A 72,089-nucleotide genomic window follows, 5' to 3' on the forward strand; every position below is an offset into this window, starting at 1 on the left:
GATATGGTCAACAAGGCAAAGCGACAGCCTACAGAATGGGAAAAGGTCTTCACCAACCCCACATCTAACAGAGGACTGATATCCAGAATATATAAAGAACTCAAGAAATTAGACATCAAAATGCCCAACAGTCCAATTAAGAAATGGGCTATAGAACTAAACAGAGAATTCTCAACAGAGGAAACTCAAATGGCTGAAAGACATTCAAGGAATTGCTCAAGATCCCTAATTATCAGGGAAATGCAAATCAAAACAACTCTGAGATACCCCCTTACGCCTGTCAGAATGGCTAAGATCAAAAACACTGAAGACACCTTATGCTGGAGAGGATGTGGAGCTAGGGGAACCCTCCTCCACTGCTGGTCAGAATGCAAGCTTGTACAACCACTTTAGAAATCAATATGGTGCTTTCTTAGAATATTGGGAATCCATCTCCCCCAAGATCCAGCCATACCACTCTTGGGCATATACCCAAGGAATGCTCAATCACACCACAAGAGCACTTGTTCAGCTATGTTCATATCAGCATTGTTTGTAATAACCAGAACATGGAAACAACGTAGATGCCCTTCAACTGAAGAATGGATAAACAAAATGTGGTACATATACACAATGGAATACTACTCAGCAGAGAAAAACAATGACATCATGAGGTTTGCAAGCAAATGGATGGATCTAGAAAAAGTCATTCTGAGTGAGGTAACCCAGACTCAGAAAGACAAGCATGGTATGTATCCACTCATAGGAGGATACTAGATGTGGAACAAGGATGACTGGACTGCTACTCACATCACTAGGGAGGCTACCTGGAAAACAGGACCCCAAGAAAGACATGGGGATCACCCAATGATGGAGAAATGAAAGAGATCTACATGAACAGCCTGGACATGAGTGGGGGTAATGAAGGCCGAGGGTTGAGGGAAAGAGAGCTTGGGGGAGCGGGAGATCCCAGCTGAATCAACAACAGAGAGGGAGAACAAGGAATGGGAGACCATGGTAAATGAAGACCACATGAGAATAGGAAGAAGCCAAGTGCTAGAGAGGCCCACAGAAATCCACAAAAATACCCCCACAACAGACTGCTGGCAATGGTCGAGAGACAGCCCTAACTGACCTACTCTGGTGATGGGATGGCCAAACATCCTAATTGTCACGCTAGAAACCCCATCCAACGACTGAGGGATCTGGATGCAGAGACCCATCACTAGGCCCTGGGTGGATCTCTGGGAGTCCAATTAGTGAGAAAGAGGAGGGTTTATATGAGCGAGAATTGTTGAGACCAAGGTTGGATAAAGCACAGGGACAAATAGCCAAATGAATGGAAACACATGAACTATGAACCAATGGCTGAGGGGTCCCTAACTGGATCAGGCCCTCTGAATGGGTGAGACAGTTGATTGTTTTGATCTGTTTGGGAGGCATCCAGGCAGTGGGACTGGGTCCTGTGCTCATTGCATGAGTTCGCTGTTTGAAACCTGGGGCCTATGCAGGGTCGCTTTGCTCGGCCTGGGAGGAGGGGACTGGACCTGCCTGGACTGAGTCTACCAGGTTGATCTCAGTCCTCGGGGGAGCCTTTGCCCTGGAGGAGGTGCGAATGGGGGGTTTGCTGGGGGGAAGGTGAGGGGGGAGGAGGGGGGAGAACAAGGGAATCCGTGGCTAATATGTAGAACTGAATTGTATTGCAAAATAAAAAAAAAAGAATAAAAAAAAAGAGTAGGTCAGTTCAAGCTGTATCTCGATCATTGCCAGAAGTCTGTTGTGGGGGTATCTTTGTAGATTTTGTGGGCCTCTCTAGCACTTTGCTTCTTCCTATTCTCATGTGGTCTTCATTTACCATGGTCTCCTATTCCTTGTTCTCCCTCTCTGTTGTTGATTCAGCTAGGATCTCCTGCTCCCCCAAGCTCTCTTTCCCTCGACCCTTGGCCTTCATTACCCCCACTCATGTCCAGGCTGTTCATGTAGATCTCTTTCATTTCTCTGTCATTGGGCAACCCCCGTGTCTATCTTGGGGTCCTGTTTTCCAGGTAGCCTCCCTGGTGATGTGAGTAGCAGTCTAATCATCCTTGTTCCACATCTAGTATCCTCCTATGAGTGAGTACATACCATGTTTGTCTTTCTGAGTCTGGGTTACCTCACTCAGGATGATTTTTTCTAGATCCAACCATTGGTCTGCAAACCTCATGATGTCATTGTTTTTCTCTGCTGAGTAGTATTCCACTGTGTATATGTACCACATTTTGTTTATCCATTCTTCAGTTGAAGGGCATCTAGGTTGTTTCCATGTTCTGCCTATTACAAACAATACTGATATGAACATAGCTGAACAAGTGCTCTTGTGGTGTGGTTGAGCATTCCTTGGGTATATGCCCAAGAGTGGTATGGCTGGATCTTGGGGGAGATGGATTCCCAATTTTCTAAGAAAGTACCATATAGATTTCCAAAGAGGTTGTACAAGCTTGCATTCTTGGATGGCCAAACACCCTAATTGTCATGCTAGAAACCTCATCCAACTACTGAGGGATCTGGATGCAGAGATCCATGGCTAGGCCCCGGCTGGATCTCTGGGAGTACAGTTAGTGAGAATGAGGAGGGTTTATTTGAGCGAGAATTGTTGAGACCAAGGTTGGATAAAGCACAGGGACAAATAGCCAAATGAATGGAAACACATGAACTATGAACCAATGGCTGAGGGGTCACCAACTGGATCAGGCCCTCTGAATGGATGAGACAGTTGATTGGCTTGATCTGTTTGGGAGGCATCCAGGCAGTGGGACTGGGTCCTGTGCTCATTGCATGAGTTGGCTGTTTGAAACCTGGGGCCTATGCAGGATTGCTTGGCTCGGCCTGGGAGGAGGGGACTGGACCTACCTGGACTGAGTCTACCAGGTTGATCTCAGTCCCAGTCCGCGGGGGAGGCTTTGCCCTGGACGAGGCGGGAATGGGGGGTGTGCTGGGGTGAAGGTGAGGGGGGGCGGGTGGGGGGAGAACAAGGGAATCCCTGGCCTATATGTAGAAATGAATTGTACTGCAAAATAAAAATAAAAAAATTAAAAAAAAACAGGTATAGCCACAGAGACCCACTGGTTCACACTCACAGGAATCTCATAAAACCACTAATCTAGATACTTTAATACATACACAAAATACACAATATATAATAAAAGAGAAAAAATTGAAAAACTCTGACAGACAGGACATTATGATAAGAGGACTCTCCAAGACACCATTGAATTTGTATTGTCTTTGTAATCTAGTGCTAGTTTTGCAGCCTATACTTCAAAGAAGTTTTTTATTGCCTCAGTGAGACTCTCAGAGAAAACCAGACTTTCATTGCAATTGTAGAGCATGGGAAATAGGTACTGGGTTAGGAATGGAAGAATGTGAACACTTCCAATTTTAGGATATATGACCACAGTTATTAAGAACCAGTGCAGGCCTTGTGTATGTTGTCTCAGTCTCTGTGAGGGCACATGTGAATCTATCTAGTTGCTATAGTGGGTCTTGTTCTATTGGTGTCCTCTATCGCTTCTGCTCCAACACCTTTTCTGCCTCATCTGCCACAGAGTTCCTTGGGAACTCAGGGGAGGGATTAGTTGGAAGCAAACAATTTAGAGCAGAGAATTCCCAGGTCTATCATTCTCAGCATAATGTCTGGCTGTGGGTCTCTATATTGCCTCTCATATGCTGCAGGTGGTATCTTCTTCGACAATAGTTGAGGAAGGCACTGATATATTCCAGAATGCTATTAGGAGTTATTTTATTGCTATGTTCCTTTACTAGAACTGTTGTATTTGGTTTTACCCTAGGCCTTTGTGCTGTCTAGCTTCAGTTGCTTTGAAGAAAAAAAAGTGTCAGGTATGTTTTCCATTTCATGGAGTGGAACAAAAGTCAAATCAGATGTTGGTTGATTTGTTAGTGCCCCAAAATCTATGCCACTATTGCAGTATCTTATGTTGTAGGCTGTTCACCTGTGTGTGAAAGTATACTTATGTGTGTGTGTGTGTGTGTGTGTGTGAGTGTGAGTGTTTCTACATTGCTAGGTATTCTACATACTTTGTTTCATCGTTCTTTGTTTGTTTGTTTGTTTTTTCTGGTTGGATTTTAACTGTATGTTTTCTAAATAGAGAGTAAAAGAAGTCATTAATTTAAATGGTTGGCATTTAAGGAGGATCTGTGTCAGGAGCCAAGTAGCCTAACTGATTCTCATGGGAAAAAGCTGTGTACCTAACCTTCCGTTAACAGTTTCAATAGCAACCATTTTTCAACAAAACCACAGTATGTACCTTTTGATTAACTCCCTGAAACATGATGGTTTGCTGCATGGTTTGTTGATCAAGCCCTGGAACAAAGAGATCTTTCCCTGAACCCTACCTTACCCTAACTTCCTCCTAGTAACTTTCCATACCCCTATCTACTTCTCCCAGCTCCCAACATATATAAGCCTGACTCCCTTTGCAATAAACGAGACCTTGACGCGACTCAGACTGACTTTGTCTTCCTTATGTGCCTGGTCTCCTTTCTCTCTCGCCCCCATTGATCTTTCAGGAGGTGCCTCCTCGGGTCTCACCCAATAGCCTGACCTGTGGGACGGGTCAGATCTGGGAGGAGATTAGGGAGGAAAAACTATGATCACAAACTATTGTACAGAAATGAATTTTTAAAAATCACCCTCATGAACCTATTCTCAAAGATAGAATCTGACTTGTTTTTAATTATATAATAGTTATATACATAATTTACTCTCTACCTTATTCTTGAAAGTTTACAACTTGTGAACTATAAAATGACTGATTAAAACAAATGACAAGATACAAGGAAAACAGCACATAATGTCTTAGACATTTATGCAAATGTACATTTCACAAGAAATAAGAAGAGTCAGAAATGTTATTCCCAAAGAATTACATGTCTTATATGAAATGTTGATAAAATATGGAAAATGGTTACTCACAAAGATGCAGGATTTACATAAACCACAGTTTCAGTTGAAAGAATATAGAGCAATTTAGCAAAATTGAATAATTATGAATGACTGAGTACAGGAACCATTTGAATATCTATAGTCAAACATAGACATAACCAGCCGGGCGCTGGTGGCGCACGCCTTTAATCCCAGCACTCGGGAGGCAGAGGCAGGCGGATCTCTGTGAGTTCTAGGCCAGCCTGGTCTACAGAGCAAGATTGAGAAAAGGCACAAAGCTACACAGAGAAACCCTGTCTCGAAAAAACCAAAAAAAAAAAAAGATAGACATAACCATAGGCTTTACAGAATTAGTGTCATGGAATTGACTGTTTAGGTAATTATCTGATTAACTGATATCTGATTTGAGCTACAACTAAGCAACAAATTTTCTTCATTCTGCTCTAGTATGCAGCTCACTATGTCATTATTTTGCCAAGTAATAGCTTCATGTCCAAATCATACGCACTTTTTAAAATGTGACTCCCTTCATAGCAAAATCATGCACATAATGTAAGCACAATGAATCCTGGGAACATACCAGGGGCATCAAAAACACATGGATACATATGAAAATGTTTGGTGCTATAAAGGCAAAGTTCCACAATGTTGAAGAAGGGAAGAATACCTTCCTATCCCATTTATATTTTATTTAATATTATTTGAGAGAGACAATGAATTTTTATAGAAATAGTTTTTAATTTAGAGAAATATGTAGAAAATATTAGAAGATGAGAGAATAAGGGTGTATTTAATCAATAAATGAAAGCATTTTATACAAAATCTTAATTGCTTTATGATCTCTGACAATTGGGTGTGTGTTGAACAAGCTTGAAAACTTCTGTGTAATTAAGAAATCATAAACTAAGCTGTAAGTTTCACATTTCCTCTTATGGTGCTTTGTTTCGGACATGATAAAGCACATTCCTCTGTGGTCTGAACAAAATAATATAGCACTTGGGGAAAAAGATACAACCTAGGAGTCCTGCACTGGAAGCCAAGATGGAAAAGACTTCCACGGCCACCATGAGTTTCCCCTTGGTGCTGTGGTAGACAGGGAGGAAGGTGATCCACACACTGAAGAACACCAACATACTGAAAGTGATGAACTTGGCTTCATTGAATGTGTCAGGCAAGTTCCTGGACAGGTAAGCCACAGTATAGCTCCCAAGTGCCATGGAGCATAGGTAAAACAGGACTGAATGGAAGGCAATACTGGAGCCTTTGCTGCATATAATAATTATGTGTCCATGTTCAGAGTACGCATCTGAGTCAACATAGGGAGGAGAGGTGCTCAGCCAAATTCCACAGAGCACAAGCTGGATAAGGGTGCAGACAGGAATGATGAAGTTAGGAGCCCTTGATATCATTATCCACCTTATCAGTCTCCCTGGAAATGTGATCTTGAAAGCCAGAACCACAGTAATAGTTTTGGACAAGACTGTGGAGAGAGCCACTGTAAACAGGATTCCAAATGAGCTCTGCTGCAGGATACAGGTGACTGTGTTGGGATGGCCAAAGAATAGCAATGGACAGAGAAAACAGAACGTCAGAGTGATGAGCAGGATGTAAGTGAGAGCCTGATTGTTGGCCCTGACAATGGGAGTGTTATAATACTTCACAAAGACCCCCAAAACACCAGTTGTTAATGCAAAGAAGCCCAGAGACAAGCAGGTGAGTGCCTTCCCCAAAGGGTCTTCATAGGACAGAAATGTCATTACTTTCTGGAGGCAGTGGATCTTCTCTGTGTTTGCATAATGACTTTCTGGACACCTCACACAATGATCCATATCTATTTAGGAATTAAAGTTATTGTGAGTCTCTGTTCAGGTTCCCCTTTTATCTCAAGCCACTTCCCAGCACCATTTGTCAGGCATTTGCCCACATTTCCTTTGTGTTCAAGACTCAAGTAAATCAGTCCTCTATAGTGAAAATTCCCCAATGCTCTCTAATCATTCATTCCAGGTTGATACTGCCTATGTTCTTTGTTGCAGATAAAGTGAACAAGTCTATCTTTTATATTGTTATACTTAAATATATTTCAAGTAAGTGATAAAATGCATTTTTATTTATTCATATAGTCATGTTATTGAATTAAATTACATAAACCTAACTTGAGCATAGGATCACTGAAATTTCTTTCTTATAATGTTGTTCTCAGCCATCAGACTCAAATTTAGCAATTTCCCATGTGTTTATTAAATACTCCAGTGTGTTCATTCTCTGACAGTGCTTGTGGAATGAAAATTATTAGATTCTTGAAACCTGAAAGAACTTCCTGTATGAACCTGTTTAATCACTTCTAGAGAGAAAAGAACTACTTAACAAATAGATATAAGCCGGGCGGTGGTGGCGCATGCCTTTAATCCCAGCACTCGGGAGGCAGAGGCAGGCGAATCTCTGTGAGTTCGAGGCCAGCCTGGTCTCCAAAGCGAGTTCCAGGAAAAGCGCAAAGCTACACAAAGAAACCCTGTCTCGAAAAACCAAAAAAAAAAAAAAAAAAACAAATAGATATAAAACTCTAGTTTAGTCTTAGTTGGTCATGGAATAATTTTTTGATACTTTATCACTTTTAACTTGTGAGTTTCATCTTAAACTCAAAAGATATAAATATCACTATATTTACTACATATTTACATTAAGAATTTCTTTTTCATATTTTTTTTTTGTTTTGTGAGACAGGGTTTCTCTGTGTAGCTTTGGAGCCTGTCATGGATCTCACTCTGTAGCCCAGGCTGGCCTCAAACTCACAGACCTGCCTCTGCCTCCTGGGTGCTGGGATTAAAGGCATGCACCACCGTTGCCTGGCTCCTCATATTTCTATTAAAACTGTTCAATATTTTTGTAATGTGGATTTTGTAATTGATTAAAGTCTATTGAGTTTATTATTTTCTATTACCTCATATACCTTTTATTCTATTATCATTTAATTTGTTAGTTCTTCTGATGTGCCTTCTTTCTACCTTCTCACTCTCAAGGTACTCTGCTTTTTCTATATCCTATGTACTGACATCTATCCATTTTTAATGGAGCATGAATGCTTTAAAAGCACAACCATATATCTTCTTTAGTAAATGCACAGGGTATATAAGTCATGACAAATATTTTCATAAATTTAAAATAATTTTTAAAAGGTAGATTTGCCTCATTATATAGGTTTTAAAGTACAGGATTCACAGTTTTCAAATATTTATCCCTTATGTTTTAGTAATTTTTCATTCTTACTAAAAAAGTGTTTCATTAAACTGTAGTCATGCAGTACTTGATATTGATGTTTCTAGTTTCTTCCAATGAATATAACTAGCATGCAAATGAATAAACTGTGGCTCTAATGTACACAAAGCCTGTTTGCACATTAAATTTTTGAAGGGATTGTACAGTCAGTCTCAATATGCATACTTTAAAATTAGGCAAATTAAAGTCACCAAAAAGTCTGAATGTTTTAAACTTCATGAATTAATATGAAAACATGTAGTGTTCAGGAATCCATTTTGTCATTCAAAAAATTCCAGTTATTATACAAATCAACTCATTTGATATAAATGATAAAGTTGAGGAATCCTCTTTATGTTTCTCTCCATAGTAAATATTGTGAGTATATGTGCTCCTTATCTTCACTGATATCAATTGTCTCATGCCTGTTTTATGTTTCTTGGATATATTTTGACATAAGGATTCTCTATTATATCCACCTTTGCCTGGAAAAGACGGTCCTTCATATTCAGTGTCCTGACTTGTTCTAAGAACAAATGTGTGCATCTATGCCTGGTTTATTCACAATACTATCATTAACAAAAGTGTTGATATGCCATTTCACCTAGTTTCATAAAATTTTAGCAGCATAGCTGTTCCTCTTAAGGAGGACCTGGATTCAGTTGCAAGCATTTACATGGTGGTTCATTTTACCTGTGATGCAACCTACAGGTGATCTGATGCCACATTTAACATTGAGTTACACCAAGCAAGTACATGGTACACATACATGAATGCAGGCAATACATTCACAGATAAAACAAAATGAAAGATTATAAAATAAAATACATTCAAACATGTCCATGTGTAAATTAAATAGAATCGTTCTAACACTTCTAATGAACCTAGAACCATGACTGAAATTATGCAACTAAAGGCAATAAGGATCCAACCCTTTAAGATGAGCTAACTATGAGATAAATATGATTGGAAATACAAGAAAAGTCAGTGATTTATAAAGTTTGTGCATGTGCACATGAGTGCTTGCCTGCATGTGTTTGTGCATACATACATGCATGCGTTTGTGTGTGTGTGTGTGTGTGTGTGTGTGTGTGTGTGTGTGTGTGTGTGCTAAATGACATGGTGAAAAAAATCAGACTACTCTATGATTGGTAAAGTTATTCTCTCAAAGCAATAATGGCTGTAGAGGATCGATAACATACATCAAGTATGAGTTTCAATGGCCTGAGCATCAATTAAAATGAGGATAAAATGAATCAAAACATTTTTATTCTAACTGAAAGAAGAAGGGGACATATCTCAAATGTTCCATCACAGAACTTTTCAATCTTCTTAGACTTTACAGAAGATTATTTAGAGGTGAAAAATTCCCCAGTGAGTCTGACACTTACTTGTCTCATTGGAAATCTCATTATCTGGACAAGGAGTGCAATCATAGCAGCAGAAAATCTTGCCATCCTGGGGAGATTTTCTGAATCCTTGAACACAGCTCTCACTGCACACAGAGTGAGGAAGCTAGAAAGTAAGTATAGAAGAGAAAATACTCAGGAGTGTGTAGATGTAACCAACCTTCTTATTAAATAAGAAACACAGAACCAATGCAAAGAAGAAAGCCAAGAGGTCAGAGCTAAGAGCTAAAACCTTACCTTTCCTCCTACAGTGGTCCTACCTCTCTGAACCAGAGCTACCCCTGTGTTAAAGTCTTTATATAGAGTTCCTGTTCTGCCTTCTCATTGGTTGTAAACCCAACCACATGACCGCCTCATCACGGCCTGTCTGTATAGGCCTCCAGGTTTTCCATGATTGGTATTGCGATTAAAGGCATGTGTATCCAATAATGGCTGTATCCCTGAACACACAGAGACTTACCCAGCTCTGCCATTCCAAGTGCTGGGATTACAAGTGTACGCCACCACTGCCCTGCTTTCCTATGGCTTGCTAATAGCTCTGACCCCCGGACAACTTTATTTATTAACATACAAATAACATTTTAATACAAATAAAATATCACCATAGGAGTGTACTGTTTTAAAACAATAAAAATGTTGTTTTTCCATATTGAACAATGAGATAGAAAGTTTTTATATTTATTATTTGCAGGTTACAGATTTTTGTTGCATTGCTTATCATTTTAATGTAGTATACCCTATGAAGTTCAATTTGTTTCAACAATGATCCAAAAGACAACAGAAATCTCAAGAATTGTGGAAATATAAATGATAGGAAGAAAATAAGACGTGAGTTTACTGAGTACATATCATAGTGGGCAACTGTAATATCATACTGATCCTATTCTGTTCTTCCTCACAGATGGAGTGAGCAACTTTGTTTCCAAATGTTGTTGCTTAATTTACATTTGTCAACTTGACAGAATTCAGAATTTTCATATAAACTAATCTTTGTGATTTTCTATGCAAGATGATCTTGTTATGGCACTAGAAGTGGGAAGTTATATTCTATAATAATGTAGCAACATTTCATTGGCTGTTGGTAAGCCTGAAAGAAAAACAAAAAGGGAGTTGAAGAGCAGTGTTTACCTCTATCTACTTCCTGACTGAAGATACAACTTGTATCACATTTTCAGGCTCTTGCCAACATGATTGCCTGAATTATTATCGATTTCTCACCCCAAATGTGATACAACTGAAATTTATGTTCATAAGATATGTTTTGATGCATAGAGAAACTGCTTCCTTTTCAGCAGCAAGAAAAGTAATTAACCAATGCATATGTGCCCTCCATGCTACTGTGTATTGCCCGGTGCCTGAAATCAAAATAACCATGCACTGATAGTTCCTAATCTGGCAGTTTAATTAATGCTTTTGTCAGTTGGTTTCAGTGCAGGGATTAAATTGTAATAAATAGACACTATATTTATAACTGCAAATAAGTGACCATAGAATAAAGTATGGAAAAATAAACAATTCTGTTACTCAGAATAAGGCAACAGAATCTTCCTCATATGACATTATTTTTGTACATTGAGATGGGCACTGAGTAAGGAAACAACAATCATTACATCCACAAACAAATGTTTACTGACATAGATATCAAAGTAATGAGATAAGATCCAGCCCACCTCTGTATATACTATAGCCCATTGTATCATATGGTCAGACAAAAACAGTTGCTGCCCTTCTGGAGCTTTTGGAGAAAATGTTCCAACTTTCATCTTTTTTCTGAGGCTCTCTGGAAAATTCCAGATGTTGATAATATCATATTCTGCATCTAGTTTCCTTTGTGAATCCAAAACCACAATGTTTCCAGCACCAGTTTTGAACTGGATATTCTTGAGAAAAGGGTGAAGCTAAAAGAGATGCATAATCTGACGATTAAATAATTCCCAGAAAATTTCAATGGAACTTGATGAAGCAATAGGTCTCATTGTCCAAAATCTCTAGCATAAATGGCAGGCTATAGTAAAATATCAACATTTTAATGGATGAAGACAAGAAATGAATATATCATGCTTCTATACTGCCAGTTAGTTTCATTAGAAAGATTTCACACACACACACACACACACACACACACACACACACACACGAGAGAGAGAGAGAGAGAGAGAGAGAGAGAGAGAGAATAACAAACAAGTGAACAAACAGAAAGATTTAATTAATGAATATTGATTCAAGAAAATGTCCATAGTTTTAAGTGCTAGTCACATCCAAATATTTAAGTAATCTATTCAAATTTTCAGTTTGTAAATGGAGGTTTTTATGTCCAAAGTGTATTAAAATGATCAGTTAGGTAACATAACCTTAGCTTCATAATGTGAATTATAAAGATCTAATAGCATTTGAAAATTTAGAATTTAGTTTTCCTATTTCTAATATGAAATAAACTTAGAGATATTTGTGTTTCAATTGAGTATATTATCATGAGAAGATTCTGAGGTTAATTGTAACACAAAGTAGATATGACATACACACATTTTAACCTTGTTATTACCACCCAGTCAACATAAACAATGACACATGATTTTGCAATGACGTCTAGATGATAAATTACATACAGTTTCTCAGGTGCATTTTGGCAAAATCTGCCAGTGTACAATCATGTTCTTAGTGCTTTTATTAAACTTCAATAGGTCACAGTGCTTTTGATAAAATATACCGGAAGAAAATTTACCTCCCAAGGGAAGGTATATACCTCCCCATATCCATGGGGCTGAATTTGTACTTGTTTGAGTGTCATCTCATGGAGACTGTGAGCCACAGCATACACAGAATTATATAAATTGTAACTCTCTTCAGTCATATCCATTTCCCAAACACTTTTAGGCAACATATCCAAAGAAGCATTGGGTAGACAGTTACCCAAAATTTTACAATCAGGTCCAGAAAAAGAGCAATTGAAATATGTGTTCCAGAACTGAGCAAGAAAATAGTCCTCTGGGTATTTGGAAGGATTGTATGTCTGGATAAACTTCCTAAAATCAGAAACCTCAGTGTGGTGATGTGCAAAAATGAGACTCCCATGGAAGGTATCAAATAGCAAAGATTTAGTAAGAGAAGTTTCATCCCATTGTGACTTCAAGACCCAGACTTTCACGTTCAATACATGTTCTGCTATAATCATAATTGCACCAAGCAATGATTCATGGTCACCATAAATGATAACCACATTTGCAGATGATTTCAGTATCTGCATGTGAGTTTTTAGGGAAGGTTCATAGTAGGAGATAATCGGGATGTCTGGAACCATTTCTACAAAAGATAAACATATTCTGTACCTGTCCATCTCTCTTCTCAAGTCTGATAGACTCTCAGCCCCTGTGTGGTCATCCATGAGAACCAGTCCCACCCAGGTCCAGCTGAAATGAACCATCAAAATGACAATGCCATGTAAAAGAGATATGTCCTTGGGTGCTGTCTGATAGAGAGAAGAGAACTGGCTTCTGTCATTCAGGATAGTGTCAAATGGCCCAAAAGTAAGCTGAAGAAAATTTCAGGAAGGAAACATGAGTGAAGACATTGACATAGAACACAATCTTAAAACGAAGGTGGCACTTTGGATTGGTATAATCTAACTTATGCACACAGTGTGATAAACTCTGATCTTGTTTCCTAAGGCAATTAGAGAGAATTCCTCACAAGACAGAATTTTCTAAACACCTACTACAGGCTCCAACCTATTCCTCTTCTCTGTCTCAAGCAAAGTAAATTGGGCTACATTACCAAATGCCTGATTTATTTTCTTTGATAGATGGATGACACAACATCATTTCCTTACATTGGAAAACATCTGAGATATCTGCAGTGTAATGCAAGTTTCTTGTTCCCTCGCAGGCATGTTCCTCACCTGTGGATACTTGTAGAGATTCAGCAGTCTCCCAATAAGTGCAGATGTTGCCCATGATACTCCTGTAAGTAAGGCAGTGATCTTCTTCCTACTTCTACATTCATAATTAGGATGCACATTTTCAAATCCTGTGAGGCAACCGAGAGCTCCCGCAAGAATAGTCCTTTGATTGATATGGACATTATGGAGATGAAATCCTAGAGACGTGTTGGGTAAAATGTGAGTGTTTCTGTTGATCTCCTCTATGGCAAATCTGAAGACCAAAGAAAACTGGTAGCTCCTCATCTTGTACCTACAGAGAGAGAGTATCATTATTAATGAATGGGACTCATATCATACTGTCTACAAGTATGATGCAATGGCTCTCATACCTTCTATATTATATATCTACAAAGAATATTTTTGTTGTCATGGTAATGGTTACAATTTAAATGCTAGGGTATATAGCAAGTGGTGATTTAATTACCTAAAAGCCTCAGCTGGGTCTAAATTTTCAGGACAGGAAAGTCGACTTGAACTGATATTACCCATGCAAACTTCTGGTAAGTAGAAACACGTACAAATGCCCCTAATTCTTCGATGCTTTAACAGCAAATGACAACTTCTATCCTTTAAGGCTCTCCTATTGTGTATAAAACCCTAGGGACCCCACAACTCATTCCCTCTGTCTGTACACAGAGGGAGAGACTGCAGCATTTCAGTTGTTCTAATTAAAATCAATGATGCTTATGGGTATGGCTGACTCTTTTGCATGCATCCATCTCAAATCAACATTTGGAATGAACCTGGGAGGGGTTTGAGAGTCCCCCAACCAAGTGCATATCTTTGACCAAACTTTTATTTCTCCCAGTGCCATCTCCTTTTCCTTTTCTAGAACCATACAATGAAGAGCAGAATCACTGAGTGAGCTTTTTATAGCCTAAAGGCATGAGTCAGACCCTTTGTTTTTTTTTTTCTCAGAATTTTGTATTTTCCCTCATCTGCCAGCTTCTTTTTCTAACCCTTCACTATGTTCTTACCTCCCAAGAAGAGTGGATTACACTAGAACCTTGAATACCCTGCTGGCAGATTTTGGACATTCAGAAAATATCAGACCTCTAAGGTGTTTATGTTTTGTTTTGTTTTTGTTTTGCTTTAACATTAATAGGCTTTACCTGATATATTTACTGGTTTCTAAAGAGACATAATTGAAATTCACAGATACCCACAGACACTCAAAAGATTAGTATTGCCAATGAGAGACAAGTTTCAGCCAAAAAAGAGCTACTATATTAGGCTCAACAGGGTCTCACTGCTAATTCAGTTTTCCTCTAAGTAAGATAAAATGTGTTTTGCCCGTCATGCTGCTTTGTTCTCTGAGTGTCTGCTTTTGTTTCTGCCCAGACTAACAACATGTTTATTAAAGATTGCTATGTTAAGTTTCCCTTTTACAATGGAAGTGATATAAATTTAAACTCAACATGCTTTAATCAGAAAATCTTAGTTTATTAAAATTTGTCTTTTGTGTTATGTATGTAGAGATTACTCATATGGAATTATCGTTTGATGCTCGTATCATGTATTTAATAACAAAACGATTATAAGTAAATGCTTCCATAAACCCAAACTGAGGACTTTAACCTCATTCAATTTGTTCATAGTAATATTAAAATTACAAATTAATATTAAATTCAAATACTTATTTAATGAATATGACCACATAGGTAAAATAAATAAAAATGACTGTTACTGAACAGCTCTTTGAAACAATTAACCTGAGGTTTTACATATAAACTTAATGTCTACTTTTAAGTCAAAGACATAGAGAGTCATACAATTCAGGTCAAAATGATATTTCCTGATTCTTATATCAACTTTATTTCTACAATACGGTTCATATTTCTTAGGGTTATCAATTTTGTTGAAGATATTATTGTTCCTATACAAGGATATGTTACTCATATTGCAATGTTATCATGTTTTCATATACAAGCACACTATATCTGTGCTTTTAAATATGATATATAACTACAGTTTATGAATGCATATGCAGTAATAATTATTTTAATGATTATGTGGATATTTTTCACCAAGAAATCTGATAAAAAACAAATGAACAAATATGTGTTTGAAGATCCAACACAGCGATTTTATTCTATTAAGTAAAACACAACAACCAACTACTTTAAATCTGTTAGACCAAAATGAGCACACCAAGACATCTTAAATGTTAATTCACCTTTAAAAAATGAGATGACTTGATGGTATATTTAAAACATGGTACAGGGATATCTATGTATATAATAATAAAATATGTTAATAATAGTGAGTAGAGAATTATCAGTGTGACTATATCTAGGTCACCCACGTTCTCATCAGAAAGACCATCCTCATTTTCTGTAAATAAGCATTATGAATTCATGGATTCTGTATGGTGAACTTTGATGAGGATGAAACCTGGTGTCAATAAGAATTTAAAGAGAAGGGATAGACATTACTTGAGCACTCCCCATTGAAAGAATATTCTCACAGTAGATAGCAAATTTACTTGTTAAACCTCCTATGTCTCATGGGGTTTTCATTTGGAAATGAATCACAGCAAAAAACAATATGATTGTATGTCAATTTGGCAAGGGGTGGAGTTGTGATGGCTTTTATTGTTTACTAACTTGACTAAATATAATTTCAGTCTTAGAGGTCAGAAAGCACCATTTTAATCCATGTATTGTAAATCTAATTCCAATGGACACCTGTACAAGGAAAAGGGAGAAGGAAGCTCTTTCTCTTTGCTTGCTATCATCCCACTAACAATTCCTTTCTTTTACTTGAATTAGAAGCTACTTCTGATGGATTCAAGAATACAAATCAAGATATGTGGCTTTATATACTTAAATGTGAGATTTATAGTGATCCTCTACATCAGGTACTCACAGAAGTATATGAATACATGCAAACATGTGTAAAGAAAAAGGTAAAAAAAAATTCATTGAACAATAATTCACAATAGTAACTATAAGGCAATCCCATTAAAATAAACTTTAATATGTAGAATATTAATATTACAGATAATATATGTAAATAGAAAATTACAATAATAATTGTAGATTTTGAAAGATGTTTTCTGAAACTTAAAGTATTTATGCTACATCATATAATACACAAATTCAACACATGTACACACAAAAACACAAACACATGCATTTGAAGAGCTAGAAAATAAAACAGAATTTTCTCACCATAAAGAAATGGCTGATATTTTGAAGAAATGTGTATCTAGTTATGTAAACATGTTGAAATAAATATAAATGTATACTGAAAAAATAAATTTTAAAAGTGATTAAAAATTACAAAACAAAATCCCACCTACCCTCCGAGATTGCAACTGTTCCCTGCAACAGAGCTTGCCAGCACCTGACTGGACTAAGAGGTGAGTCTTTATCCTCATACCCCAACACCCCAGCCCCTAGGCTTTGTGCCCAGGGGCAAAATACTGTACCCCTACACCCCCCACAAATTGCAGTTTCAGTTTCAGGCCAGTTGGCAGGCAGACCTCCTGCTCACAGGACAGACTACCACCAAACCCATCAGACCCTGTAACCCAAGCCCCACCTCTCCCAAATCTCACTCACCCTCTGAGACTTCAACTGCTTACTGAGACAGAGCCTCCCAGCACCCGACTGGACTAAGAGGTGAATCTTTACCCTCATAGCCAAACACCCCAGCCCCTAGGCTTTGGGCCCAGGGACACAACCTTAGGCCCCTACACGCTCACCCATTGCAGTTCCAGTTTCAGGCCAGTTGGCAGGCAGACCTCCTGCACACAGGTCAGACTACTCCCGTCCCCAATCAGACCCTGTAACCCAAGCCCTACATCCACCAAATCCCACCCACCCTCCTAGACTAAACTGTTTCCTGATACAGAGCCTGCCAGCACCCAACTGGACTAAGAGGATTGTTGGCAGGCAGAACTCCTGCAGACAGGTCAGACTACCACCATCTACCACACACTAAGACTGCAGCTACTCCATGAGACAGAGCGCACTATTGCCAGTTGGACTAAGAGCTGCTCCCTAAGACAAAAAGTCCATCAGCATCGACTGGACCAAGAGCTCCCACTGAATCAATAGTATCAATCAGAACAAAAGAGGCTCCCTCAGACACAGACACTGCTTGCACCAAGTGGAGAAAGATGGGTAGACGCCAGTGCAAAAATACAGTCAACAACATAAAAACCAATATGGCTCCATCAGAACCTACATCAGCAAGACCTGAACATCCCAACACAGAAGAAACAGAAGATATCTACCATAAAGATGACTTCAAGAAGATAGTACAGATCTTAAAAGAAGAAATAAAAAATTCCCTTAAAGAAATCGAGGAAAAGTCAAACAAAAAATAGGAAGAAATAAGTAAATCCCTTGAAAGCCAAGAGAAAGCAATTAAACAGGGAAGGGAAACAGTTCAAGATTTCAAAATTGAAATGGAGTCAATAAAGAAGACACAAACTGAGTAATGCTAGAAGTAGAAAATCTGAGTAAACGAACAGGTACTACAGATGCAAGTATAACCAACAGAATGCAAGAGATGGAAGAGCTGATTTTCGGCGTTGAAGATATGGTAGAAGAAAGAGTTTCATCAGTCAAAGAAAATACTAAAACCAACAAAGACATGACCCAAAATGTCCAAGAAATTTGGGACATCATGAGAAGACCAAACCTAAGAATTAATAGGGATAGAAGAAGGAGAAGAATACCAACTCAAAGGCACAGAAAATATATTCAACAAGATCATAGAAGTAAACTTTCAAAACCTAAAGAAGGAAATGCCTATAAAAATAAAAGAAGGTTACAGAATACCAAATAGACTGGATCAAAAAAAAGGCCCCTCACTACATAATAATCAAACCACTAAACATACAGAATAAAGAATTAAGAACCACAATGGAAAAAGACCAAATAACATATAAAGGCAGACCCATAACACCTGACTTCTCAATGGAGACTCTAAAAGCCAGAAGGTCCTGAAGAGATGTTATGCAGATACAAAGAGACCATGGATGCCAACCCAGACTACTATACCCAGCAAAACTCTCAATCAGCATAGATGGTGTAAACAAAATATTCCATGATAAAACCAGATTTAAACAATATCTCTCTACAAATCCAGCCCTACAGAAAGCACTCGAAGGAAAAATCCAACATAAGGAAGTTAGATACACCCACGAAAACACAGCCAATAAATAGTCCCACACCAACAAATACCAAAGAAGGGAAACATACAATGTTACCACCCAAAAATAACAGGAATTAACAATAATTGGTCATTAATATCCATCAATATCAATGGTCTCATTTCACATATAAAAAGACACAGGCTAACAAAATTGATACAAAACAAGATCCATCCATTTGCTGCACACAAGAAACACACCTCAACTTTAAAGATAGACACCACCTCAGAATAAAAGGCTGGGAAAAGACATTCCAATCAATGGATTTAAGAAGCAAGCTGGTTTGGTACTGGCATAAAAACCGACATGTGAACCAATGGAAATGAATTGAAGACCCTGATATTAATCCACACACCTATGAACATATAATTTTTGACAAAGAAGCCAAAAGTGTACAATGGAAAAAAGAAAGCATCTTCAACAAATGGTGCTGGCATAACTGGATATCAACGTGTAGAAGGCTACAAATAGATCCATATCTGTCACCATTCACAAAACTTAGGTCCAAGTGGATCAAAGACCTCAACATAAATCCAGCTACTCTGAACCTGCTAGAAGAGAAAGTAGGAAGTAGTCTTGAATGCATTGGCAAAGGAGATCACTTCCTAAATATAACACCAGTAGCACAGACACTGAGAGAAACAATAAATCAATGGGACCTCTTGAAACTGAGAAGCTTCTGTAGAGCAAAGGATACAGTCAACAAGGCAAAGCGACAGCCTACAGAATGGGAAAAGGTCTTCACCAACCCCACATCTGACAGAGGACTGATATCCAGAATATATAAAGAACTCAAGAAATTAGACATCAAAATGCCCAACAGTCCAATTAAGAAATGGGCTACAGAACTAAACAGAGAATTCTCAACAGAGGAAACTCAAATGGCTGAAAGACATTTAAGGAATTGCTCAAGATCCCTAATTATCAGGGAAATGCAAATCAAAACAACTCTGAGATACCACCTTACACCTGTCAGAATGGCTAAGATCAAAAACACTGAAGACACCTTATGCTGGAGAGGATGTGGAGCTAGGGGAACTCTCCTCCACTGCTGGTGGGAATGCAAGCTTGTACAACCACTTTAGAAATCAATATGGTGCTTTTCTTAGAATATTGGGAATCCATCTCCCCCAAGATCCAGCTATGCCACTCTTGGGCATATACCCAAGAAATGCTCAATCATACCACAAGAGCACTTGTTCAGCTATGTTCATATCAGCATTGGTTGTAATAGCCAGAACATGGAAACAACCTAGATGACCTTCAACTGAAGAATGGATAAACAATGTGGTACATGTACACAATGGAATACTACTCAGCAGAGAAAAACAATGACATCATGAAGTTTGCAAGCAAATGGATGGATCTAGAAAAAGTCATTCTGAGTGAGGTAACCCAGACTCAGAAAGACAAGCATGGTATGTACTCACTCATAGGAGGATACTAGATGTGGAACAAGGATGACTGGACTGCTACTCACATCACCAGGGAGGCTACCTAGAAAACGGGACCCCAGGGAAGACACATGGATCACCCAATGACAGAGAAATGGATGAGATCTACAAGAACAACATGGATGTGAGTGGGGGTAATGAAGGGCAAGGGTTGAGAGAAAGAGTGCTTAGGGGAGCGGGAGATCCCAGCTGGATCAAGAACAGAGAAGGAGAACAAGGAATAAAAGACCATGATGGATGAAGACCACATGAGAATAGGAAGAAGCAGAGTGCTAGAGAGGCCCACAGAAATCCACAAAGATAACCCCACAATAGACTATTGGCAACAGTCGAGTGACAGCCACGAGCTGACCTACTCTGGTGATAGGATGGCCAAACACCCTAACTGTCATGCTAGAAACCCCATTCAATGACTGAGGGAACCGGATGCAGAGATCCATGGCCAGGCCCCAGGTGGAACTCCAGGAGTCCAATTGGCAAGAAAGAGGAGGGTTTGTATGAGCAAGAATTGTTGAGACCAAGGTTGGATAAAACACAGGGACAAATAGCCAAACAAATGGAGACACATGAACTATGAAACAATGGCTGAGGAACCCCCAACTGGACCAGGCCCTCTGAATAAGTGAGACAGCTGATTGGCTTAATCTGTTTGGGAGGCATCCAGGCAGTGGGACAGGGTCCTGTACTCAGTGCATGAGTTGGCTGTTTGAAACCTGGGGATTATATAGGGACACTTGGCTCAGCCTGGGAGGAGGGGACTGGACTTGCCTGGACTGAAACTACCAGGTTGAACTCAATCCTCAGGGGAGTCTTTGCCCTGGAGGAGATGGGAATGGGGAATGGGTTGGGAGGAAGGCAGGGGGTGGGGCAGGAGGGGGGAGAACAAGGGAATCCTTGGCTGATATGTAAAATTAAATTAAATTATAAAATAAAAGAAAAGAAAAAAAGAAGCAAGCTGGTGTACCTATCCTAATATCTAATAAAATAGACTTCAAACTAAAATCGATTGAAAGAAATCACAAAGGACACTAAATATTTATCACAGGGAAAATCCAACAAGATGAAGTCTCATATCTGAATATTTATGCCCCCAATACAAGGGCACCAACATTCGTAAAAGAAACATTACTAAAGCTTAAAAGGCACATCAAACCTTATACATTAGTAGTGGGATACTTTAACACCCCACTCTCACCAATGGACAGGTCTGCCCAACAGAAACTTAACAGACAAACAGGGGAAATAACAGACATTATGACTCAAATAGACTTAATAGCTATCTACAGAATATTCCACCCTAACACAAAAGAATATACATTCTTTTTAGCACTCCATGGAACCTTCTCCAAAATTGAACACATGCTTGGTCACAAAGCAAATCTGAACAGATACAAAAAATTGAAATAATCTCCTGTGTCTTATCAGACAACCATGGCTTAAAAACAACAAAAATTACAGAAAGCCTACAATCTCATAGAAAGTGAATAATGCCCAATTAAGTCACCAATGAGTCAAGGAAAAAATAAAGAAAGAAATTAAAGATTTCCTAGAATTCAATGAAAAAGAATGTACAACATACCCAAATTTATGGGACACCATGAAAGCAGTGCTAAGAGGGAAATGCATAGCTCTAAATGCCCACATAAAGAAGTTGGAGAAATCTCACAGTAGTGACTTAACAGCACAACTGAAAACTCTAGAACAAGAAGAAGCAAACTCACCCAGGAGAAACAGACACCAGGAAATAGTCAAATTGAGGGCTGGAATCAATAAAATAGAAACAAAACAGAACAATACAAAGAATCAATGAAACAAAGAGTTGGTTCTTTTAGAAAATGAACAAGATAGATAAGCTCTTATCCAAATTAACCAAAAAGGAGAGAGAGAGAATCTAAATTAACAAAATCAGAAATGAAAAGGAGGACATAACAACAGACAATGAAGAAACCCAGAGAATCATCAGGTCATACTTCAAAAACCTGTACTCCACAAAACTGGAAAATCTGAAAGAAATGGACAATTTTCTGGATAGGTACACCATACCTAAGATAAATCAAGACCAGACAAACTATTTCAATAGACCTATAACCCCTAAGGAAATAGAAATGGTCATTAATAGTCTCCCAACCAAAAAAAACCCAGGACCAGATGGGTTCAGGGCAGAATTCTACCAAATTTTCAAAGAAGAGCTAATACCAATACTCTTCAAATTGTTCCACACAATATACAGAAGGAACATTACCAAATTCTTTTTATGAGGCTACAGTTACCCTGATATCCAAACTACACAAAGATGCAAAAAAGAAAGAGAATTACAGACCAATCTCCCTCAGGAACTTTGATGCTAAAATACTCAATAAAATACTGGCTAATCAAATCCAGGAACACATCAAAAAAATTATTCACCATGACCAAGTAGGCTTCATCTAAGGGATGCAAGGATGGTTCAACATACAAAAATCTGTCAATGTAATACAACATATAAACAAACTGAAAGAAAAAAACACATAATCATCTCATTGGATGTTGAAAAAGCCTTTGACAAAATCCAATACTCCTTCATGATAAAGGTTCTAGAGAGATCAGGAATACAAGGAACATACCTAAACATAATAAATGCAATTTACAGCATGCAGACAGCCAACATCAAATTAAATGGAGAGAAACTCAAACCAATTCCACTAAAATCAGGAACAAGACAAGGCTGTCCACTCTCCCCATACTTATTCAACGTAGTACTTGAAGTTCTAGCTAGAGCAATAAGACAACAAAAGGAGATCAAGGTGATAGAAATTAGAAAGGAAGAAGTCAATTTTTCATTATTTGCAGATGGTATGACAGTATACATAAGTGACCCCCAAAAGTCTACCAGGGAACTCCTACATTTGATAAACCTCTTCAGTAGTAAGGTGGCAGGATACAAGATTAACTCAAAAAAAATCAGTAGCTCTCCTATATACAAATGAAAAGGGGGCTGAGAAAGAAATCAGAGAAACATCACCCTTTACAATAGCCACAAATAATATAAAATACCTTGGGGGTAACTCTAATTAAGCAAGTGAAAGGCCTGTATGATAAGAACTTTAAGTCTCTGAAGAAAGAAATTGAAGAAGATATCAGAAAATGGAAAGATCTCCCATGCTCATGGATAGGTAGAATCAACATAGTAAAAATGGCAATCTTATCAAAAGCAATCTACAGATTCAATGCAATCCCCATCAAAATACCAACACAATTCTTCACAGACTTGGAAAGAACAATACTTAAGTTTATATGGAAAAAAAAACCTAGTACAGCTAAAAGAATCCTATATAATAAATCAACCTCTGGAGTAATCATGATTCCTGACCTCAAGCTGTACTATAGAGCTATAGTAATAAAAACAGCTTGGTACTGGTATAAAAATCGACATGTGAACCAATGGAATCAATTGAAGACCCTGACATTAATCCACACACCTATGAACATATGATTTTTGACAAAGAAACCAAAACCGTACCATGGAAAAAAGAAAGCATCTTCAACAAATGGTGCTGGCATAACTGGATATCAACGTGTAGAAGGCTACAAATAGATCCATATCTGTTACCATTCACAAAACTTAGGTCCAAGTGGATCAAAGACCTCAACATAAATCCAGCTACTCTGAACCTGCTAGAAGAGAAAGTAGGAAGTAGTCTTGAACGCATTGGCATAGGAGATCACTTCCTAAATATAACACCAGTAGCACAGACACTGAGAGCAACAATTAATAAATGGGACCTCCTAATACTGAGAAGCTTTTGTAGAGCAAAGGACATAGTCAATAAGACAAAACAACAGCCTACAGAATGGGAAAAGATCTTCCCCAACCCCACATCTGACAGAGGGCTGATCTCCAAAATATATAAAGAACACAAAAAGCTAGACATCAAAATACTGGAAAATCCCATTAAAAAATGGGCTATAGAGATTAACAGAGGATTCTCAACAGAAGAATCTCAAATGGCTGAAAGGCATTTAAGGAATTGCTCAACATCCTTAGTCATCAGGGAAATGCAAATCAAAACAACTCTGAGATACCATCTTACACCTATCAGAATGGCTAAGATCAAAAACACTGAAGACAGCTTATGTTGGAGAGGATGTGGAGCAAGGGGAACACTCTTCCACTGTTGGTAGGAATACAAACTTGTAGAGCCACTCTGGGAATCAGTATGGCAGTTTCTCAAAAAATTGGGAATAAGTCTTCCCCAAGACCCAGTTATACCACTCTTGGGCATATACCCAAGGAATGCTCAATCTTACCACAAGGACACATGCTCAACTATGTTCATATCAGCATTATTTGTAATAGCAAGAACTTGAAAATAACCTAGATGCCCCTCAACTGGAGAATGGATAAAGAAATTGTGGCACATACACGCAATGGAGCACTACTCAGCAGTAAAAAACAATGATATCATGAAATGTACAGACAAATGGATGGATCTAGAAAATATCATCCTGAGTGATGTAACCCAGACTCAGAAGGACAAACATAATATGTACTGACTCATAAGTGGATACTAAATGTGAGGGAAGGGATCGGCAGACTGCAACCCACCACTCCAGAAAGACTAGCTAACAGGGAAAGACCCTAGGAGGGACACATGGATGACCTTGCGAAGGAGTGCTACAAGATTCCAGAGACATACAATTAAAGCCACTTAATATTTCAAAACAAATAAACAAAAGAAGAGTGAATTTAAACAAATTTCAAGTACATTAAACCTCAAGATAATGATGTCACACACACACACACACACATGCTTCTTAATACCCCTTCCTTTGTCTTTATAGGCTACCCAGACTGCTAGCTCTGTAAACCAGACCTTTGTGTGTCTGCGATCCAAACAAGATTGATGTGTAGAAAACAAAACTAAACAAAGAAAACAAACAAACAAATAAAACAAAGCAATTGTGACCTAGATCTAAATAGGGAGAGAAGCTCTTGTGAGATAGTATCATAATGATAATAAGACTAGGTAACAAGGAGGGCTCAAGGGTGACACTCAGATCTCCCCGGGAAGGGGAAATAGAAGAGATTTCATGGGTGGACTGGGGGTAGGTGGGTTTTGACAACATGAGGCATCAGGTGGGGGTGGAGTGGAGAGTATTGAAAGAGACAACCACAAAGTGGGTCACTTCAGGATCAGGTAGAAATCTGGTAGAAGGGAAACTCCAGGAATCTACAAGGATGACCTCAGGTAAGAGGATACATAGCCTGAACTGACCATCTTCTCTTCCCAGGCAAGACTACCAGTAGAGGAATTCAGACATGAACCTAGCCACATAACACTCGACCTACAGTCTGTCCAGCCTATGAGAAGTGCTGGGTTATTGGTGGCACAAAGATTATGGGAGTTGTCAACCAAAGACTGGTCCAGTCTGAGACTGAGCCTACACCTGATAGTGCCTGGAGCACCAGAACCCAGGGGCTAGATGGCCTAGGGTCTAGAATAAAATGAAAAACTACTGGAGAAAAATTCTCGACATAATGATGCTTAAACATATTCTTCTATACTCATATATTGGTGCCTAGCAAAATGTCATCAGAGAGCCTTTATTCAGCATCTAGTGGAAACAGATGCAGAGACCCACAATCAAACATAAGGTTTGCAATCATTCCTCCCTCTATTCAGCTGAATAGAGGGAGGAATGATTGCAAGAGCCAGATGAGTCAAGGACATCACATGAAAACACACAGAATCAACTAACCTGGTCTCATAGGGGCTCACAGAGACTGAACCGACAAGCAGGGAGCCTGAATGGGACAGACCTAGGTCTTCTGCATTTATGTAACAGTTGTGTAGCTTAGATTCTTGTGGGACTCCCAGCTGTGGGAACAGGTGCCATCTCTGACTTTTTTGCTGGTGTTTGGGACCATTATTCCTCATGCTGGTTATCTTGCCACTTTAATACAAGGCGAGGTGCTTATTCTTATTGCAACTTGATATGCCCTGCTTGGTTGATATCCATGGGAGGCCTGCATTTTTCTGCATAGTGAAGGAGCAGGAGTGGATTAAAGGAGGACAGAGGGAAGGTGGGGGAAGGGAGTGGGAGGTGAGGTGGGAGGGGAAACTGCAGGCAGGTTGTAAAATAAATAGAGAAATATAAAAAAGTAAAAAAAATGAACAAAACAATAGAGCTACAACAAAAAACAAAACAAAGCAAAATGATAAGAACCTCATTCAGAGTGAAAGAAAATCTCCTAGACAGGTTGAAGACTTTTCAGGAAATGAGGTCAGAAGTAGAATAAATGTTCCATATGTCATTTTATTTCTATTTTAAGTCTTTGATGGGTCTCCAAAATGATTTCCATAACATCTCTATACATTTTCATGCCCACTTGAAGAAAATAATGATTTGTCTTTGCCAAAGACTTTCAAATATTTATGGTTAGATTTCTTGATGGTAACCATTATATTGTTGTAAGATGGTACTTACATCTAGATAGTTGTGATTTCCTGTAAACACCAAAGAAACAACTATTTCTTTTAACAAAGGAGGCAAAAGAGGCAGTTGAGGAAACACAGCCTATACAACAAATACAGCTGATAGTCTGGGCATCAACATGCAGGGCAGTGAAATTGGACCATTATCCTCCACCTTTTATAGAAATTAATTTAAAATGGATCACAGTCCTTAGCTTCAAAAATGAAACACCAAAATTTATAGACCACACACCTAATAATTGTCAAGGTATTGGTGTAGGCAAGAACTTACACAAGATAATGCTAATGTCACACAAATTAGCCTCAGCTAACACAAGATAGACCTGAAGATTCAATTATGAAAATAATGAATAAAATATTCTTTACAACAAAAAAAAACTATGGTCTGAACACCATATATAGGATAAATCATTCGCTTTTTGTACTTTAGATGGTAGACTAATGTCAAAAGCATTCAATAATCTGAAGAAGTTGTAGATCAAGGCAATAAAACCTCAATTCATCAAATGGAGTAATGGCATGTACAGATCTTGTACAAAAGAAAAGCACATACTATCAATAGCTACTTTAAAAAGTTTTCAACATCACTGATCATCAGATAAATGCAAATGTAAAAAATAATTTAAGTGATGATTGCTTTTAGTATTATGAGTAGAGTGACACTGTTTCAAGATAAAAGACACATCATTAGAAAGATATGAATAGACTGCTACTCACAACTCCAGGGAGGCTACCTAGAAAACAGGACCCCAGAAAAGACACAGGGATCACTCAATGACAGAGAAATGGATGAGATCTACATGAACAACATGGACGTTCATTACCTTCACGGTAATGAAGGGCAAGGGTCAAGGGAAAGAGAGCTTAGGGGAGTGGGAGATCCCAGCTGGATCAAGAACAGAGAAGGAGAACAAGGAATAAAAGACCATGATAAATGAAGACCACATGAGAATAGGAAGAAGCAAAGTGCTAGAGAGGCCCACAGAAATCCACAAAGATACCCCTACAATAGACTATTGGCAATGGTCGAGAGACAGCCGGAACTGACCTACTCTGGTGATAGAAGGCCAAACACCCTAATTGTCGTGCTAGAAACCCCATCCAATGACTGAGGGAACCGGATGCAGAGATCCATGGCCAGGCCCCAGGTGGAACTCCAGGAGTCCAATTGGCAAGAAAGAGGAGGGTTTGTATGAGCAAGAATTGTTGAGACCAAGGTTGGATAAAACACAGGGACAAATAGCCAAATGAATGGAAACACATGAACTATGAAACAATAGCTGAGGAGCCCCCAACTGGATCAGGCCCCTGATTAAGTGAGACATTTGATTAGCTTGATCTGTTTGGGAGGCATCCTGGCAGTGGGACAGGGTCCTGTACTCAGTGTATGAGTTGGCTGTTTGAAACCTGGGGATTATACAGGGACACTTGACTCAGCCTGGGAGGAGGGGACTGGACCAGCCTGGACTGAAACTACCAGGTTGAACTCAATCCTCAGGGGAGTCTTTGCCCTGGAGGAGATGGGAATGGGGGTCGGCTGGGGGGAAGGCTGGGAGGTGGAGGGGGGAGAACAAGGGAATCCGTGGCTGATATGTAAAATTATATAAAGTATAAAAGAAAAAAGAAAAAAAAGAAAGATATGAATAACAGAAATGGCCAGTATGGATTTCTTAATGTTTCCTGAGTCACATTGTTTCCATTGAAATCTAAAAGAGATAGAACATGTTAGAAATTCAGTTAAAAGTAAAATAAACACTACTGGAAAAATTAGTGGGTGTTTAAATCATTGATATATCAGGGAAAATCAAATCACATGGAGTTCATATTGTTAATGAATGTAAATGGGAGGGTAATTGATGAACTTATGTTTGTAGTTAGAGCATGGGTATACATGACAGAAATACATAATCAAGAAATGGATGAAAAGATTTTGATCAAACTTGAAATGTTTAATTTTTCACAAAAAGTAAATGTAAACATATATTTGAAATGAATATATCATTGTGAGAATTTTTAGAATAATCACAAAGCAAATGTTATGTCCTTTAACATGAAACATGTTTATTAGGAATAAAGGACCTAATTGGAAACATTATGAACTCCAAATTATCAAGGAATATATTCTCCTGAACCTGAAAATTTTCTATAAGGCAACAGACACTGTCAAAAGGACAAAATGGCTGCCTAGAGAATGAGAAAGGATCTTCACAAACTCCATATATGATAGAGGGCTGATATCCAAATTATATTTAAAAAAATCACAAAACTATATATCAAAACCTCCAAATATTCAATTAAAAATGGGATATAATCTAAATAGAAAATTCTCAACAGATGATTCTCAAATGGTCGGGAATCACTTAAAGAAATGTGCAACATCCTTAACCATTAGGGAAATGCATATCAAAACAACACTAGTATACTTTCTTAAATTTTTCAGAATGGCTAAGGTCAAAAACTAACTGACAGCTCAAGCTGGTGAGGATGTGGAGCAAGGGGAATTGCTCCATTGCTTGTTGGAGTGCAAACTTATACAACCATTTTGGCGGTTTCACAAAAATTGGAACTAGATCTACTGCAAGACTCACCTTTAACACTCCTGAAAATATATCCAAAGATCCTACACCATATGACAAGGACACTTGGTTAACTATGTTCACAGAAGCTTAATTCACAGTAGCTATGAATTGGAAACAACCTAGATGTCCTTAAACTGAACAACAGATTAAGAAAATGAGGTACATTACCACAATGGAGTATTATTTGACTGTTAAAAACAGAAACATCATGAAATTTGCTGACAGATAGATGAAACTAGAAAAGATCATCATGAGTGCAGTAACCTGGACCCAGGAAAACAAACAAGATTTGTGTTAACTTATAAGTGGATATTAGCTGTAAAGGATAACCATGTTATAAGCCACAGACACAGAGAAGCTAAGTAACAAGGAGGTCTCAAGGGAGAGGATGAGAAACATGCATTTGTTTCATGTTCTGAACACAACATATACACTCATAATTGTATTGTTAAAACGGCATTTGACTTGTCATATCAATTGTACATTGAAGTAAATGTGAAAAAAATGATGCTCACACATGAGTAGAGAAATTGTCTGTTTGTAATCACTTAGAGGGAATATTATCACCACAAAACAATTTAAAAAGTACCTTTCCAGGAAACTAGGTGATCTGCTCATATTCATAATCAGAATTAATCTTAAAGGATAATATGTCCCTGAAATACATATATAAATGTATATAAAATTGGAAAAATCTACATATGTGTACGTCTCTATATATGTATACACATATATATCACTATGTGGATATATATATATATATATATATCCTATTTATTTATTTATTATTTCTAAAATTAGAACCACTTGAAAGTAAAATAAATTTAGAGAATAATGCACAAAATTTACTGTAATGAGTTATATTCCTGGCCACACATTCTGTGCTCTTTTTCTTATTATTATCAGGAAGAACATGCACATGTGCATCCTATTAAAATATGAGGAAAATCAAGCAAGAGGATGAAACAAAATAATAATACTTTCTTCGTGTAGTCACATTGATACACTCCTATAAATGGATATCGGTCATCATATTTTCTTTATCTGTTTCAGAATAACTTGTCAAAACATACTAATATCTACCAGCTTTTCCCCTCTACTTCTACTATGCTACATTCCCTGTGCTGAAGTCTAAGCACTTCATCTAGCTTTCAATAAAACCACAAACATATCACAAGAACCTAAATTCATCTTCACTCCTATTTATCTATATTCTGATTCTGAGTGTCTACATTAACTTTGCTTCTGCATTTCCATTTTACACCATTGTGTTAAAATTACTATAAGCCATCATCCTTCATTTCATATCCCATGAATCTTACAACCACAGAAAAGTATGCACAGAATAAAGTGGAACTTACTTCCTTCACAAAGCATTATGTGTAGGCATTTCCCTTCAGCAGAGTCCAAGAACTTCTCTAATCTTGTCTGCCACTGTCCTCTAATCTTTACAAAACTAACTTAGATACTACCCACTGAGGTCACCATCAGCATCTATGTGACTTCCAGAATATATCTGTACCAGTTGTAAATAATTACAAACATAGGGATGAAATGGAGCAAATGGTACACAACTGACAGAATCTAAAAGAATACTAATAAAAATTCTAGATAAAAATTGTAAGTCATTTTGAAAGTTTTTGAAAATAAGAGGACCAAACTCCAAATTCTCATATTCTGACTTGCTAATCAGCAGTAGATACCACAGGCAGTCCCTGTCACTCTACCATAACACAAAGACTCTGTAGTCACTGCAAAGAATGCCATCATTTCTTCTCAAAGGACAACAACTACCCTTGAAAATGGCCCAAAACAGTGAGTCAAGCTGTAAGATATTCCATCTGCATAGAAAGCTATGAAAATGTCCCACCATTGGACTGATAAAGGAATAGCAAAGGAACCTAGAGAGGTTCAGAGTATCAAATGGGTAAAATAACATTAATTAAAACAAACTCTTTTTCTTTGAGAGAAGAAAAAAGGGAACATGAAGACACAACTGAAAAGGAGTTTTATGAGTATGAGAGAGGGAATGTCAGAATGGGAAAAAATTAAATTCTTGTGAATTCAAATTTCCTTGAGGATGATAAAATCTGAATAATGAAAAGATATACATTTTAAAAGTACTTACTGGACCATATTCTGTTTTACAGGACTAAAATCATTTGTTGTACTGTCAAAAACATAAAAAAGTGGAACAAGTGCAGCAATCAGTACATTTCCATCTTGATATAAATGACGTTGTACTTTTGAATGGCATTGAGAAGCATCAAAGGAGGACAAAGGAACAAGAGACTGTAGGAGCCAGAAAAGAAAAATCAAAGAGATCATTATAAAATAGAAGTGTCTTCCACACTGTAAGCACGGGGGTCAGGGATCCCAATGTGTTCAGCAGCTACATATAGAGCTAATATTTTGGGGAAAACAAAAGTTTGTAATATTGTAGGTGTGTGAAGTCATCACTCTAATCACATACACTTTTTTGACATGTTCCTTCTACACTCCATGGAGAATTTGAAAACCTTTCTTCTCTGAGACTTTCCATCTGAGACCTGGCGTTCAAGATAAAAACAAGCTTCAAAAGGCATTTGGGATCTTCTTTAACCACAGGCCCCATGACTTCATCTAAGAGGATAGACAGCAAGACCCCAGGGATAAAGCTTCTTGAATAGACTTGCCCAGAACTCTCTACCACAAAAGTTACATGAGACTCAGGGTGATGTAAAGACCTCGTAAGGGAGGATGTCAAGGGAGATGAGATGGGAAACATCTTAAAAAAGTTTACCAAACAGACTGGTGCAGTGAAAAGTAGTAGTACATCCTGCTCTTTAAAACTTTTAAAATTGCCAATCTAACTTGCCAATGTCCTCGTGGAATCTAAAACCACTTTTTTTTCTCCAAATCTTGCATAACTATATACCAATATTTCTTTTATGTCTCCCTATACTCTAAAATGTTTTTTGTCTCAATCCTGGGAAACTAACAGACTGAATTCATGAATTCCCAATCAATGATTCAATCTATGATGAGATTAGGTTTTCTGTTTACATTTTGAACTCTGATCTACTGTGCTATTGTGTGTTCTTTTCAATGTTGAATCATTCATTTAATATAAAATCCTGAAACACCCTACATCCACAGAAAGAGATTCAGCAACTATTTTTGCTTTTCTTTGAATGTGGAGTACTGAAAACACCCCCTCCATTTTCCATTATTAATTAATTAATTAATTAATTAATTAATTAAATGAGAGCTTATATACTCCACTCAATGTGTATAAGATATCCAATCAGAATACTGTAAATGAAGTTTATCTGAACAGCAGAAAGTTCAATAATTGTGAATATGAAGTCTGAAATCATTATCGTGCACACATATACCTAACATCTCACCCATAGCTTCACATGGGTTCCATTCTACTAGTTTACAGACCCTATATGGTAAAGTTGAATGTATCTTCTAGCTTCTAACCTGAGCACTGCCTCACACCTCCACTATACATCTGCTATGTATTAAGGAACAAGTTCTGTATACAACAATGTCATTTATGACTGTCACAGAGGCCTATATTTTCTTTATATTAAAAAAGATTATAAATTACTCTAGACTTGTGTCTCCCAGAAGGCTCGGTTAAGTCTCTAAGCACTAATACCTCAGACTCCTTATTGAAAATTGTTTATTTTATGAGGTGATTCAGTGTGTCTAAGGCCATTATTGTTGGACTTGATGTGGTTGGAAAGACCAATAGGCCAGATAGAGAACATGGAGTTGAGGACTACTGATATTTCATGACCTGACTCACAGAAAAACATAATCATTTTTATTCAGAGGTTCAGAGTATAAGCATGCCAGTTTGAATTTCTGTGTTCCTGAGCTGTGGGAGAATAGATTTCTCATGTTTTACAACACTCATGTTTTGTTTGGTATTGGGCTGGTGCAAATTATTTCCAGCAAACATTCTGCTAGGTAATTTAAAACAAGCCATACCATTCTTCTGCATAACTGATATATTTTTATTCTCATTTGTTAATTTATTATCTGATACTTGGGGTTTCATATTAGCACTAGGACTTAATATCCCTTCCTTTGATCTGCCAACATATGTTTATATTACAGTTTATATGTCAGTATTTATAGAAATGAAAACACTTTATATTTTCATTATGTGTGGAAGAAATGTGGAAATTTGAACAAAATGGACATTGAGATGAGAAAGAACTTAGAAACTGTGATGGAGATCAAAGGATATTTAGTTAGACTGTATCTAAATTATCATTAGTTTTTTATTAGCTTATAAAATAATGGGTTTGCCTAGACTATTTCCCCAGGAGCTTAGATTTTACTGATTCTTCTCCACATCTTATATCCCTATGCACATTGTTGGAACACTATTCTGCCCCATTATAACTACCTTCTTCCATTTTAAATTTGTCCTGTTTACACTACTTATCTTAAAGATGTTTGATGTTTTCTGGGGAGACTATTTCTTCTACTACAGAATTACTTACCAATTCTCTCTTTGAACTTTAGATAACAATTTCTCTAATATTGAAGCAAGAATTCAGGGAGGAGATTTTCAAAATAGTTTTAACTTATGAGTTTCTAGAACTATTTCAAAAGTACATGCTCTTTCAAGCATCAGGGACTTAAATTCTGGTATTTTTTAAGTCTGTGGACAACACTGAACAACAACTCAGCAATGTGTTTCTCATGTCAGGTATTACAGTTTTTATTAGGTGGTTTGATAATCTTCAGAGGAGGTTACCATCAAATGGAAAATTTCCATATGAACTACTTTCATATATTTATACATTGACTTATATGTTTGAAAAATAGGGCAATTTTCTCCTCTTTCTCCATGGTGAATTCTTTGTTTACATATAGTTCTGATTTCTCCCCAAACCAGAGTGCATGCGTCATTATTTTTAGGCTTTAACTTGACTGTACAGTGTTGTGAGAATCTCCTCTCTTGCCTCCATAAAACATGGCAACTGAGAAACAACTCTATATATCATATTATACAATCCACTCAACAAAATATCCTGAATTTCCTAGATCAAGTTGTAGTTTTCCAAAAGCCATGACATAGGAACAGCAGATGCAATTAATAATCAAGGTGCCAGCATAACCGGAGGAAAATTCTCTGATGGAATTCCTTATTTAGGCAAAGCCTCAAAGACTCTGGACTATCATTTGCTTCTGTCTGTAATTTCACAAGGACTATTGCAATTTTTCCCTAGCTGCTCTGGGGAATGCCCCATTGCCTTTATTGTGGTGTTTTTTTTTTCTCATGAATGCATCCCAATCTATTGGGGATCTCTATCTGTGGACTATCTAGAAGTTGGCTCTTCCTTAAGTTGTATTGTCCATTTGATATCAATAACGTTGACATAGGAAAATATTTGAATTTCCCCAACTGCCAAATAGCTGTACACTATGAACTGATATATATTTTCAAAGTAGCTTTATATTAGACCAGGGGCATTGCTAATGCCATTTAATATCAACCATTTCCAGGAAAAGCAGCCCAGTTCAAAAGGACATAATCCCGGCTGTCTGACTCATGGAACTAAGTTTAAAGGTACAAAGCAACCTAATTGCTATGCCAGTCTCTCTTGCTACGTCTGCCTGATAAGCTAAAACAGTGATTAACTCTCTGCACAAACTCCTGACCTCAGGTTTATGGTATGTGTATATAACCTGAAGAATTAAAATTCAGCTAACTAACTTTTTTTTTTGCTTTTTAATAACGTGTTTCTCTGTGTAGCATTGGCTTCTGTCCTGGAACTTGCTCTGTACACCAGGCAGGCCTAGAACTCACAGAGATTGGCTGACTTTACTGCCAAGTTCTGGGACTAAAGGTGTAAGCCACCACAGCCTGGCCAGTTTTTTATTTTGTGTCCTGAAATTGCATGGGTGACACTGAGGTTTAGAAATGAAAATGTTTTTAATTCAGAAAAAGCACAGGGGAAGATTTTCTAACTGGCCAGGGCTATAAAGAATAATTGGACACCATAGCCCCAAGAAAGAATTGCTTGTTTTTTTTTTTAAGTTTTAAAGTACACCCAAGTCAGAAAAATATATTTTAAGATTTAAAACGATTTTAGTGTCACTGTGCCTTGGAGAGTGCTCAGTGAGCTCATATTAAGTGATTTAAGATAATTCTGAGTCTGATCCAATTCAGTTACGATGCATCTCTCTTTGTAAACACTCCTTGTGGAAAAGAGCCTGACATTTTAGGACTGTTAATCACAAAATTTCTGTTTAAAATGCTCATTACCCTCACAAGAAATATGTAGCATACGATTTCCTTATTTTTCTTTGACTCCTCAATACTTTAGTTTTATAACTCCTTTAAAATCCTTCAAAGACTATCTCTCTAGGTCAATAACAAATTGACTGGTTCTTTCTTTCAGCTGCACGTTACTGCCCACCAATTAGGAAGTTGATATTTATTGCATGTGAGTTGTTGGGATGACTCTGATTTTTATCATTTACTTACAAAATGGAATGTGACATTTAAATGTAACTCCTATATTTGTCTGAAAGTTTGTGTTGGGTATATATAGCTGTGAGAAACATAGAGATTCAGATTCAACATGAAAGAATAAAGAGAGAAAACTTCAGTCAAGTGTGAGTATATTTCCTTCCCTAAAAAACCTCAGAGAGAAAACTCTGTTTCTTTGTTCTGTGGACATCCCTTAGAGCCTTGTCTGCAGCCTGGAAGCAGCTTCTTCTTGGTTGCAATACAAGTTAAAGCATTAAATCTAGTCTGTGCTATCCTGCAGCTATAAACTTGTTTAATGTTAATTTATTCATGATGAGAACCATGTAAAACGAAAAGTGTGAGTCATTATGAAAAAAAGGACCTTCTTTTGAAACAGTGCATCAAGAATTCTTGATCAATTGTTCCATATTCCCTAATAATGCAAGATGTCTATACTGGAAAAAGTGGAGATGTAATACATGGTATGTTAACTAGTAATTTTCTCTACAAATTGTTTTACCTTGATATTGCTCTTAAAAACACAGCATCTTTATTTCAAACAACCAAAATATTTAATGGTTTTCCAGCAGTCAGAAGTTAATTCTTGATTTTTGAATGAAGTTTATCCAAACAAAATTTATGGAATGTAAATTATCTAGAACATTCAAGCATTTCACATAAGACCTCATGCTTAACACCTCAGTCACACTTAACATACGTTCCATGGTATGATGCAAAGTCTTACTTCTGTTTGTTTATACAAGCCAAGTTATAAAGCTGAATATACCAGGTAGTTCCTAATCTGAGCATAGGCACATATGTCCAATATATATCTTCAGTGTATAGAGGAGCAGAATTTCTCCCTTCTGAAAACAACAAAGGCATTTGCTAACCATTACAATGAAGTGTACATCCTTTATCTTGAACAAAGTTATGCAAGACTCTAGACTGGTGTCTCCACAGAACCTGTATGTCCCAATATCTTGTGACTTCTATTGGGAAATGGTTTGTTTCCTGAGATGATCAATGTGGATAAAGTCATTATGCATAGACTTGATGTAGTTGGAACTCTATAACATGCAGAACCTCCCATTGCATGGCCAAGATGGAGAAGAATGATGCCAGGACTGCAGGCTATTTACCTCTTGACTCTCAGTGGGAAAAGTCACTTTTTTTGGTCAAAGGTTCAGAGTATAAGCAGGGTTAGGAAAATCCTGAGTTTGAGTTTCTGTGTTCCAAAATTGTGCAACAAAAGATATCTCATTCTTTATACACTCAGTTTGGGTTCTTTATTGTTATTTCACCAGAACTTTTTTGTTACTTTGCCAGTTTATACACAGTTGAGATGGTACAACTCTTTTTAAGAACAATGACCTATGTAACTCAGCATGAAGTATGGAATTCCTGACACTTAACTGACATATTACTTTTATTTTTTGTTCTAGTATCTGAAACTTGGGGATTTCATATTATCACTGACTTCTCATGTCACCATGAGTTGTGTTGTATTATATATATAATACATTAATATAAATATATTTATTACAATTTGACTTTATCCACATTGATCATCTCAGGAAACAAACAAAAGCTATGTTTATGTATCCTAACTGACCATTTTATTTAATCAACATTCAGTGATTAAATTATTTTGTTAGTTTGTTTGTTATTTTGTGTTTGTGTGTATGTGTGTGAATTCTTTCTTTTGAAACTGAAAGGAAACATTATGATATGTTCATTTTTAGTCTTCATCCATTAAAATGTTGTTAGCTTGGTATAGCTTGTAATTAATGTCAAGGATTTAGGACACTGAGGCCCATGACTTCATTGGTTTCTGATGCACATTTCTGGGAATAAATTCATCATCAAATTCTGCATCTCTTTTAGCTTCACCCTCATCTCAAGAATATCCATTTCAAAAATGGTGCTGGAAAACTTGTGGTTTTCAATTCACAAAGGAAATATAATGCTGAATATGATATTCTCAATCTCTGGAATTTTCCCGATGGTCTCAGACAAAAAATGAAAGTTGGAACATTTTCTCCTAAAGCTCCACAAGGCCAAGAACTGTTTTTGTCTGACCGTATGATACAGTGGGCTATAGGATTGACAGAGGTGGGCTGGATCTTATCTCATTGTTTTGTTCTCTATTTCAAAAAGCTTTCGTTTGTGGATGTAATGATTGTTGTTCCTTAAAGAATGCACAAAACTACAGTCATATGAGGAACGTGTTCTTGCCCTATTATGTGTGATGGGAATGTTTATTTTACTATATTTTTTCTATGGGCCCTCCTTTCCAGTTATAACTACAATGTCTATTTATTAAGATTTCATTCCTGTCCTGAAACCACCAGACAACAGTAGTAATTTGACTCCTACGTTAGGAAATATCAGTCCATGGTCATTTTGCTTTCAGGTACTTGGCAATGCTCTGTAGCATGGACGGCACATGTACACGGGTTAATTGAATGTCTTCCTGATGAAAAAGTAAGCAATTTGTCAAACAACCACCCCCCCAAAAAAAAAACCAGGATGACACAACATAAGAACAAAGACTTTGTTGGGTCACACTTGGAGTGATCAGTTCATAATGATTCAGGCAATCATATTGGCAAATGAAATGGTGCTATCTAATTATAGAATAGGTCGTCCACTTCAAGTACTCTAATGTAGATCATCTCTCACATAAAGTTACAAATACTAGTTTATGGGGTAACTCTGAATCTGGTCAAGTTGACAAATATAAATTCAGCATCATCATTGGGAAACAAAACTGTTCACTCCAGGTGTCAATAAGTCCACAATAGGATCAGTGTGGCAATACAGCTGCCTATTTATACATATATTTAGTGTCCAAACATCTTCTTATTTTGCCCTGCCTCTTATATTTTCACAGTTTTTCAGATTTCTATTGTCTTTGGATCATTGTTTTAACACATTGAACTTCATGGGTGTACTATATTGAAATTAGAGGTGGTGCATCAAAACAAGAATCTGCAAATGCTAAATATAAATCTTGCCATCTCATTGTTCAGTCTTGAAAAATAACATATTTATTGTTTTAAAACTATACACTCCTGAGTATTTTCTCTTTTATATCTATATCTAGGTTCCTCGCTCTGTGTGCAGTGAGAGCTGTGGTCCTGGATTCAGAAAATCCCCCCAGGAGGGCAAGGCTGCCTGCTGCTATGATTGTACTCATTGTCCAGATAATGAGATTTCCAATGAGACAGGTAAGTGCCAGTCTAACTGGTGTATTTGCCACCTCTCTACAGTGTTCTTCAATGTCTAAGCAGATGGACAAGTTCTGTGAAGAAACAAGGAACAGTAGAGATAAGTCCTCTGATTCTTTCATTTAGAATAAAAATGTTTTGGTTCATTTTATCATCAGTTTAAATGGTACTCAGGCCTTTGAAACTCATACTTGATGTATGTTTTTGTTCCTCTACAGCCATTGTTCCTTTCAGAGAATAACTTTATCCATCACAGAGTAGCCTGCTTTATTTCACCATGGCATTTAATACACACACACACACACACACACACACACACACACACACACACACACACACACACATCCCCCATAAATTCCTGACTTTTCATGTATTTGAAAGCATATTTCGTTCATAGCTAGCATACATGTGAAGGTCGGATTGTAACATCCCTTACTTGCATAATTTCAGTCATATTTCTAGATTTATTAGATGTGATCAGGTCAAATTTGATTTACCTGTAGACTTACTTAAAAATATGTTATAAAAAATTTTTCATTTTGTTTTAATGTGAGTGTTTTGCCTGCACGCATGTATGTGTACATGTACTTGCTTAGTGTACATCAGAGTTAGAAGAGGGCCTCAGATCTCCTGGGGGTGGAAGAAGAGATAACATTGACATCCATGTGGGTGCTTGCAACTGAAACTAGGTCCTCCTTAAAAGTAACAGTATCCTGAACCACAGAACCATTTATCTACCTTCATCATTTTGATTTCCAGTATAAATAACATTCAATATTCCCTTAGTAAGTGTCTTTTCTCCCCCTTTTTCCTCCATCTCCATGTGAGTACTAGAAACACCAAGCTATTTAACTTCCATGGAGATGGATATGCATTAGTCCATTGATAATAAATATATAAAACTTGTGGACCAGAATATATCTGTTAGGGAGGTATGGTCAATAACCTCTTATGAGGATCTTACATTGAACACAATTGTTTTTAAGCTAAAGGTTTCTATGTATCATGAATTTGAACCTAGATTTGTATCACTTCTGTGTTAATTTGATTATCATAAGCTAAAGAATACAATAAGTACACATTGACTCATTTTATACAATTGAATCCATTTTTATAACAAGTTCATAGAACCATTATTAAACACAGGAGAGGTAAATTATGTTACAATGCCTTGTGTCAACTAGTTGAAATGGCACTTCACCAGTTCTAAGGATAGTGTTATGGATATGACAGGCATAGATGCACACTCTTGTTCTCAGAAAAAGACTGGACACTGATCTCGAAGGATCTTCTTTCCCAGGCAAATTTGGACAGAGTAGAGGAACCTTATGTCAAAATATATCCAAGGAACAGAAAATAAGTATGAGACATTTGAGAATATTGAATGTGAGGAGCACACACAGATACTTTGAATACAGAGAGAAAATCAAAGAGGATTCCTCTAGCTTATCATTTATTTCTAATAAGATCTTGATATAGTAATTGAAATACTTTAAGTAACATAATGTTTTTTCCAGAACACTCAGATGTTTAACTTTACTTCATAAAGATAGAAACATTCAAAATTTTTGGTGGTTTTAGTTTTCTTAATTTCAAAATGTGCATATTAAGACTGACTATGAAGACAATCAAAGACTTCATGTGCATATAGGTGATTGTGTGCATTGGTGCCATGATAAGTTCATGCACATGCTGACTATATCCACTGGAGTAAACCAGAAATATCAGTATCAAATTATGTATGGTTCGAGCTTAAGGAGACGCTTTAAAATATTTTTGGTAAGAAAGAATAAAATAAAACATAAATGCTAAATCTTGCAAAATAATGAACCCCATGCCGCAAATACTATAGAATGGAGTGTATCTATATTTAAAACATCATGTTCAAATCTCTATAAAATATGTGTCATGTCTTATGCACACTGTGCTTTCACTAAAGAATATATGAGGTTGTACATATAAAGCATTCATGCTCTGTAAGAAACGATTAGAAGCAAATGCATAAGATATAGTAAAGACTAATTGCCTTGAGATATTGAGCAGAGCAGGAAGGCACATCTGAGAGAAACAAATAGAATGCTAGTAATAGAATAAAAGCTTCTGTAGACACTAGCAAAACATGACTTCAATATATTATCAATTAGAATTTTCAATAACAATTAAATAGCAAATTCCACTTTGAAAAATTATCAAATAACTTTAATAGAAGTATGAAATAGAAATATTTTAATGAAATATGTAATAAATATATTTATATCTTATAATTCAAGAAGAAACTCACAAATGATAAAATTTAAATTATCACAAAAATATTACATGACCAACTAAGATTGAAACAAGAGTTTATATCTTTCTGTTAAATAGATATTTTCTCCCTGGGAATGATAAAAGTTTTAAAATGGGAGTTTTTCCATCTTTTAAGAATTTAATAATTCTCATTCTCACAAGCAAAAGGATAAAACAATGGAGAAATACATAAATTCTATGTAAATAGGTCAATTTTGATATTAGAACTAAGAATAATATTACAAGAAAGTAATTTCAAAGCATGTGATCTTACAATTAACTCACATGACAAAGTCACACAAAAGAGTTCAGAAGGAGGCTGTCCTATGATCAAGTTATATTGATGTAATTTAATTCAGTAATTAATGACAATTTAAATAAAAAATACAAATTATCATGTAATTGAAAATATATTTAAGTATAACAGTGAAAATTATAGACTTGTTCACTTTATGTCCAACAAAGAAGATTGGCAATATTGATCTGGAATGATTGATTAGAGAGCATATGATAATTCGCATAATTTGGCACTGATTTACTTGAATCAAAAACAACAAAGGAGATGTGGGCAAATGTCAGTGAACTGGTGCTGGGAAGAGGATTGAGATAAAAGGGGAGCCTGAGCAGAGACTCACAATAACTTTAATTCCTCAGTAGATATGGATCATTGTGTAAGGTGTCCAGAAAGTCATTATGCAAACACAGAACAGAACCACTGCCTCCAGAAAGCAGAGACTTTTCTGGCCTATGATGACCCTTTGGGGATGGCACTCACCTACTTGGCCCTGGGCCTCACTGTATTAACAGCTGGTGTTCTTGGGGTCTTTGTGAAGTATTATAACACTCACATTATCAAGGCCAACAATCGGGCTCTCACTTATATTCTGCTCATCACTCTGACCTTCTGTTTTCTCTGTTCATTGCTGTTCATTGGCCATCCCAACACAGCAACATGTATCCTGCAGCAGAGCTCATTTGGAATCCTATTTACTGTGGCTCTCTCCACAGTCTTGGCAAAAACTATTACTGTGGTTCTGGCTTTCAAGATCACAGTTCCATGTAGACTGATAAGTTGGATATTAATATCAAGGGCTCCTAATTTCATCATTCCTGTCTGCACCCTTATACAACTTGTGCTCTGTGGAATTTGGCTGAGCACCTCTCCTCCTTTTATTGACTCAGATGTTTACTCTGAACATGGACACATAATTATTATATGCAACAAAGGCTCCAGTATTGCCTTCCATTCTGTCCTGGCTTACCTTTGCTCCATGGCACTTGGGAGCTACACTATGGTTTACCTGTCCAGGAACCTGCCTGACACATTCAATGAAGCCAAGTTCATCACTTTCAGCATGTTGGTGTTCTTCATTGTGTGGGTCACTTCCTCCCTGTCTAGCACAGCACCAAGGGGAAACTCATAGTGGCCATGGAAGTCTTCTCCATCTTGACTTCCAGTGCAGGACTCCTAGGTTGCATCTTCTTCCCCAAGTGCTACATTATTTTGTTGAGACCACATAAGAATGTGCTTTATCATGTCAGAAAACAAAGCACCATAATAGAAAAAGTCAAACCAACAGCTTAGTTTGTGATTTGTTAATTACATAGAAGTCTTCAAGTCTGTTTAACACAAACCCAATTGTCAGACCATATAGCAATTTAAGTTTTTGTATATATTGATTTCATTTATTGATGAAATCCATCTTTATTCTCCCATCTTCTAATATTTTCTATATATTTCTCTAAATTAGAAAGCCTAATTCTATAAAAATTCATTCTCTCTCAAATAGTATTAAAGAAAAGATGAATGGGAAATGGAAGTATTCTTCACCTCTTCAACATTGCATAACTTTGCTTTTATAGCACCAAACATTTTTATATGTACCCATGTGTTTTTGATGCCCTTGGTATGTTCCCAGGATTCATTGTGCTTACATTACATGTATGATTTTGCTATGAAGGCAGGCACATTTTAAAAGTTGAATATGATTTGGACATGAAGATATTACTTGGCCAAATAATGGCATAATGAGAAGCTTACTATAAGAGAATGAAGATCTACAAAAGCTTCTCAGTTTCAAAAGGTCCCAGCAAAGGATACGGTCAACAAGGCAAAGCGACAGCCTACAGAATGGGAAAAGATCTTCACCAACCCCACATCTGACAGAGGACTGATATCCAGAATATATAAGGAACTCAAGAAATTAGACATCAAAATGCCCAACAGTCCAATTAAGAAATGGGCTATAGAACTAAACAGAGAATTCTCAACAGAGGAAACTCAAATGGCCGAAAGACATTTAAGGAATTGCTCAACATCCCTAATCATCAGGGAAATGCAAATCAAAACAACTCTGAGATACCACCTTACGCCTGTCAGAATGGCTAAGATCAAAAACACTGAAGACACCTTATGCTGGAGAGGATGTGGAGCTAGGGGAACTCTCCTCCACTGCTGGTGGGAATGCAAGCTTGTACAACCACTTTGGAAATCAATATGGCGCTTTCTTAGAAAATTGGGAATCAATCTCCCCCAAGATCCAGCTATACCACTCTTGGGCATATACCCAAGAAATGCTCAACCACACCATAAGAGCACTTGTTCAGCTATGTTCATATCAGCATTGTTTGTAATAGCCAGAACATGGAAACAACCCAGATGCCCTTCAACTGAAGAATGGATAAACAAAATGTGGTACATATACACAATGGAATACTACTCAGCAGAAAAAAACAATGGCATCATGAGGTTTGCAGACAAATGGATGGATCTAGAAAAAATCATCCTGAGTGAGGTAACCCAGACTCAGAAAGACAAACATGGTATGTACTCACTCATAGCAGGATACTAGACATGAAACAAGGATGAATTGTCTGCTACTCACATCACCAGGGAGGCTACCCGGAAAACAGGACCCCAAGAAAGACACAGGGATCGCCCAATGACAGAGAAATGGAATGAGATCTACATGAACAGCCTGGACATGAGTGGGGGTAATGAAAGGCGAGGGTCGAGGGAAAGAGAGCTTGGGGGAGCGGGAGATCCCAGCTGGATCAACAACAGAGAGGGAGAACAAGGAATAGGAGACCATGGTAAATGAAGACCACATGAGAACAGGAAGAAGCAAAGTGCTAGAGAGGCCCACAGAAATCCACAAAGATACCCACACAACAGACTGCCGGCAATGGTCGAGAGACAGCCCGAACTGACCTACTCTGGTGATGGGATGGCCAAACACCCTAATTGTTGTGCTAGAAACCTCATCCAACTACTGAGGGATCTGGATGCAGAGATCCATGACTAGGCCCTGGGTGGATCTCTGGGAGTCCAATTAACGAGAATGAGGAGGGTTTATATGAGCGAGAATTGTTGAGACCAAGGTTGGATAAAGCACAGGGACAAATAGCCAAATGAATGGAAACACATGAACTATGAACCAATGGCTGAGGGGTCCACACTGGATCAGGCCCTCTGAATGGGTGAGACAGTTGATTGGCTTGATCTGTTTGGGAGGCATCCAGGCAGTGGGACCAGATCTTGTGCTCATTGCATGAGTTGGCTGTTTGAAACCTGGGGCCTATGCAGGATTGTTTGGCTCGGCCTGGGAGGAGGGGACTAGACCTACCTGGACTGAGTCTACCAGGTTGACCTCAGTCTGTGGGGAAGGCTTTGCCCTGGAGGAGATGGGAATGGGGGGGGGGGCGTTGGGGGGAAGGTGAGGGGGACGGGAGGGGGGAGAACAAGGGAATCCGTGACCGATATGTAGAACTGAATTGTATTGCAAAATAAATTAAAATAAATTAAAAAAAAAAAAAAAAAAAAAAAAACCCTGAACCCAAAGAAGAAATATAATTTGGAAATTACATAATCTTTAAAAAAAAAAAAAAAAAAAAAAGAGAATGAAGATCAATTTATTTCTTAATTATAGCTCAAATCAGATATCAGTTAATCAGATAATTACCTAAACAGTCAATTCCATGAATCTGTGAAGAATGTGAAAATCCATGCTGTAATCAAGTCTGTAGAGCCTGTGCCCATGTCTATCTTTGACTATAGATATCCAAATGTTTTAGGTACTCAATTATTCATAATTATTCAATTGTGATAAATTGTTCCACATTATTTCAACTGATACTGTGTATTATGTAAATCCTGCATCTTTATGAGTACTCATTTCTCCATCTTTTATCAATATTTCATATAACATATGTAATTCTTTGGTAATAACATTTCTGACTCTTCTTATTTCTTGTGAAATGTACATTTGCATAAAAGTCTAAGACATTATGTGCTGTTTGCCTTGTATCTTGTCATTTCTTGTAATCAGTCATTTTATAATTCACAAGTTGTAAACTTTCAAGAATAAGTTAGAGAGTAAATTATGTATAGAACTATAATTAAATTAAAACCAAGCCAGATTCTATCTTTGGAATAGGTTTATGAGGGTGATGTTTAAAAATTCATTTTCTTGTACAATAATTTGTGATCATGGTTTGTCCTCCTTAATCTCCTCTCAGATCCTCCTTAAATGCCAACCATTTAACTTAATATCTTCTTTTATTATCTATTTAGAAAAAAGGTAAAATCTAACCAGAACAAACAAACAAACAAAATATGTAGACTACATGGCAATGTACACACACACACACACACACACACACACACACACACACACACATACATTCCCATACAAGTATACAACCTGCAGTATAAGACACTGCAATAGGGGCATAGATCTTGGGGGAGTAACAAACCTCCCAACATCTGATTTGACTTTTGGTCCACTCCATGAAATGGAAAACATACCTGACAATTTTTTCATGTATCATAGCACCTGAAGCTAGAGAGCACAGGGGCCTAGGGTAAAACCAAATACAACAGTTCTAGTAAAGGAACATAGCAATAAAATAACTCCTAATGACAGTCTGTAATATGTCAGTGCCTTCCTCAACTATTGTCAAAGAAGATACCTCCTGCAGCAAATGAGTGTCAGTATAGACACCCACAGCCAGGCATTATGCTGAGAATGATAGATCTTGGAATTATCTGCCCTAAATTGTGTGCTTCCAGCTAATCACTCCCCTCAGTACCCAAGGAACACTGTGGTAGATGAGGTGGAAAGAGTGTTGGAATAGAGGAATAGAAGGAATAGAGGTCACCAATAAAACAAGACCCACTACATCAATAAAATAGATTTACATATGCACTCATAGAGACTGAAACAACAAGACCAGGACCTGCTCTGGTTCTTAATAACTGGGGTCATACAGCTGAAATGGGAAGTGTTCACATTCCTCCATTCTTTACCCACTAGCTATTTCCAATTGCTCTGTAACTGCAAATGAAAGTCTAGTTTTCTCTAAGAGAGTCTCATTAAGGCAACAAAAACTTCTTTTAGGTAGAGGCTGAAAAAACTAGCACTAGATTGCAAAGAGAAAACAAATTCAATGGTGTCTTGGAGATTCCTCGTATCATAATGTCCTGTCAGAGCATTTCATTTCTTTTCTCTTTTATTTTATATTGTATATTTTGTGTATGCATTATGGTTTCTAGATTAGTGGTTTAATAAAATTCCTGAGAGTAGGAGCAAGTGGGTCCCTGTATGTATATCTATTTCTTATATACTTTCTGGTCAGTTTCCCTCATCTGTGTTAGTTTTTACTGTTCTGATACGTTTGTTTTTGTTTTATATGATATATTATATTTTACAAGTATTCCTTAGAAACCTGATTGTTTTCTAATGAGAGATAGATCCAAGTTTGATCCAAGCAGGGAGAATATTGAGATGGAACGTGGAGAAGAAGAGAGTGGGGAAACTGCACCTAGGATATATCATGTAAGAAAAACAAGATATTTTCCATAAATGAAAGATAAAAATGACATAAAAAACATAACTGGTCTTAGGTTTGGTCTTTTCATAGAGTCCCAGATTTCTTGGATGTTTTGTGTTACTACTTTGTTGTCTTAAAGTTTTCTTTGACAGTGGAATATATTTCCTCTATCATATCTTCAATGCAAGAGATTCTCTCTTCCATCTCTTATATTCTATTGGTTATGCTTGTATCTGTAGTTCCTGCTTGTTTACTCAGATTTTTCCGTTTCCAGCATTCCCTCAGTTTGTGTCTTCTTTATTACCTCTATTTCAGTTTTCAACACTTAAACTGTTTCTTTCACCTGTTTGATTGCTTTTTCTTGATTTTTGGACTTTCTTTAAGTGATTTATTCCCATTTTTTGTTTGTCTTTTCCTTGATTTCTAGAAGGGAATTTTTCAGGTCCTCTTTAAATGCCTCTATCATCTTTATAAGGTCATTTAAATGTAATTTTCTTCTGCTTCTTCTGTATTGGGATGTTCAGGTCTTGCTGTAGTAGAACCAATAGGTTCTAGTGGTGTCATATTACTCTCCAAATGCTGAATGTATTATTGCACTTACATCTACCCATCACTTCCTCCAATCAGTGCAACTGGTGTCTGTGTCTCAGGGAGCCACTCTTGATCCAATCAGCCCTGGCATAATTTGTGTCTCAGGAAGGTGCTGGGGTCACAGTGGATGGGTAGGTTTTGGGGACAGAGTGGTTTTGTAAATTAAAGGGTCCAATGGGTTGGTGGAAAAGCCTGTCCTCAGGATTCTTGCCTGATTGCCTGCAACTGGGTCTGCAATAGGTGGGGTTCTGGGGGCACTGGTTGTGTGCCCTAAGGCCTAGAGGATGGGGTGATTGGGTAAGATAATGATAATTCACATCTTAGTCCAAACAGAGCTGGCTGAGCTCATGTCTTAGGGAGCTACTGTAGTGTTGGGGGATAAGTGGGTTTGGGGGTGGATTGGGGCCTGTAGGTTACAGTATTCAATGAGGGGGTGGTGGTAGTCAGGCCTGTATAAAGGATTCTTGACTGCTGGCATGCAACTGGGGTTGCAATGAGTGGGTGTATGGGGGTACAGGTTGTACCCCTGGCCCTAAAGTCTACAAGCTGGGTGATCAGCTAGAATAGTGACTCACCTCTTGGTCCAATCAGAGCTGGCAGAGTCTGTGTCTCAGGGAGCTAAAATACTCAATAAAAACTGACAAACCAAATCCAAGAACACATCAAAAAATCATCTACCATCTACCAGTAGCCTTCATCGCAGAGATGCAGGGATTTTTCAACATATGAAAATCTCTAAATGTAATTCACCATAAAAAACAAACTAAAAGAAAAACAGTACATGATCATTTCATTAGATTCTGAAAATGTCTTTCACAAAAACCAAAACCTCTTCATGATAAAGGTCTTGGAGAGATCATGAATACAAGGAACATACCTAAACACAATAAAGGCAATTTACAGCAGCCAAAAGTCAACATCAAATTAAATGGAGAGAAATTAAAAGTGATTCCACCAAAATCAGGAATAAGACAAGACTTTCCACTCACCTGATATCTATACAATAGAGCACTTGACATTCTAGCTAGAGTATAAAACACTAAAAGTAGATAAGGGGATATGAATAAGAGAGAAAGAATTCAAACTTTCACTGTTTGAAGATGATTTGATCATCTATGTAAGTGACCCTAAAAATTCTACCAGGGAACTCCTACAACTGATACACATTTTCAGTAATGTGGTGGGATATAAGATTAACTCAAAAAATCAGTAGCCTTCCTATATACAAATGGCAAATGGGTTGAGAAAGAAATTAGAGAAACATTACACTTTTTGATAGCCAAAAAAATGTAAAATAACTTGGAGTAACCCTAACCAATAAAGTGAAAGACGTGTATGACGAGAACATTAAGTCTTTCAGGAAGAAAATCAAAGAAGATATCAGAAAATGGGAAGTTCTCCCATGCTCATGGATAGGTAGAATAAACATAATAAAAATGGTAATCTTACCAAAAGCAATTCCCATCAAAATTCCAAAACAATTCTTCACAGACATTAAAAGAAAAATACCCAATTTCATATGGAAAAACAATAAACCTAGGATATCTAAAACAATCCTTTACAATAAAGCAACATCAGGAGGTATCACCATCCCTAACTTCAAGCTCCACTATAGAGCTATAGTAATAAAAACAGTTTGGTATTGGCATAAAAACTGACATATGGATCAACAGAATCGAATTCAAGATCCTGACATTAATCTATACACCTATGAACACTTGATTTTTGACAAAAAAACCCAAACCTGTAAAATGGAAAAGAGAATTCATCTTCAGCAAACGTTGCAGGCATAACTGGATTCTGACATGTAGAAGAATGCAAATAGATTCATATCGATCACCATGTACAAAACTCAAATCCTAGTAGATCAAAGACCTCAATATAAATCTAGCTATACTGAACCTGATAGAGGATAAAGTAGAAAGTAGTCTCTAGATTGCATTGGCACAGGAGGAAACTTCCTAAATATTACACCAGTAGCACAGACACTGAGAGCAGCTATTAATAAATGAGGCCTCCTGAAACTAAGAAGCTTCTGTAAGGCAAAGGACACAGTAAATAAATTAAAACAACAGCATACAGAATGAAAAAAGATCTTCGCTAACACCACACCTGACAGAGGGCTGATCTCCAAAATACATAAAGAATTCAATAAACTAGACCTCAACATACCAAACAACCCAATTAAAAGATGGCCTATGGATCTAAACAAAGAATTCACAACAGAGAATCTCAAATACCAAAAAGACATTTTAGGAATTGCTCAACATCCTCAGTCCTCATGGAAATGCAAACCAAAGTGTCTCTGAGATACCATCTTACACCTGTCAAAATGGCTAAGGTCAAAATCACTGATGACAGCTTATGTTGGAGAGGAAGTGGAGCAAAGGGAACACTCCTTCACTGTTGGTGAGATTGCAAACTTGTACAGCCACTTTGGAAATCAGTATGGCAAAATCTCAGAAAATTGGGAATCAATCTACATCAAGACCCAAGGATACCTCTCTTGGGCATATACCCAAGGGATGCTCAATCATACCACAAGGACACTTGCTCAACTATGTTCACAGAAGCATGTGGGCACCCACAGAGTTTTCCTAGTGAGATCTGAGTTTGCTTTACCCAGCAGAGCTGAATAAAGGGATGGACTGACCAAATATGTGACCAGGTATTTTGAAGGGTCTGCACTTGGTTGGACTAGGGGGATGTCTTTTGCTAAACTCACTGGCATACCTTTAAAAAGCCCTTTAGAAGAGACAGACAGGGCAGGTTGATAAAGATCCAGGCTCTCCTAAGCTATTCTGTGTTTCTATCTGTTTTTCTCCCCCTCTATCCTTCTATTTGAATATTTCTCACTTCTTCCTCTTCAAGACTACCCTGGGATAAAAGGGGGAGCGGGTCCCCTCAGATGGTGCCAAGACCAGGGACCAGGGACTTGGTGAAAGAGTGGTAGAAGGACTCATAGGAAGCAGTTGGACACATCCAGTTTTATAGTTAATGAAGATGGGGGTATTCTATTTTCAGGAGTGAAAGTAAAGTAGTTGAAAGATGTCCAAGTGAAAAATGAGGCTGCAGTGAATATCTCTCTCTCTAGGTTTCTTACTTTTTCTCCCTTTCTTAATTTCTACATATAAAAGTTTAAAAAAATAGGGTAAGAAGGAAAAAATAGAGTGTAGGAATATAGTATAAGAAAAATCTTAGAATAAGATAAGCAACAAGACAGAAAAACTATGTCCTTGATTTTCCAACTCTGAGGTTATGAATGCAAAATCCTGAGGAAAAAATAAAAAAAATCCATCAAAGATGACAAGAAATGGAGGGGGGGAAGATTCATGTGGAAGCCTTTGGCCTATTGATAGCTTAAATCAGAGTCCTGAGTACCAGAGGAAAGAATTTTCCCTGAGACAGATGCAGGTGAAATAACACTTTTCACTCTTCTGATGCTGCCACTGTATGAAAACATTATACCATAAGAGTCTCTGTTTGGCCTTGAAGTCAAAAGTTTAGAGAACATAATAATCTTTGACTAAAAACTGAAACCTGCCTTGAGAAAAAGTTAGTGCTATCTCTTGTCTAAAAAAACTAAAAGCTTTTCAGATGTTTTCCTTATGAGATTTTTTTTCTCTTACTGTTATGTTATTTTCAAGGTTCAAGTGAATTTTGAAAATAACATAATATGGGAAAATCAACTGCAATTACTCTAAGAAAAACAAAAACCTTCTTGGAATATGGTAAATCCTTTCTGCTAGTCCTGTCTCTCCTTCAAGCCAGTATCAAAAAAAACAGCCTACAGAATCCCCTGTTGCCTAGAGGCTAGAGAGAAAGTGTAGGTAGAAGGCCAAAGCAGGGAGGGATTCCCCTCAAGGTGGAGCTGCAACAGATTCAGTGTGAGAACTGGGAAGGGACTGCTGGCATTGAGGAAGCAGTGGATGCTTTGAAATCCTCCCTGCAATGAAGGAGGCAGGACATGAATTCCCAAAAATCTCTGAAAAGATTTTTATTCCAAGAGCTTTAATTTTCACTTCTGGCACCGAAACACCTGACTGAATGCTTGAGGGCAGATAGACGTGGCCTGCTCTGACAAAAAGTGTTAGGTGAAGGAAATACACCAGTCAATGCCAGCTCAATGAGAACTGATATCTCCCGTGGTAAAAGATCAAAATATTGACAGATCCTCTGAGACTGCAACTGTTCCCTGAGACAGAGCCTGCCAGCACCTGACTGGACTAAGAGGAGAGTCTTTATCATCATACAAGAACACCACAGCCCCTAGGCTTTGGACCCAGGGGAACAACCCTGCACCCCTATGCTCCTACCCCCCCACCCATTGCAGTTCCAGTTTCAGGCCAGTTGACAGGCAGACCCCCTGCACACAGGTCAGACTACCACCATCCCCCATCAGACCCTGTAACCCAAGCCCTATATCCACCAAATCCCACCCACCCTCCTAGACTGGAACTGTTCCCTGAGACAGAGCCTGCCAGCACCCACATGAACTAAGAGGTGAGTCTTTATCCACATACCCGAACACCCCAGCTGCTAGGCTTTGGGCCCAGGAGTACAACCCTGTGCCCCACACCCCCACCCATTGCAGTTCCAGTTTCAGGCCAGTTGGCAGGCAGACTTCCTGCACACAGGACAGACTACCACCATCCCCTATCAGACCCTGTAACCAAGCCCCACCTCCCCCAAATCTCACCCACCCTCCTAGACTACAACTGTTCCCTGAGACAGAGCCTGCCACACCCACCTGGACTAAGAGGTCAGTTAGCAGGCAGACCTCCTGCAGACAGGTCAGACTACCACCATCTACCACACGCTAAGACTGCACCTATTCCCTGAGACAGTGCCCACTAGCGCCAGTTGGACTAAGAGCTGCTCCCTAAGATAAAAAATCCATCAGCATTGACTAAACCAAGAGCTCCCACTGGATCAAGAGTATCAATCAGACCAAGAGAGGCTCCCTAAGACACAAATACCATTTGCACCAAGTGGAGAAAGAGATGGGTAGACACCAGCACAAAAATACAGTCAACAACATAAAAACCAATATGACTCCATCAGAACCTATATCAGCAAGACCTGAACATGCAAACACAGAAGAAACAGAAGTTATCTACCATAAAAATGACTTTAAGAAGATATTAGAGATCATAAAAGAGGAAATGAAAATTTCCCTTAAAGGAACTGAGGAAAAGTAAAAAAAAAAAATGGGAAGAAATAAGTAAATCCTTTGAAAGCCAAGAGAAAGCAATTAAACAAGGGAGGGAAAAAGTTCAAGATTACAAAACTGAAATGTAGTCAATAAAGAAGACACAAACTGAGGTAATGCTGGAAGTGAAAAATCTGAGTAAATGAACAGGAACTACAGATGCAAGTATAAAAAACAGAATGCAAGGGATGGAAGAGCAGATCTCTGGCATTTTAGATATGGTAGAAGAAATAGATTCATCAGTCAAAGAAAACACTAAAACCAATGAAGTCATGACCCAAAATGTCCAGGAAATTTGGGACACCGTGAAAAGACCAAACAGAATGCAAGAGATAGAAGAGCAGATCTCTGGCATTTTAGATATGGTAGAAGAAATAGATTCATCAGTCAAAGAAAACACTAAAACCAATGAAGTCATGACCCAAAATGTCCAGGAAATTTGGGACACCGTGAAAAGACCAAACCTAAGAATAATAGGGATAGAAGAAGGGAAGAATACCAACTCAATGGCACAGAAAATATATTCAACAAAATCATAGAAGAAAATTTTCCCAACCTAAAGAAGGAATTGCCTATAAATATACAAGAAGGTTACAGAACACCAAATAGACTGTATTAAAAAAAAGTCCATTTGCCACATATTAATCAATCACTAAACATACAGAATAAAGAAAAAATATTATGATCTGAAAAGGAAAAAGGCCAAGTAACATATAAAGGCAGACCCATAAGAATAACACCTGACTTCTCAATGGAGAATCTAAAAGCCAAAAGGTCTTGGACAGACATTAGGCAGATGCTAAAAGACCATAGATGCCTACCCAGACTATTATACCCAGCAAAACTCTCAATCAACATAGATGGAGTAAACAAAATATTCCATGATAAAACAAGATTTAAACAATATCTCTCTACAAATCAAACCCTACAGAAAGCACTTGAAGGAAAAATCCAACCTAAGGAAGTCAGATACACCCATGAAAACATAGGCAATAGATAGTCACATACCAACAAATACCAAAGAAAGGAAACATACAACACTACAACCAAAAAATAACAGGAATTAACAATAACTGGTCACTAATATCCATTAATATCAATGGTCTCAATTCACCTATAAAAAGTCACAGGCTAACAGAATGGATACAAAAACAAGATCAATCCATTTGCTGCATACAAGAAACACACCTCAACTTCAAAGACAGACACCACCTCAGAATAAATGGCTGGGAAAACACTTTCCAATCAAATGGATTTAAGAAGCAAGGTGTAGCTATCCTAATAGCTAATAAAATAGACTTCAAAATAAAATTAATTGAAATCAATTGGGAAGGACACTACATATTTATCACAGTGAAAATCTGACAAAATGAAGTCTCAATTCTGAATATTTATGCCCAAATACAAGGGCACCGTCATTCATAAAAGACACATTACTAAAGCTTAAATCACACATCAAACCCCATACACTAGTAGTGGGAGACTTCAACACACCACTCTCACCAATGGACAGGTCTACCAGACAGAAACTTAACAGAAAAATAAGGGAACTAACAGAAATTATGACTCAAATAGACTTAATAGATAGCTACAGAATATTCCACCCTAACACAAAAGAATATACCTTCTTCTCAGCACCACATGGAAACTTCTCCAAAATAAAACACATGCTTGGTCACAAAGTAAATCTCAACAGATACAAAAATTGAAATAACCTCATGTGTCTTAACAGACCACCATGGCTTAAAGTTAGATTTCAACAACAACAAAAATTACAGAAAGCCTACAATCTCATGGAAACTGAATAATGCCCATTTGAATCACCAATGGGTCAAGGAAGAAATAAAGAAAGAAATTAAGGATTTCCTAGAATTCAATGAAAATGAATGTGCAACATACCCAAACTTATGGGACACCATGAAAGCAGTGCTAAGAGGAAAATTCATAGCTCTAAATGCAGACATAAAGAAGTTGGAGAAATCTCACACTAGTGACTTAACAGCACAACTGAAAGCTCTAGAACAAGAAGAAGCAAACTCACCAAGGAGAAACAGATGGCAGGAAATAATCAAATTGAGGGCTGAAATCAATAAAATAGAAACAAAGAGAACAATACAAAGAATCAATGAAACAAAGAGTTGGTTCTTTGAGAAAATCAACAAGAAAGATAATCCCTTATCCAAATTAACCAAAAAGCAGAGAGAGAAAACATCCAAATTAACAAAATCAGAGATGAAAAGGGAGACATAACAACAGATGATAAGGAAATCCAGAGAATCATCAGGTCACACTTCAAAAACCTGTACTCCACAAAATTGGAAAATCTGAAAGAAATGGATGATTTTCTGGATAGGTACCCCATACCATAGTTAAGTCAAGACCAGATAAACTATTTAAATAGACAATTAACCCCTAAGGAAATAGAAACGGCCATGAAAAGTCTTCCAACCAAAGAAAGCCTAGGACCAGATTGTTTCAGCACAGAATTCTACCAAATTTTCAAAGAAGAGCTAATACCAATACTCTTCAAATTGTTCCACACGTAGAAACAGAAGGAACATTACCAAATTCTTTTTATGAGGCTACAGTTACCCTGATATCCAAACCACACAAAGATGCAACAAAGAAAGAGAATTACAGACCAATCTCTCTCATGAACATTGATGCAAAAATACACAATAAAATACTGGCTAACTGAATCCATGAACACATCAAAAAAAATTATCCACCATGACCAAGTAGGCTTCATCCCAGGGATGCAAGGATGGTTCAACATAAGAAAGTCGGTCAATGTAATACACCATATAAACAAACTGAAAGCAAGAAAAACCACATGATCATCTCATTGGATGCTGAAAAAGCCTTTGACAAAATCCACACTCCTTCATGAAAAAGGTTCTAGAGAGATCAGGAATGCAAGGAACATACCTAAACATAATAAAGGCAATTTACACCAAGCTGGCAATTTACAGCCAACATCAAATTAAATGGAGAGAAACTCAAAATCTTCCACTAAAATCAGGAACAAGACAAGGTTGCCCACTCCCCCCATACTTATTCAATATAGTACTTGAAGTTCTAGCTAGAGCAATAAGAAAACAAGAGGAGATCAAGAAGATACAAATTGGAAGAAGTCAAACTTTCATTATTTGCAGACGATATGATAGTATACATAAGTGACCCCAAAAATTCTACCAAGGAACTCCTACAGCTGATAAACACCTTCAGTAATGCGGCAGTATACAAGATTAACTAAAAAAAAAATCAGTAGCCCTCCTATATACAAATGATAAATGGGCTGAGAAAGAAATCAGAGAAACACCACCCTTTAGAATATCCAAAAATAATTTAAAAAATATCTTGGGTTAACTCTAACTAAGCAAGTGAAAGACCTGTATGATAAGAACTTTAAGTCTCTGAAGAAAAAAATAAAGAAGATATCAGAAAATGGAAAGATCTCCCATGCTCATGGATAGGTAGAATCAACATAGTAAAAATGGCAATCTTACCAAAAGCAATCTACAGATTCAATGCAATCCCCATCAAAACACCAACACAATTCTTCACAGACTTGGAAAGAACAATACCTAACTTTATATGGAAAAACAAAAATCCCAGGATAGCTAAAAGAATCCTGTATAATAAAGCAACCTCTGGAGGCATCATGATCCCTGACCTCAAGCTCTACTATAGAGCTATAGTAATAAAAACAGCTTGGTACTGGCATAAACACTGACCTGTGGACCAATGGAATTGAATTGAAGACCCTGACATAAATCCACACACCCATAAACATATGATTTTTGACAAAAAAGCCAAAATTGTACCATGGAAAAAAGAAAGCATCTTCAACAAATGGTTCTGTCATAACGATGTCAACATGCAGAAGATTGCAAATAGATCTATAGCTGTTGCCATGCACAAAACTCAAGTCCAAGTGGATCAAAGACCTCAACAACTACACTGAACTTGGTAGAAGAGAAAGTAGGAAGTAGCTGCAATGAATTGGCACAGGACTCAACTTCTTAAATGTAATACTAGTAGCACAAACACTGAGAGCGACAATTAATAATTGGGACCTCCTGAAACTGAGAAGCTTTTGTAGAGCAAAGGACATGGTCAATAAGACCAAACGACAGCTTACAGAATGGGAAAATATCTTCACCAACCCCACATCTGACAGAGGGCTGATCTCCAAAATATATATAGAACTCAAAAAGCTCGACATCAAAATACTGAACAATCCAATTAAAAAGTGGGCTACAGAGCTTAACAGCAAATTCTCAACAGAAGAATCTCAAATGGCTGAATGACATTTAAGTAATTGTTCCACAACCTTAGTCATCAGGGAAATGCAAATCAAAACAACTCAGAGATACCATCTTACACCTGTCAGAATGGCTAAGATCAAAAACACCGAAGACAGCTTATGTTGGAGAGGATGTGGAGCAAGGGAAACACTCCTCCACTGTTGTTGGGAATGCAAACTTGTACAGCCACTCTGGAAATCAGTATGACTGTTTCTCAGAAAATTGGGAATAAGTCTTCCTTAAGACCTAGTTATATCACTCTTGGGCATATACCCAAGGAATGCTCAATCTTACCACAAGGACACATGCTCAACTGTGTTCATAACAGCATTATTCATAATAGCAAGAACCTGGAATGAACCTAGATGTCCCTCAAATGAAGAATGGATAAAGAAAATATGGCACATATACACAATGGAGTACTACTCAGCAGTAAAACAATGATATCATGAAATTTACAGGCAAATGGATGGAACTAGAAAATATCATCTTGAGGGAGGTAACCCAGACTCAGAAGGACAAACATAGTATGTACTCACTCATAAGTGGATGCTAGATGTGAGGGAAGGGATCGCCAGACTGCAACCCACAACTCCAGAAAGGCTAGCTAACAGGGAAAGACCCTAGGATGGACACATGGATGACCCTGTGAAGGAGAAGTGGATAAGAGCTACATGAGCAGACTGGGTGTGGTGAGATGGCAGAGGGCAAGGAGTGGGAGATGAGAACATAGGGAAATGGGAGGGTCAAGCTGGAACAGGGACAGAGTGTGAGAGCAGGGAGGAAGATACCATGATAGATGAGGACATCATGGGAATAAGAAGAGGTAGAGTGCTGTGGAGGCTCTCAAGAATCCACAAGGTTGACCCCACCTTGGTCTGCTGGCAGTGGTCCAGATGGTGCCTGGACTGGTCTACTCTGGTGACTGGTCTAGTGAATAACCTAGCTGTCATCATGGAGCCTTTGTCCAGTTATCAATGGAGGCAGATGCAGAGATCCATGGCCAGGCACCAGTCTGAGCTCCAGGAATCCAATTGGTGAGAAAGAGGAGGGATTCTGCAGGTGAGGGACATTGTGATCATGATGGGAAGACTTGCAGAGATGACCGGCCACACTAGTGGAAGCCCATGAACTGTGGACTGGTGGTCGTGGAGCCCCCATGGGACTGGACTAGGCCCTCTGTATATGAAAGATGCTTGTTTGGCTTGAACTGTTTTGGGAAGCACCCAGGCAGGGGGATTGGGATCTGTCCCTGGTCTATGAGCAGGTTTCTGGAACGCAGTGCCTGTGGTGTGATACCTTGCATGGCCTTGGTGCAGTGGGAAGGGACTTGGACCTTCCCAGGCTCAGTGTGCTGTACTGCTGACTTCCCATGGGAGACCTCGATTTTGGGGATGTGGGGATGTGGGGTGGCTTGGGAAAGAGGTCTGGTGGTGGGAGGCGGGAGGAGGGGGGATCTGTAAATAGTATGTGGAGTGAGTAGAAAATTTCTTAATAAAGAAAAATGAAAAAAATCAAAATATTGACTCAAAAACCTCTCGTGGTAAATTCAAAAGCACAAAAAAGAACCATTTAAATGAATATGGGAGTGTATGGTATCTGAAGGGAAGCATAGGAAGGGTAATATGTAACATTGGGAAGATATAAAGAAAGGCAGAATGGGAAATGTAGTTTTATCATCTCAAAATTTTATTTCTTTTCCAAGGGATGCTAGAAAGCTTGGTCTTACCTCCTGAGGACTAAGAACAGACAAACAGCTTGCCTGTCAGGAGATGATTAAAATACTATTACTGTTTATCAACAAGTCTGTTTGAAACCCTTAAGAAAGCAAGGGAAAATGGTCCTTACACTGAGAAATTGCTTGGGGTGTGAAAAAAAAAAACCTTACAGGCCAATGAAATAATTCTTTGCCTCTTGAAAAACAGCCTGCAGTAAGTGATCCCTTTGTGTAGCACAAATCTTAAATGGTCTTATTAATAAAAACAAACCCTGAGCCAGGTATTTGGGTGAACACTGAAAGATCAGAGAAACAAAACAAGCCACTTCCAATCTCACCTCACCAGTTCTTCAGCTGATCTTGCTTCCTAAACCTGGAAGCCATTAACTGAATGGATCTCAGGTGAACTGCCGCTAAAAGCTAAAAGCTTAACAAGACCTCTAGTTCCTGGTCCTCATGCTTTATTTATCTTTCTGCTTCCTGCCATCACTTCTTGGGATTAAAGGTGTGTGTCACTATGCCTGTCTGTTTCCAGTGTGGCTTTGAACTCAAAGAGATCCAGATGAATCTCTGCCTCTGGAATGCTAGGATTAAAGGTATGTGCTACCTCTGCCTAAATCTATGTTTAATATAGTGGCTGTTCTGTTTTCTGACCCCCCAGATAGGTTTATTGGGGTGCACAATATATCAACCACACATTGCAAATCTAATGGTGAGCAAAGAAGCATGTGTTCAGAAAGGAATAACTACTTTATAGATGGGGATCAAATTTCAGAAAATCTAGCAGTTTTACAAAATAGAGTCACTTCACTTGAAAGTTCCCTATAAGAAAACAGTGCTAAATTAGAATACTTGCTTAATGATTGTGCTGTTTATTGTGAGAAGCTGGGGAATGAAGCAAAAATACTAAATTGTGAAAATAAATAAAACAACACTGTAGACAAAATTCTAAATGATCTTATTAAATAAAAATCACAGAGCCAAATGTAGGGATTAAAACCTCAGAGATTTCAGGGAAATAGAGAAAGCCACCAGCCAACCTTACCTTAGCCACTCTGCAGGTTCCAAATGCCAGCTACTTCCTGTCTTACCCATGGCTTTATTGTCTTGCTCTTGCACCCTCTCATTGGCTATCTTAGCCCAGTTACCTCACTTCCTTGTCACTGTCTGTCTGCACAAACCTCCAGGTCTCTATAGTTGGTAATGGGATTAAAGGCATGTGTCACCAGGATTGGCTCTCTTCCCTAGTATGGCCTTGAACACACAGAGATCCTGCCTGATAAGTGATTGGATTAAGGGTGTGTGCTGCCTGATTTCTTGTTTACTTAAAATGGCTAGACTTTTTCCCTGGTCTTCAGACAAGCTTTATTAAAGCACAAATAAAATACCACCACATTTCCCCCTTTTTGTCTAATAAAAATAAAAAATAAAAAGTTATAACTAATAGGAGAAAAACTATATGCAATGAGTACAATAACTATGTACAATATATACAAGCAATAAATACATCAACAATGTCTAGTCCATTTGCAATTGATCATCTCAGCTAGCCATCTTGAAATTGTTCTTAGCAGTTTGTAGTCCAAACCTGATCTGTGGGTGATGTTTGTCAGCTTAGTGGTATTATTGTTCATGTGGAATCTTGGTTGTGGGGCCCCATCATCTTTCTGGAGACTTCAAATTCGATGTTAGGCCTGGTTGTGATTCCCTGAAGAAAACTGACAGAAACTCAAACACAAAAACATGTACAGGCCTTTTTTCTAGAATTACTTAGTACTCTATATGACCATTAATATCGTAACAAAAGTTTAAAATATATATGTATATATATAAATCTTATAAATTTTGATATAAAATTAATACCTTAAGAAAAGTTTAAAGAATCAAAATAGAATCAAAGAATTGAGATTAGTAGCAATAGAATAGTCCCTTAACTTTTTTGTTTCTTCTGTCCCATATCAGAAGATGGCTCTTTCTTCTGGCATGATGCAGAGATTTTGCATTTTCCTTATAACAACATGCTTAGGTTTAAAGAAGGAGAGAGCCATTCTCCAACTCCAAAGATAACTTTAATTTTTAATTGAACTGGGACTACAAGAAGACCATTTGTGTTAAGTGTCTTTAGAGAAGAGCAGAAACAAACATTTAGGAAGACTTATGAAATTTTATAGATGATATACCAAAAGGCCAATTTACTCTTTTTCTTGCGTCATTTTTTTTTCTAGATGATTTGTCATTTTTCTTCAGATGTCTCATTTGCCCAGTGTTATTCAGATGCCTTAACCTTCATTCTCCTAAAAGACAAAAATAAAAACCTTTCCCCAAGACTAATTTTGGGGAGTTTCCCTTTTGGCAAGTTATATCTGATTAAATGAAAAGGCATTTGTTAATGGTATAAGTTAGTTTAAATTGGATGTTCATGCTGGTTGATGAACTATCACCTCTTCTAACTAAGAGGTCTTTCTTGTTCAAATTGAATCTTTATCAATTTTGATGGTATTCATAGCTTATCTTCTCCTGTAGAAACAAAAGTAAAACCTTGTCCCCAATGTACCATATATCCTGGTTTCCACTCTGAGGTCAGCACATCTTTAAAGTATATAGGCTGATATACTTTAATTCTGTAGGTTTTTTCTATTATCCAATGTCTCTCTGCAGTTGTTGTTCCTTTCTCAAAAGCACTGAGAAAATTCAAAGTTAATAGAGCATTATGTAATCTATTTCTGGTGTTTTTTGTTACCCATTTCTGTTTATTTAGCATATCCTTTAGAGTTCTATTTGATCTTTCTATAACTGCTTGGCCTGTAGGATTATGTGGTATACCTGTAATATACTTTATATTGTAATAAACAAAAAAACTGTTTCATTTTAACAGAGACATATGCTGGAGCATTGTCAGTTTTAATTTGTGCAGGTATACCCATGATGGCTATAACTTCTAGCAAATGCATGATTACAGCTTTTTCAGAACTCAAAGTAGTTGCCCATTGAAATCCTGAATAAGTATCAATGGTATGGTGTACATATTTCAATTTTCCAAATTCTGCAAAGAGAAACACATCCATCTGCCAGATTTAATTCCCCTGAGTACCCTTTGGGTTACATCTTTCTGGCAATAGAGTCTGATTGTAAAAGGAACAAGTAGGATATTTCCTTACAATTTCCTTGGCTTATTGCCAGGTTATGGAAAAATCCTTTTTTAAACCTTTACTGTTGGCATGATGTTTTGAATGAAATTCTGAGGCCTCCAGTGTATTTCCTATCAATAATTTATCATTCTCATCATTACCTTGTGCTAGAGGGCCTGGGAGACCCATATGGGATCAGATGTGAGTTATATATAAGGGATGCTTCCTATTCCTGATTATCTTTTGTAGCTGAGTAAATAGTGAAGTTAATTCTGATTCATCAGGGATAAATTCAGCAACTTCAATATGTAATACCACTCTTTCAGCATACTGAGAGTCAATAACTATGTTGAGAGGTTCTGGAAAATCCATTAATACCAACAGAATAGCATACAGTTCCAATTTTTGAACCAAATTATAAGGCCTTTGAGCCACTTTACTTAAATATCCTGATTTGTAACCTGACTTTTCTTGTTTGGTTGAGTCTGTATAAAATGTACAAACTTCAGGTATGGGTGTTTCCCATACAATGCGAGGAAAACTCCAATCAGCTCTCTTTATAAGTCCAATTCTATCACTTTTGGGATATTTGCTGTAAATCTCTCCCAAAAATTACTGTAAGCTCTTTGCCAACATAACTTACTTCCCAAAATTTTTCAATGTCCTTCTTACTTAAAGGTATGACTATTTCTGCTGGGTCTATTCCTGCTAATTGATGAAGTCTCAATTTAAAATCAAGTCAGAGATCTCCACATAAGTTTTTAATTTTTTACTCTGTTTATTTGGTAGAAATATCCATTCCAATGTAATATCTTCCCTCTTGCATTAAAATTCCTGTAGGAGAATACCTAGAGAGTAAAATAACCAAAATGCAATCAAGCTTTGGCTCCACACCATCCATTGTGTCCTTCCTGTACTTTTCTACCAAGGCCAATTCTTTCAAGCTTCATGTGACAATTCTATTGGACTATTTAAGTCCTTGTCACCATCTAAGGTTTTGAACAAATTACTCAATTCATAAGTTTTTACCCCAGCAATAGTTCATAGATAGGAAATGTCTCCAAATAATCTTTGAAAGTCATTGAGTCCATAAACAATCTCTCCTAATTTGCACCTTTTGGAGTCTAATTTTTTGTAGTCCTATTTTATATCCTAAATAATTAATAGAATCTCCCCTTTGTATCTTTTCAGGAGAAATTTGTAATCCCCAGCAAGGCAAAATATTCTTTACTTCTTCAAACATTCTTTCTAAAGTATCTGCATTCGAGTCAGCTAGCAAAATATCAGTCCATATAATGATAAATTATAGATTTAGGAAAGTTTTTATGTATCCCTTCCAATGGCTGTTGTAGAAAATATTGGCACAGGGTTGGGCTATTCAACATTCCCTGTGGGAGAACCCTTCATTGATATCTCTTAACTGGTTGAGAATTTTATAAGTAGGCACTATGAAGGCAAATCTTTCTCTGTCTTTTTCTTGTAAGAGTATTGAAAAGAAACAGTCTTCTAAAGTGATAACTATAAGAGGCCATCCTTTAGGTAACAGAGTAGGCAAAGGAATTCCAGACTGTAGCGAGCCCATTGGCTGAATTACTTTGTTAATTGCTCTAAGGTCTGTTACCATTCTCCATTTACCAGATTTTTTAAAATAACAAATACAGGAGAATTCCAAGGGTTGGTTGATTCTTCAATATGCTGAGCATTTCACTGCTCTTCTACCAGCTCTTCTAAAGCCTGGAATTTCTCTGTTGTTAAAGGCCATTGCTGTACCCATACAGGCTCGTCTGTTAAGCACTTTAAAGGTTGAGCTGTTGGTGTCTTTAGACGTTCATCAATTGTTGAGCCATGTTCTTGTACAATCTGGATGGCTGGTGACCACTTGTTAGAATAATACCTTCTAATATTTCTCTCAGAGTCAAGTGTTAATTTATAATTTGTTTCTGAGGTTGGAGGAATGTTAATTTGAGTATTCCATTGTTGTAATAGATCACAGCCCCATAAATTCACAGCTGTGTTAGCCACATATGGCTTTAATTTTCCTCATTGTTTTTCTGGACCTATACATTTGAGCCATCTTGCATTCTGTTTCACTTGAGATAATGTTCCAATCCCTAACAGGTGAACATTTACCTCCTGAGGAGGCCAATTTGGATGTCAAAATTCTGGTCCAATTATTGTCCTGTCTGCACCTATGTCTCCTAAACCATCCAAGAAAACGTCATTTATTCATATTTTTAATTTTGGTATTTGTTCATTTATAGAAGTTTGCCAAAAAATTGCTTTGTGGTTTGCCCTGAATTTTCTCTTCTCTCTGCCTCAGCTGTTCTATCACCCCAAGCAGCTGGGTTTATTCCAATAGGCATTTGGTTATTTAATTGCTCTGAGTAGTGGTTTCTTTTGTGAGGGCAGGAAAGGTCTGAACTGGATTTGCTGTGGGGGCCTGCATGAGGTGCCTCTGGGAGTTTCCCGAGGATAGAGGCAAAAGATTACCTTGTCTGTCCCTTATTGATCTACATTCGTTGGTCTGATGTTTATGCTTATCACACCTTCTGCACACTCCAGAAGGGAGAGGCATTCTATTTCAGTTGTTCCTGGATAAGCATTCTTTCTATGAACACCCTGTTTACATTCCTTTTCAAATGACCTTGCTTTCTACACCCAAAACATCTGACATTCCTCAAACTTTTGAAATTGCTTCTCTTATCTACATATCATCATGGCCATGAGACTCAACATTAATTGTGTCCCTGATCCAGTCCTTAAAGGGTACATATCTTGCCTTTAATGGCCTAATTATTCTTTTGCATGCTGCATTTGCATTCTCAAAAGCCAAGGATTCAATTATTATCTGTCTAGCTTCTGAATGTGGTACCATTCTATATACTGCTGAAGACAGTCTTTGGGAGAAATCTGTGAAGGATTCTTTCAGGCCCTGTACAACTTTTGTGGATGACTCAATTTTCTTTCCTGCTTCCTCAATTCTGTTCCATGCATTCATGACTGCCATGAGTATAGAATTATGGTTTGGTTATCATATAAACATCACCTTTGTATTTCAGTCTGTCTATACAGACCTCCATGTCTCTATGGCTGGTACTCTGATTAAAGGCATGTATGTCCTTGACCACACAAAGACTCTGCCTGCCATGTGATTAGATTAAGGGCATGTGATCCCACTGCCTGACTTGTTTTATGGCTTGCTATGACCTCTGATCTCCAGGCAAACTTTATTTATTAACATACAAATATAATACCACATTTTAGTACAAGTAAATTATCACTACAACAGCTTATATTGGAGAAGATGGGAAGCAATGGGAACACTCCTCCACTGTTGGTGAGAGTGAAAACTTTTATAGCCACTTTGGAAACCAGTATGACAGTTTTTCAGAAAATTGGGAATCAATCTTTTTCAAGACCCAGCTATATCACTCTTGGACATAGACCCAAGGAATGCTCAATCATACCACAAAGACACATGTTCATCTATGTTCATAGAAGCATTATTCGTAATAGCCAGAACCTGGAAACAACCTAGATGCCCCTTAACCAAAGAATGGATAAAGAAAATGTGGTACATATACACAATGGTGTAAGTAAAAAAACAATGGTGCCATGAAATTTACAGGCAAGTGGATGGAACTAGAAACTATCATCATGAGTGAGGTAAATCAGACTCAGGACAAACATGGTATGTACTCACTCATAAAAGGATACTAGATCTAAAACAAAGGATAACCAGACTACAACTCACAGCTCCAGAGATGCTAGCTAACAAGGAGAACCCCAGCACTGAGGAATGGATTACCCTGGGAAGGACAAATAGATGATATCTCCATGAGTAAACTGGGGATGGAGGGCAATGGAGGGTAGAGGATGTGAGATGAGAACATAAAGTAACAGGATGGTTGAGCTGGAATAGGGATGGAATGGGAAAGCAATGAAAGCGATACCATGATAGAGGGATATGTGGGGATAGGGAGAAACTGGTTCTAGGGAAGTTCTCAGGAATCCCCAAGGATGACCACATGTTAGACTACTAACAATAGTGGAGAGGGTGCCTGAACTGACTTTTCCCAGTAATCAGATTGGCGAATACCCTAACTTTTTTCATAGAGACTTTCTCTAGTTACTGATGGAAGGAAATGCAGAGTCCCACAGCCAAACACCAAGGCCGAGGTCCAGGAGTCCAGTTGAAGAGAGAGAGAAGAGGGATTCTATGAGCAAGGGGCATCAAGATCATAATGGAGAAACCTACAGAGATAACCAAGCCAAACTAGTGGGAACACAGGAACTTTAGACCAACAGCTGTGGGCCTCCATGGGACTAGACTAGGTTCAGTTATGAAGTTATATAGCTACATATGAAGTTATGTAGCTTCAGCTGCTTACGTGGCCCCATGGAAGTAGGACCAGGATCCATCCCTGGTACATGAACTGATTTTTGGAGCCCACTACCTATGGTGGATCACCTCACATATCCTTGAGGCAGGGGGAAGGACTTGGACCTGCCTCTACTGAATGGACCAGGTTCTGCTGACTCACAATGGGGGAGGCATTGCCTTGTTTTACGAGGGAATGAGGTCTTGGGTTGTAGGGGAAGACTGGAGGGGTAGGAGGAGAGTAGAAGGGGATCAGTGATTGGTATGTAAAATGAATTAAAAATTTGTTAATAAAAATAATAAAAATGTAAGTTTATACTAAAAATAAATGTGTTTAAACTACAAAACAAAACGTTAACTAAAAGCAAAAAAAAGTAAACAAAAGAAAGAATGTTATTCATAGTGATAGAATATCTTTATGTTTGAATATAGAAGTTTCTGGAGATGAGACCAGAAGTGGAATTATACTTTCATACATCATTTTATTTCTATTTAAATGTTTGATGAACCTCCAGATTGATTTCCATAATATCTGTATACATTTTAATGCCCACCAACACCAATAAATATTTTTATGTTTGCCAACAGACTTCTTGTACTTCTAGATAGTTGTAATTACCTTTACACACCAATAGTGCAGTGAAACATTTTTTAAGCAATGAGGAAAATGAGCAGTTGAGGACAAAGCCTATAAAATAAAGGCAGCTGACAGGCTGGGTATCAACATGCAGTGTACTGAAAAGGAACCATTATCCTCCACATTGTACAGGAATCAATTCAAAATTATCACAGTCCTTAGAATATGAAACACTGGGCCCCTAGGACCCGGCCAGTAAACGGAAACCCTCACCCAACTCTCTCTCAGTTGCCATCCAGCAGGGAAAACTCCTGCTGGAAAGCCCCCCACTACAAAAACCCCCCATTGGACCCTGCAATCTACATGCTCTGCCTCAATACCCATCTGCCTGAGAACCCAGTAACTTCCTGAGGCATGGAAACCAAGCCACCAGCTCTCATTGAACAAAGAGCTCTCATTGGACCAAGAGTAACTTCCTGAAACAGGGAATCCATCAGCTTTCATTAGACCAAGAGTGGCCTTCTGAGACATAGAATCTGCCATGTCTCAATGGACCAAGAGAGGCTTCTGAGACACAGAACTGTCAACTCTGACTGGACCAAGAGCCCAGATAAGACCAAGAGCGGCTCTGTGAATCACAGAATCAACTAGCTTGGGTTGAGCCAAGAGCAGCTCCCTGAGACACAGAATCTGCCTGCTCCAATTAGACCAAAAGCTAAGATTGCACTGAGAGGGGCCCACTGAGACACAGACACAACAAGAACAGAGTGGACCAATAACAACTCACTCAGACACAGGCACTTCTTTTACCTATTGGAGGAGGAGATGGGCAGATGTCAATGCAAAAAATACATACAATGACATAAAGAGCAATACGGCATCACCAGAACCTAACCTTCCTCCAACAGCAAGACCTAAACATTGAAATGTAGAAGAAAGCAACCATAAAAATAGCTTCATGAATATGCTAGAGGCCTTTGAAGAAAAAAATGAATAATTCCCTTAAAGAAGTTTAGGAAAAGACAAACAAAAAATTAGAAGAAATCAATAAAGAAATAGAGAAAAATACAAATAAAAAATTAGAAGAAATCAATAAATCCCTTAAAGAAAGCCAAGAAAACCATGAAAAAGCAATTAAACAGGTGAGGGAAACAGTTCAAGACCTGAAAAGGGAAATAGAAACAATGAAGAAGACACAAACAGAGGCAATGCTGAAAATAAAAAATCTGAGTAAACGAACAGGAAATATAGATGCAAGCATAACCAACAGAATACAAGACATGGAAGAGAGGATCTCTGGTGTAAAGGATGCAATAGAGGAAATGGATTCCTCAGTCAAAGAAAATACTAAAGGCAAAAAAAAATCATAACACAAAATGTCCAAGAACTCTGGGACACCATGAAAAGACCAAATGTAGAAGAATAGGGATAGAGGAAGGAGAAGAATACCAACTCAAAGGCATAGAAAATGTATTCAACAAGATCATAGAAGAAAACTTTCCCAACTTAAAGAAGGAAATACCTATGATGATACAAGAAGCCTATAGAGCTCCAAAGAGACTAGACCCCCCCCAAAAAGTCCCCATGCCATATAATAATTAAACAACTAAACATACAGAATAAAGAAAGAATATTAAGAACAGCAAAGGAAAAAGGCCAAGTGACTTATAAAGGCAAACCCATCAGAATAACACCCAACTTCTCAATAGAGACTTTGAAAGCCAGAAGGACCTGGACAGATGTAATGAAGACACTAAGAGACCATGGATGCCAGCCTAGACTAATATACCCAGCAAAACTTTCAATCATCATAGATGTAGTGAACAAGACATTTCAAGACAAAACCAGATTTAAACAATACCTATACACAAATCCAGCCCTACAGAAAGCACAAGAAGGAAAATGTCAACCTAAGGAAGTCAGATACACCCACAAAAACACAGGCAATACATTACCTCACAGCAGTAAATCCCAAAGAAGAGAAATACACACACAGTACCACCAAAATATAACAGGAATGAACAATCACTGGTCACTAATATCCCTTAATATCAATGGACTTAATTCACCTATAAAAAGACACAGGCTAACAGAATGGACACAAAAATGGGACCAACCATTCTGCTGCATATAAGAAACATACCTCCACTTCAAAGATAGACACACCTCAGAATAAAAGGCTGGGAAAAGACTTTCCAATCAAATGATCTTAAGATGCAAGCTGGTATAGCTATCTTAATGTCCAACAAAATAGACTTCAAACTAAAATCAATCAAAAGAGATCAAGGACATTACATACTCATCACAGGCAAGATCCACCAAGACGAAGTTTCAATTCTGAACATTTATGCCCCAAACACAGGGCACCTACATATGTAAAAGAAACATTATTAAAGCTTAAATCACACATAAAACCCCACACATTAATAGTGAGAGACTTCAACACCCCACTCTCACATCTGGACAGATCTGCCAAATTGAAACTCAACAGAGAAATAAGGGGCTTAATTGATGTTATGACTCAATGGACTTAACATTCTACCCTAACAAAAAAGAATATACCTTCTTTTCAGCACCCCTTGGAACCTTCTCTAAAATTGATCACATACTCAGTCACAAAGAAAATCTCAATAGATAAAAAAAAATTGGAATAACCTCCTAAATTCTATCAGAAAACCATGGTTTAAAGTTAGATTTGAACAACAACAAAAATTACAGAAAACCTACAATCTCATGGAAACTTAATAATGCTCAAGTGAATCACCAATGGGTCAAGGAGGAAACAAAGAAAGATATTAAAGACTTCCTAGAGATCAATGAAAATGAATATATCACATAACCAAACTTATGGGATGCCATGAAAGCAGTCCTAAGAGGAAAATTCATAGCACTAAACACCCACATAAAGAAGTTGGAGAAATCTCACACTATTGACTTAACAGCACACCTGAAAGCCCTAGAACAAGAAGAAGCAAAGTCACCCAGAAGGAATAGACACCAGGAAATAACCAAATTGAGAGCTGAAATCAATAAAATAGAAACAAAGAGAACAATACAAAGAATCAATGAAACAAAGAGTTGATTCTTTGAGAAAATAAACAAGATAGATAAGCCCTTATCCAGACTAACCAAAAGGCAGAGAAAGAGAGTGAGAACCCAAATTAGCAAAATCAGAAATGAAAAGGGAGACATAACAACTGACAATGAGGAAATCCAAAGAATCATCAGGTCATACTTCACAAACCTGTACTCCACAAAATTGGAAAATCTAAAAGAAATGGACAATTTTCTGGATAGGTACCACATACCCAAGTTAAATTTAGACCAGATAAACTATTTAAATAGACCAATAACCCCTAAGGAGATAGAAACAGTATTCAAGAGTCTCCCAACCAAAACAAACAAACAAACAAACAAACAAACAAAAAACCCAGGAGCAGATCGTTTCAATGCAGAATTTTACCAGATCCTCAAAGAAGTGTTAGTACCAATACTCTTTAAATTGTTTCACACAATAGAAACAGAAGGAATGTTACCAAACTCCTTCTATGAGGCTACAGTTACTCTGATTCCTAAGCCAATGAAAGATGCAACAAAGAAAGAAAATTACATGATAATTTCCCTCATGAACATTGATGCAAAAATACTCAATAAAATATTGGCAAACAGACTCCTAGAACACATTAATAATTTATCCACCATGATCAAGTAGGCTTCATCCCAGAGATGCAAGGTTGGTTCAACATACAAAAGTGTGTCAATGCAATACACCTTATAAACAAACTGAAAAAATAAACACATTATCATTTCATTAGATGCTGGAAAGGCTTTTGACAAATCCAATACCCCTTCGTGATAAAGGTCTTGGAATGATCAAAAATATAGGGACCATACCCAAACATAATAAAGGCAATTTACAGCAAGCCAACAGCCAACATCAAATTAAATGAAGAGAAACTCAAAGTGATTCCCTAAAATCAGGAACAAGACCAGACTGTCCCCTCTCCACATATTCATTCAATATAGTACTTGAAGTTCTAGCTAGAGCAATAAGACAACAAAAGGAGATCAAAGGGGATACAAATTGGAAAGGAAGAAGTCAAATTTTCACTATTTGGAGATGATATGATAGTATACAAAATTGACCCCAAAATTTCGACCAAGGAATTCCTACAGCTGATAAACACCTTCAGTAACATGGCAGGATAAAAGATTAAGGATAGAACTAGAAAATATCATCCCAAGTGAGGTAATCCAGACTCAGAAAGACAAACATGGTATGTACTCACTCATAAGTGGATACTAGATGTAAAGTAAAGGATAAACAGACTGCAAACCAAAGCTCCAGAGAGGCTAGCTAATAAGGAGGACCCTAGGAAAGACACAGGGATCACCCAATGACAGAAAAATGGATGAGATCTATATTAGTAAACTGGGAGTTGTGTGTGTGTGGGGGGGGTAATGGGGAGCAAGTGTCGGGGGAAAGAGAGCTTAGGGGAGTAGGAGGTTCTAGCTGGATCAGGAACAGATTAGGAGAACAAAGAAAGAGTTACCATGATAAATGAAGACACCATGGGAATAGGAAGAAGCAGAATGGTAGGGAAGACCCCAGGAATCCACAAAGATGACTCCACCATAGACTACTGGCTCTGGTTGAGAGGGTGCCGAGCTGACCTACTCTGGTGATCAGGTGGCTGAATATCCTAGCTGTCATGAGAGAACATCCAGTCACTGATGGAAGCAGATGCAGAGATCCACAACCTGGTCCCACATGGAGCTCCAGGAGTCCAATCAAAGAGAGAGGAGGGATTCTATGAGCAAGACATATCAAGACCATGATTGGAGAAGGTACAGAGACAATAGCCAAACAATTGGAAACACATGAACTGTAAACTCAATAGCTGAGGATCCCCTACAGTACTGGACTAGGCCCTCTGAATAAGTGAGACAGTTGCTTAGCTTGAACTACTTAGGGGGCCCTCAGGCAGTGGGACTGGGACCTGTCCCTAGTGTATGAGCTGGCTTTTTGGAACCTAGTGCCTATGGTGGGACACTCCTTGGTGCAGGGAGAAGGGGCTTGGACCTGCCTCAACTGAGTGTACCAGGCTCTGCTGACTCCCCATGGGAGACCTTGCCTTGGAGG

General features: G+C 37.8%; 1 protein-coding gene and 1 pseudogene across 1 annotated transcript; one reads left to right on the forward strand and one right to left on the reverse strand.

Moving 5' to 3' along the window:
- Positions 1-5,850: 5,850 nt before the first annotated feature.
- Positions 5,851-31,523, reverse strand: LOC128120808 (vomeronasal type-2 receptor 116-like). Its single transcript, XM_052755017.1, has 6 exons — positions 31,324-31,523; positions 13,478-13,769; positions 12,305-13,111; positions 11,253-11,480; positions 9,565-9,688; positions 5,851-6,752 (listed from the first exon to the last, which is right to left on the reverse strand). The coding sequence occupies exons 1-6, from the start codon at positions 31,521-31,523 to the stop codon at positions 5,851-5,853; spliced, it is 2,553 nt and encodes an 850-aa protein (XP_052610977.1).
- A 5,525-nt stretch (positions 31,524-37,048) lies between these two features.
- On the forward strand, positions 37,049-42,783 carry LOC128120809 (vomeronasal type-2 receptor 116-like; annotated as a pseudogene).
- Positions 42,784-72,089: the final 29,306 nt, after the last annotated feature.

This window comes from Peromyscus californicus, unplaced genomic scaffold (assembly GCF_007827085.1).
Source record: "Peromyscus californicus insignis strain IS unplaced genomic scaffold, ASM782708v3 Scaffold_2__1_contigs__length_46816999, whole genome shotgun sequence".
Taxonomy (NCBI): Eukaryota; Metazoa; Chordata; class Mammalia; order Rodentia; family Cricetidae; genus Peromyscus; species Peromyscus californicus.

Bases quoted from the DNA above. Each gene is read 5' to 3' on its own strand.
- LOC128120808 (XM_052755017.1), bottom strand. From the start codon at position 31,523: ATGATCTCTTTGATTTTTCTTTTCTGGCTCCTACAGTCTCTTGTTCCT. The intron at 11,481-12,304 runs GTAAATTTTCTT...CATCTCTTTTAG, and splicing joins TATATACCTTCCCTTGGGAG to CTTCACCCTTTTCTCAAGAA. The intron at 6,753-9,564 runs GTAAGTGTCAGA...ATTCCTAAATAG, and splicing joins TGAGATTTCCAATGAGACAA to ATATGGATCATTGTGTGAGG.